This window comes from Parasteatoda tepidariorum, chromosome 10, assembly GCF_982258835.1.
Source record: "Parasteatoda tepidariorum strain Cologne lab strain chromosome 10, Ptep-v5.0, whole genome shotgun sequence".
NCBI classification, from domain to species: Eukaryota; Metazoa; Arthropoda; class Arachnida; order Araneae; family Theridiidae; genus Parasteatoda; species Parasteatoda tepidariorum.
Window position 1 is genome coordinate 15,406,425 of NC_141764.1, and position 72,089 is coordinate 15,478,513.

Genomic DNA, 72,089 nt, shown 5'->3' on the forward strand with positions numbered 1-72,089 from the left:
GGTACAAAAAAGGTTGGGAAACACTGGGCTAGATCCTCCATTCTGTTTTCAAAAAGTCTTTTACAAATCTCTTCAATTCCTTTGTTTAGTTTCTTTTGGTTCCTGTTTCTTTTAATGGTATCAAAGTTGAAATTTCTCGGGAAAAATTTAATTCTTAAATCATCATAAACAGGACAGACAGTAAGTATGTGTTCGATATCTTCATAAGTTTTACAAACTTTGCAGTTCGGGTCTTTCCCGAACAATTTTGTCTGATAACTACCTTGGGGTCCATGGTTAGTTAGAAATTGATAGACATAGAAGTTGGAGTAGATTTTTCGATAGCTGACTTTTGGGATATATTGGTAAGTGTGTCTGCCTTTTGTATCATAACTATCCCATCTTTGCTGCCATGTTAAAAGGTTATTCTTCATAAGTTCTGTTCTTGTTGTCTGTTTTGATGGCATGTCATATAGATCTATTGTTGATTTTTGACAAGTTAATTTGGTCTGTCAATCAGCTTCCTCATTGCCCTCATATCCTTTGTGGGCTTTAATCTAGTGGAATTTAGTAATATTTTTGTAAGTATTTTTTATCATTTGAACTAGGTAATCATTCGTGTTTGTGTTGCTAAGAGTTTGAAGACAAGAGTGTGAGTCAGAATAAATGTTTGTTGCGATCGGAATAATAAAGCTCTGACTTATTTCAATCACCACTATTTAATTCAAAATAAAATTTTTAGAAGATCAGATACGTTAGCGGCGGCATCAGACGCCCAAATAAATTATGATGATGATGTTGATAATTCAAAAAAAAAAAAAGAAATGTAGAATCAGTCCCAACAATGTTTAGGGAACCACTTAATATATTTGTGGCTCATTTTCTCCATCAAGCATAAATTTTAAAAAAAAATACTTAAAAAAAATTTATCAAGATACTTCAATAAGGAGATCGCGAAGCCTATTATATGTAACTCTGTAAATTAAAAGTAAAATTTTGAAGCCAATCATTTGTAACTCTATATGCTTAAAATAAAATTGTGAAGGCTTTTATATATAACTCTATAAATTAAGAATAAAATTGTGAAGCCTAAAATATGTACCTCTATAAGTTATAGCGATAAAATTTCAGGAAAATTGGTTACTGTTTACAGGAATCAAATTTGTAACTCCACTGTATTCTCAAAGGTTTTCATAGATCAATTAAATATGCTCTTCGCAGTTCGTTCGATTCAATAAAATATGTTCTTTTCATTAAAGATATATTTCTGTGCTACCTGATTTATGGACAACTTGCTCTTAAACAACTTCTTAATTTAATATAGTAATTTTTAAATTAATTACTATAATAAAAGGAATACAAAATAATACACCATAAAATTTATTTTATTTATACACATTTAAGAGTTCAAATTAAACACATAAATATGTTTTGGGTGTCTAAAGGTGGGTTAAAAACATTTTTGTTCCATTACAGGAAAAAAAATTATTTGTTCTTAACAATTTGAGCTTAATAAGTTCTATGTAGATAAATATTCCTGTGCAATTTCAAAATTTATTTAACATTAAGAAACTTTTTTACACCAAAAGGAGATTGTTGGAAATATTCCATTATGTTATATTAGGTATTGCAGAATAGAATTTGATCCTTAAAATCCTGGATCACCCGGACAAACAGACGCAGCATATTGGGTGTGGTCCTTTTCCTTTTTCTCTTCTACATTCAGAGTCAGGTGGAAGTTAAAAAGTCAGCAGCTGAAATTGTTTTCAATAAAATATAATAGCAATTATTGAAGATTGTATATTGAATGCCTTCTAGCCATTGAATGCGATCATTTTTATAAAAATTACGATACAAAAACACTCATGCTTAATGAATATATTTAAAATTAATTTCTTTACTGAAGAATATCATGACAAATCTGAAATTTTAAACTTATAAAAGAAATTTTGTTCTCTTCAGAAACTAATTTCATCCACGATGCACAACAGGGTAAAAAATACGAACTCGATCAATGGAATTTCTAAATCTATCTAAATAATATTCGGTAAACAGAAACCTTACAATATAAGTTTTAGAATCCATGAAGAATATGTAGTAAAAAACTTATATAAAGATAAAAGTTTAATACTTAATTGAGTAAATAATAAAAACGTTTCCAAAATCTGACGATACATTATTGATATCATTTTACAGAGTGTGTTGAATTAATACAATCTAAAACAATTCTACTTTAAGGAAAAAAACTGAAAGAACTTTTCCTTTTGTAAGACGCTGGCTTACAATTCCATACTAAAAATGTCCCGCAGTGGACTGAGCGTAAAGACACGGTTCCCAGTCAAACAACATCGAAGTCAAAAATCACTGGCTGCCATCAGTAAATGCGTGGGTGAACACTTTAAACAGCCTATGCAGGTACAGAGGATGCGCGGTATCGGTCCTCGTTTGACTGTTCTACCGTGAAGTGCTCGACTTCACACGCAGGTCTTAGGGGTACCAAAGCGGAGGAGCCATCCTCTCTACAGAGGATCAAAATTGTGATGGCATGTCTTCGGATTATCCTCAGGGATGTTTCCAGACCATCACCAATAGCCAATTGTGGAACTTTAGTGCTATGTAAATAAAATACAAACCTACCTACTTACCATACGAGAAATAAGAAAGATTTTGATAACTGTGATTGATTAGAAATTAATATTATTTTTGTTTTTTCATTACATGAATTTAAATTCACGATATATATATATATATATATATATATATATATATATATATATATATATATATATATATATATATATATATATATATATATATATATATATATATATATATATATATATATATATATATATATATATATATATATATATATATATATATATATATATATATATATATATATATATATATATATATATATATATATATATATATATATATATATAATAGGAGTGATGAATTCGGTACACCCTACAAACTAGAATCAAATGGCATAAAATAAGCATCTTTATTAAATAGAAGGGTAAGAGTACTGTATCTTGGATCACATGCACTTCAGACCACTCTAAATATTTCACCCCATATCAGAGGTGTTTTGCAGTAAGTTTATGTTGTTTATATCTGTTACAACATGCACTAATGGTTTTGTTCGTTTCCAATTTGATTCATGTGGCGCTCGAAAAAAATATATATAGACAAGACTATTCCAGACATATCATTTAAATATATGATCACTTAAAATTTTTCAAACAATTATATCCAGTTATATAAAATATTACGTTCTGAATAGGAAAAATAAGAAGGGAAAATTGGTTCAAAGTGTAACACTATTTCATTGAAGAATATATTAAAACAAAGAAGTTTTTAAAACTTTTGTAGCAAAAAAATTAATTTAATTGAGTAATCAAAGACTTTATTTTTAAGGAACAAACTCAAGCACGCATGAAAAGATCCATAAATAGGATATTTCAATGGATTTACTTACCCTATTTCAATCACCTGGCCCCTATCGCACTTTTTTCGCATACAGGGATCTACTGATATGGCAACAATCGCTCCATCACTATATTTACCACAGTCATCTGAAATATATAGAGGAAAGTTGGACAAAACGGGATACCATTATTGTTTTTATTTACTACGGGAAATCTGTTACATAGAACCACGCATTATTTTTTTTATAGCTGCATTACTTATTGAAGCACAGAATAAACATATTTTAAACTAATTTTAATGACTGTAAAATAGAAAAGAAAATCCTTTTCCGAACTCTTACATATCCCGTTTCAGCATACCTGGGTTGGACAAAACGGGATAGAGTTTACAATGTTTAATTTTTTGTGTAAAGCTAACTAAAAAAATAATTAACTGACAGAAAACCGCAAAGTTAAATTTCTAAAAATTGTATTTAGAGGATTTTATTGCTTCTAGACTGTTGTTTTATAATTAAGTACACAAACATTGTGTTGCTACATACGTTTTTAAAGATTTTATGAGTTTTCAAACATGAATGCTAATTCCATAATTTTCACTGTCGCGATGTGTCTGGTGTCCTTAAGAGGGATTTCTTAGCAGTCCTTTCTTCAATTCTCTTGGTTCATCTTGTAGTTTAATCATCCTTTCTTTTTCTTCCATTTATAATTCACTTTTATATGGAGATGATGTTATTACTACAGTTTTCTTCTTTCTCTTATCAGCCATTTTTTCTGGGAGCGGTCCTTTTACTTGAGATACAGGTAGAACACACTTTGGAAGGATGGAAAAGGGTAGCTTAGGTCGATAATAAGAGAGTAATAATCCTAAAACTGCACACATCAGTCTAGTGTCCAACGCCTGGAGGTTCTTGCTGTTAGATCAGTGGTGACAGACAATGCAAACAGGTGATCTGGGAAGACGTCAGGATTGTAAGGTCTTATACCCTTTAATGGTAGTTTCTGCAACGGCTGCCCGTGAGTAGGCTGCGTTGAACATTTTTGTAACCTCGTAAATTAAAACGCACCTACCTAGATAGTTGAACAGCCACTTTCGAGCTTCTTGTTCATAATACCTGCTCAGTGGAGGAATGAAACTGACATCCAGAGGCTGAAGGCGATGAGTTGTATGTGGGGGGGGGGGAAGGTTAGGATAATTACATTATTTTCTCTTGCCAAATTTACAAGTTCCAAACTTTTGGTGTGACTGTTGAGTCCATCAAGCTGCAACAGCACTGGTTTCTTATGCTTAGGGTTGGAAAATTCTAAGAACTTTTAAAACCAAGCAATGAAGGTCTTTTTAGTGATCCAGCCGGTCTTGTGATACACTTCAAATGATCCTGGGAAAGCATCATCCATGAGTCTTGGGTTTTCCTTCACTCGAGGAAATACAAACATAGGAGGGACAAATACCCCAGCTGCACTGATGCATGTTTCAACAGTAACCAAAACTCCTCATTCGGCTGAAGACAAGCTACTCACTTGCTTTTTGCCTCATGGACTCAGCACTTTTGAAGGCTTGTTTGGCACTGTTAGAATTCCTGTCTTAAAATTATACTTAATATTGTTTCTATCAGCTAACTCAAATGATAGCATTCGTATGTCCGTTAGATTTATACCAAATAATCTCTCTTCTAGTGCCAAAACATGCTCATGCGTTTTTTCTTGTTCAGCATTGAATACTGTCTCATATCTGCCCAACTTTTTCACTGCTGCCAATTCAGGGGTCAATGTATTTATACGAGCCTTCCTTACCTTTCTCTCAATATAGTAACAATAATATAGTAGAAGTATTAGGCCAGCAAATAAATAGGTGGATAAAACGGGACATATAAAACTCTATCCCGTTTTATTCAACTCATAAGTGTCCCGTTTCGTCAAACTCCGATACTTTTCAAAAAAACATGGCTGCCGCCTAAACATGAAATAAAAATTAAATTGACTAGACATGAGAACACTCGTTAATAAATGCTTCATCAAATGTAATACTCACCGGAATTGTAATCCCATATATATAGGCAGTACAATGTGAAAAACAACGCACGTAAATGTAGAAAATGGCAAAGAAAACGGAGTAAAAAAGTTCTGAGGCCTGCAACTTTCTATTAACTAATGATCTCGAGACTGGACGCACTAAAAATGATATAATGACAGTCAAATAACAAGTTTCTGTCGTCGTCCGCTAGATAGCTGCAATAGTCTGGTCCCTAGGCGACGTATCCCGTTTTGTCCGACTATCTCGTTTTATCCGACTATCTCGGTTTATCCAACTCTCCCCTATATATGTTACGGAGAATGAGCGGAATCGGTGGTTATTGACTTTCACCGGTGAATGTTGACAATCACATAGTCGCTTTGGTGAATGTCCGAAATATTTATTACGTTCGATTTGATATGAATTTATTCGTGGATATAATTACATTTATTCGACATTTTAATTCTTACTGACGATAGATCAGAAGAAACATCATTGTCTGGAGTATCGGGACATACATTTACATTTGCTCGGTATACCCTACACTGATGTTTTTTTAAGGTGAAGTGCCACTGCCCGGTATACCTGACACTGATAATTTTTAAGGTTAAGTGCCACTGCCCGGTATACATTTGTCCGGTATATCCTACACTGAGGTTTTTTAAGGTTAAGGGCCACTGCCTGGTATACATTTGCCCGGTATACCCTGCACTGATGTTTTAAGGTCAAGTGCCATTGCCCGGTATATATTTGCCTGATACTCCAAGCACGGATGTTTCTTCTAATTTATCGTCAGTAAGTATTAAAATATAGAATAAATATAAATATATCAAATAAATATAATAATATCAACGAATAAATTAATATAAAATTGGATATAACAAATATTTCGGACATTCACCAAAGCGACTATGTGATTGTTGACATTCACCGGTGAGAGTCGACATTTTCCAGATTTCGATCATTCACCGTAGCATATATATATATATATATATATATATATATATATATATATATATATATATATATATATATATATATATGCTATATAAAACAAATCAGACATTTCAAATTCAGAACATACTTCGATAATTGGAACACAAGTGAATACTTCAAGCCCCCAAAAAAATTTAAGTAAAGGAAAAAAACATTAAGTTAGTTTTAAGGCAATTAAAGTCGAAATTGGAGTCGATTGTTTTTCGCTAGACGTTATTTAATACTTTTATTTTTTTTTAAACCCGTGATAATAAAAGAAAGAGTCTAAGGTCCTAAAATTTAGAACTTGCAACAAGTGCGAGGCACTTTAGCTCTTTCTAAAAATTACCCAAAAATTTCTATTAGGGCGTCCATGAAGGGCATTTGAAAAGAAATTTTTTTTTATATGCTTAGCATCACGCATTGCTACCAATTAATGTGCAGACAATTTTTCTTTTCAGTTTTATTTAAAGGATTCTGCTTGTTTAAAGCTCTGAATGGATATTAGCTGGAAATTAAAATTAGGATTTATTTCACGATCTGCAATAACTATTAATTTTTTATTTATTATGTGAGGTAAGTTCAAAGAATATTAAAATGGGATGGCTTCAGTGAATGAATAGCTTGTAAACAATTTGAAAAAAATATGCTAATTTCTTTATACTTACGGTTTTGAGATGTGTTTCTGTTGGGTCTGAATGAAAGTAATTTCAGTTTTTAGTGTGAAGCATAACTCATACTTTTTCCTATTCAAAAAATTTGCTTTTCACAGTCAAATATCTTTGATTCTATTCGCAACCTTTTTATCATATTTTTGGTAATTTCATGATCTTATTCTCACAGAACTTCTGGTCCTTATCAACAAAAAACTCAACCATTTATATGGGAGAAAAAAAAATCGTTTTCCACCATGGAATGACCACGAGCGAAATTATTGGAGCTTGGTTGAAAAGTGCAGGCGCATCCTTTATATTGTTCTTACCTTGCATCATCGCATAAATTATTTAAAAGTTTTTTTTAAATTTTTAATTTTTATAACCACCGTTGAACAGCTGACCCAATTTTGGGTTTACGATTACTAATGTACTCTCCGTAGCCTTGAAATTTTGAAACCAATCTTGTAGACAAAGGAACTTCTGGATCAAATATTGGGAGAAATTTGCCATTGTGGGCGACTTTTTGATGAAACTAACCCTCATTTGCGTTACATGGAGAGGAAAACCACCCTAAATTAGCTTGACAGCAAGGGGACTCTAACCCATGATCCATCTACCACTAAGGATATCTTACATCAGCACTGTGCCCGCTGGAAGCCGGATGAGGTCGTATCGACCAGCCATTGCTAAATTCAAACCCAGTTCCCCTCATTGGAAGGCGAATGCTCTATTCCCCAGAGCTGTTGCGGCTCTATTTCGAAATTTTACTTTATTTTATAACCGTCGTTGAACAGCCGACCCATTTTTATGGGTTTACGATTACTAAAGTTCATCTCCGTAGCCTTGTAATTTTGAACCCGATTCAGAAGACAAGGGAACTCCTGGATCGAGTATTTATAGAAATTTGACTTCGTGGAGGACTTTTTGATGAAGCTAACCCTCATTTGCGTTATATAGAGAGGAAGACCGCGAGAATCTCCCACGGTTAGCCTGACGGCAAGGGGACTCTAACCCATGATCCGCCAACCACTGAGGATATTTCACGTCAGCACTGTGGTCGGTGCAAACCGGATGTGGAATTCGAATCGACAGGGATTTGAACCCGGTTCGTCTCATTGGAAGGCGAACGCTCTATCCCCTGAGCCATTGCGGCTCCCTAATTCAAAATATATAAAAATTCTTAAATGATAAAAACCCACCTCAAATCGCTCTTGATTGATTTTTTTGATTGTGATTTTGCAAACTATATGACCGCTGAATTATGAAATTACAAGAAATGTGGCAAAAGTTGATAAATTTGAATAGATTATGCTTGACTGATTAAATTCCATCTCTTGCAAAGAAGGAAATTAAAGGTTAGCATAGCCTGGTTGGTAGGTTGCTGGGCCCATGTCTAAGAGTTCGTGGGTTCGATCCCTGCTGACTGAAGACACCTCGTGCAGAAAATGGTGCTGATGCATGTTAAATCTGTCGAGTCGCAAAGTCCTCCATGTTCCCATAACAAATCAATACCTTTGGGGGTACTGATCCAGGAGTTTCCTTGTCTTCTGGACTGATTCAAAATTTCAAGGCTACGGAGTTAAGCATTAGTAGTCGTAAACCCGTAAATTGGGTCGACTGTTCAACGACGGATTTAAAAAAAAATTAATTAAAAAAAAAAAGAAATTAAATTTGTTTCGCACTAAAAGATCGAAATTACTTACCTGCTAACCAAGCATTTGTCAAAATAATACGAAATCAATGATAATAATATAAACGAGAAAATAAAATATTAACTAAATTGCAATTAATCGGGTGAACTGCTCGACAATGTAAATTTTGACAAGTATCAGTTGGTTGCAATCAATTGCATCGTATCAAATGATAGTAAGTTTTGTTTATCCTTATTTTGATAAGTTGATAGACTAAACTCGTGCTTTGTTTATTTTCAAAGCAGTTTTATGTAATTTAATCCGGCTCTGAGGAGGAAATTATAGTTTCTGAACAATAACTTTGTAAAACTTTATTAATTTGGCAGTTATCCTGCTGAAAGAGATCTAGTCTTTCCCTGAAAGATTTTCTATGTGTTGGGAAAGCAGAATTACTCAGAGTGTTCACAAACCTGTCAGAGCTCATGCTTCTAACCACTGGAACTAAGAAATCCAGGTTAAATCATGAAAATAACTTGTTAAATCTACTTTCTTAGGTGGGTGTCCGTAAGTCCAGGCAGGTGTCTCGACTACTGTAAAAAGAAGAAGAGAAATGGGTTTCTCTCAGAATAATACCGTAGTTTCCAGAAAACAGCATTGATCAGAACATCAACATGTATCTTTGAGATCATGTTTCCAATCACGGGAACTAAGTAACCTAGTCGAAACAATGAAAAATACAGTCCGGCCTGACCCATTTCTTTGGTTGGATGTCCGGATACTGTTGGTTAGATAATGTAGATTCTTACAACCCTTTTATTCTTGTAAAATATAGTGCATAATAAAAATTAATCAGTCAAATCGAGAATTATCACAAAATGTTTAAAGAATAAAGTTACCTAGTTAAAAAACAAAAACAGATACTTACTACTTGTATCCCTCCCCGGCGTTGTTCCTGGGGACATATTTGGGATTCTAATAGGCCTCGGGGAACCGCTATCAACAACCATTACAAATAAAGCAATGGTAAGCAACAAAAAAAGTCCGGTTCTAATCATAATTGTCTTCGTTTGTCCTTCTCTTTATTAACGCTACAAAATTTATCTGTTAAAATGAAAAATATTATAACTGATTGAATCCATGACAAGTTTACAAGAATAAAGAGCCAAGATTGGTATTGGAATCTGATTTTCTTTATGATTTGTTTTTACTTTTTCTTAAATTTTTCTATTTTAAATATTTAAACTTATTTAAATTTCTTTGAAATTGTCATTAAGGCTCTATCATCACATTTCAGCAAGTATTTTTTAAAGTCAGCTATTTTTTATAACACAAACGGTTAAAAAAAAATTTTTTTTTTGTTGATTGTTAACATTTTGCTGATTAAATATTTTATACAGAAACTATGTCAGGTCAATTGCTATTATTTATAATAAAATATGGAAGTAAAATAATCTATTCTAAATATAAATTTCCTGTCCAAACGATTTTGCCCAATGACGATTTAACTTGGGATTAAGATGGGAAAACTTAGCGATATAAAATTCCAGTCTTGCAACGAAGTGTAAAGCACTTAAACTGCGATTTTTTTTATTCCTTAGAAAAAGCCATCATAGTTACGAATAACTGTAGAATCTTTAGTTACCCCGATTGATGAGGTACCTTTAGTAACCACATTTTTAAATTTTGCTGGAGGAGGAAGAAATTAAAATTTACTAAAATTACATATATCAATTCTTCAAACCTATACTCAAAACTAGTAATTATTTTTTTTCTTTAACTAACTATAATTTCTTTTCTATATAAACATGAAAGATTTTCTGGAAATTTCAAAGTAGCCAAAGTAAACCAAGGTGACAATGCATTTCAATGCAAATTTATTCCATAATTATTAAATTATAATTAAATATTACATATTATAATTAAATAATAATTAAATATTATATATTATGATTAAATAATATGTAAGTATTATATATTATAATTAAATAATAATTAAATATTGCATTTATTTATTTTTGCTTTGAGTTTACTTAATACAAACTATTTCGAAAAAGGGATAGAAAATTCTTTTGATTTAAGTTATTAGTACTAGAAGTATAAACAAACACCCAAAATGTAAGAATAATTAGCTTATTTAAAGTATATTTCAAGCCATGAAGCGTTTGATAGATTAAAAATTATTTCAGGTACTATTTTTAATTTTTTTGAAGCCTATTAAGTAATAACCATTTCGTTAATTTTATGAGTTATTGCACAATAAATATGGATAGATTGTATGAATATCTATAAAAATACCTGAAATAAATTGACTTACTTAAAGGTAGTGCTTGATTTCCACTTTTCTAAGTGTTTTGCCAACCCATGATGTCTTTTTTTTATACTCCCAGCAACGACAATATAAAATATTTTTATTATATACAGATTAATGTTTTATAGTATATTGCTTATCGTAGATATCGTAATGATAGTTTTATCAAATATTGGCACTATTTTAATATACTTCTTTAACGCTATAACTCGTACTTCTGACTTTTTTAGAAACATTTTTCTTTATATAATTAGAGGAACTTCTCTGAAATAAAGTCTTATATTTTTTTAGTAAAGCAAAAACAAATAACTGTTTCAGTTATTGGCCAATAAATGTCATAGAAAGTTTTAATCAACTGCATTTTATATCGTATGTGTATTTGCGTAGATAACTTAACCTTCGTTATTTACTGAAGAATGTATACCGCATTATGAACTCTCCATTGAAGGAGATTGATTATTTCTCAAAATAACTTTAATTTGTTCAAATATATTTTATTATTAAATTTAGTAGGAATTTATTTCGGTAGGAAAATAATTTAGAGAATTTTGTATAATAAGCATTTTCCATTTGAATGTTGCCATTGCACATAAAGACAATAACAAAAATAATTTCCCTTCGAAAAATATTGCTTTGACGCTAAAAACTTGAGAAATTAGTATTAATTATGATAATATAAAACTTGAGAAATTATTAATTTTTGTTATATTAATATTTAAAGTGGCCCACGAGATAATAAAAATTTACTAATTAAACTTTTAATTCTAAAATGGTACTGATGAAAATTCTATTATAGTCTATGACGGATGAAGAAGACTATTATTGGACTGACAAAAATATAATTATAGACTATTATGGATAGATAGTTTCATTAGGGGTTTGACAAAAATTCTATTATAAATGGTTAAGACTATGATGGGATTGTCAAAATTCTAGTATGGACAATTATGGAAGGATGTGTGGGATTAATGTGAGACTAACAAAATTTTGTTAATGGGTAAATGGATGAGGCTGACAATAAAGTCAGAAAATTTTTTTTTTGACTTTTGCTATCACTAAAAACCGTTAAATTAAAAATAAACGAAAAATTAAAAAAACAAAGCACGAGTGTCCCAACGTAACATTTTTTTGTCACAAAGTTACCCCATTTTACGGTGCAAACCATACTAATACCTAGAATAGTGATCTGTTCTTACGGTATCTGTTCTTACGGTACGATCCAGCTTTGGATAATACAGCTTGTTTATCAGCATCAATGAGAGCTTAGAATTTAATCACTAAAGATAATTCTTAGAGTTTCTTAAGATAAATATTAGCTAAAGAATTTGGTCAAAAACTGTTGAGCACTAGTGTATACAATAAATGTATTTAATAAGAATTATGTGTAGGGTTGGCCAGCATTTCAAAAGTTTTGAAAACTTCATTACATTGTAAAAAGATTTGGTGTTTATCACCGTGTAAGTCACTTTTGTATATCATTTGGTGTAAGTCACTTTTAGCGTTCTTGACTATAATATGCCTGCATTTGCCGGGGCATAAGTGGCTTTACTAGTTAGGCTTAGTCGGTGCGATAAAATTTTGTTTGTTTAACCATATCAGGGGAAAACAGTTAATAAATGGTTTTTCCAACAGTTAGCAGTGTGCTTACCATCTTATTTATGGTTTTTTGACTGTTTTGTTTGATTATGGTAAAATAACAATGACATAAATTGTTATTTAACTATTTCCTCCGGGAAATTTCCAACATTGCATGGTAGCAATATTTTTTGATAATAAATAGCCTGTAAGAGAAATATAGATGTCTTATTTTAACATATTTTCTGACAGATATTAGCAACAATATTATACTTTTACTAAAGAAATTTAGGATTTCATTTCCTTTTAAGGGCCGTGGTAGTTCACTGGTTAGAGAATTGGATTTTGGTTCGGAGGGATCAGGGTTCGATCTTTGACTCTGCTAAGATTAATCGAGTACGTGCGATATACGTACAAGTAAAATCTGCGGAATCAAAAGTCCTGTGTTCGACCGCCGAGCAATACCATGGGCTTAGAGATCTGGAGAAAATTTCTTTCCCCGTCATATCTATGTCTAAATTGAGGAAATGGCCATCACAAAAACTATGATGGCATATTTTCGGATCATCCTCAGGGATGTTTCCCAGACCGTCACCAATAGCCCATTGTGCAGCTCTAGTGCGACATAAATAAAATACTTACCATTTCCTTTTTACCTTATACACTTTCTTAGGGCTTTTCTACTTGAAGTTACGCAATGGCATCGATTTGAAAAAAGCGAAATTCTACTAAAAGTTTTTAAGCTACAGAATTCCATTTTATATTGCTTATTCAATCCCAGCATGATAAATTCTCCATTTTATAATTTTTTATTGTCCCTTTTACATTTTCCTTCCTTTTACATTTTCCAACTTGTGTGTTTTATGAGAATTCTTACGATTGCTCAAGCTAATATTTCTCTACTATTTTTAAATTATTGTTACCAGATTAAAATAAAATCATGTTAAAAATAGCTAAGAAAAAGATTATTTGGGAAAAACAATGAACGCATTTGGAAAAGTCGCATAAAATAGTCTCATGAAAGTCAAATAAAAGACACATATATCACACATATTTCACAAATATCAAGATGCTCATTAACATGCGAAATATTTTTGACGTGAATTGAACGGCGTGATGTAACTGTTTAAAATTAGAAACTTGGAGCGGCAAGAGTTTCGTCAATGGAATAAACTAACCATACATGGGAACGTTACGTAAAAGTAACGCGTAAAAGAGCCGGCACTTAAAGCAAAAGTATCGCGTAAAAAGTAAAAAGTGCTTATTTAAAAAAGTACTGAGTAAAAAGTACCAGCCAAAATGAAGAAAAAAAACGATTTTAAAATACTTTTCTTGGAAATTTAAAATACCCTTCATCAAAAAATGTAAGCATAAATATGGTATTAATTTAAAATGAATTAAATTTTAATTTAATTGTATAAAATTTAAAATGCAAGAAAATGTTACATATTTAAAAAAAAAGGTGATCTTTGAAAATATCCAGAGACCAAAAAAGAAATCAAAATTCATTGTCTGCACATAAAAAGATTAAATTTTTGTGCTACCAATTCCTTAGATTACAATTCTTTTCTCTTTCAATTTGTTTTTTACCTTTGGAATCAGCCTTTAGAGGAATTAGTTGTAATCTCGGTGAGCTCATTTAGAGTCCAAAGTTGTAATTCTCTGCGGCTTCTCCTAACAATTTTTAAGAAAAAGACCCCCCAAAAAAAGAAATTTGCTTCTGAAATACTAAAAAAGAACTCTGCAGCCCCTTCCCTTTATCCTCTGCTAAAGCTCTCTTAAAATAAATGCTTCTTATTGAAGTTATACTTCTTATGCGACTACCAACAAGGTTGCGTTAAACGTTTAACGCTACATTTTTATTGGCAGGGAAATCACGTGGTAGGATCCAGTTTTCCCTCATTCATTTCCATATTGTTTTGGTTCTCACTAGCATAAAAATAATAAAAGTCATAAAAATATTCGCGATCGCAACGAACTATAGGGGGCGTTGTTGTATGAGACTAATACCTGCGATTTCTATATGAACAGTCATTCAGTTACTCTAGGGACGTCGTTAATGTAGCACGTAGCATTGCAACGTTCCTTCTTTATTGTGGCTAATTAAATTTAAAAAAGAAAAATGCTTGATATTCTTTCTTATGCAAACGAAAACAAAATAGTATCTCTTTTTATTAGAGAAGGAATGTCCAAAACACATCGGAAAAATATTTGTACATTAACAGAAAAAAATAAATATTCTTATAAGAGTTAAAACCTAATGCCCGAGAAATAGTATTACTAAATTTAATGATATAAGATGAAAGGCCCATTTAAACTTTACATTCCATAGTTTTAGGAATCATATTACTTCAAAAATTAAAATGAACAAAAAGTATGCATAAGCCTCAGAATTTTATAAAATTTAATTTTGTAAACAAAGTTTTGTGACAACAATTTTGATCAAAAAATTTCAAGTTTCAATAAAAATCATTATTTAGAAACTAAGAAACGTAAAATAAAGAATGCTGACGAGACAAAAACAAAAAAAAAATTCTTTTTTGTCGCCATTTTTAGTGCTACGAAAATTCGTCTTTGGGATTTGCCAAAAACAAAACAAGATGTAATTTTATTTTTTCAGGAGGGAAATATTTTACCGAAAAAACGAAAATGTACCAATTCCCACAACATGAAACTTTATCTTGGTAAACGTACGTTTTGGAAATGTTATTTCATTTGGAATCTTATTTATCAGAGTTCATATGGCGATATGATTGTTTTGAATCTATGCTGAACTCTATATCGGCTCATTTTCCATCGAAATCCGATTGACTATTTTGATTTTAAATAAAGTGCTTTATTTTATGAACTGTCGCAAAAATTTTAAGTGTAGATTGGCGGCACTTAAAAACCGCGAAATCTGTAGTGGCGTTAATACGTAAGTACCGAATTTTTATTCCATACTTTTCTGAATCATATTACTTCAAACATTGGAATATACAAGAAGTATACATAAACACATAATGTTATACCATTTAATTGTTCAAAAAAAGTATTTTGAGAACAATTTTTATCAAAAAATTATAAACTAAAAAACGGAAAATAAAGAATTCTTAGGATAAAAAAACGATTTTAAGAATTCTTTACATTGAAATAAAAACTTTCATGTTGTTTCTTTTTTTATTATTCTTATAGTTCTTAATCAGACGTTAAAAACCATTCTGTAGAGAACCATCATCAAAAGAAAAAAAAAATATTTACAAGCAATTTTTTTATTGTAAAAATCATTGCACTTACCTGATTTATAATTCTCGGAGAGTTCCAAAATGATAAGTTCCTTGTTTGAAAACTTTATTCTCAAATAATAGATACATAGTTTATCCCTTCATTACTTTTAGATAACATACTACACAGCAAAATTTTATAATTGATATGAATTTGAATATGTAGCTAAAAACAGAATAGCTGAATTCTAGTTGAACTTATTCTTTCAAAACTAAAAAATACTTACCAAGAAAACGATTAAAATTAATTAAGAATCAGCACAAATGGCACTATTTCAAGTAACTTGGATAATTTTTTATTGTTGTTTTCCGAATTATATGGATACAGAAATATATACTATTCTATAACGAAGAAGAATATGCTATAACTATTACAATTCTGTATGTTCTGAATTCCTATTTATTCACTGGAATGACGAAAGCAATGTTGACTTCACTTTAATTCGTAATGAATTGAAGACAGAAGAAATGCATTTTACCTTAATACACACATCTGTAACAGTATCCGAAATCGGAAGTCATCAGTTGCAAGTTTGTTGATAAAAGAAATAAAAAATTATTGAGGAATTTTTCTTCAAATGTTTGGCGTGTTCTGTTCCTGAAAGATTTACTAATATTCTGGACATTTTTTTCAAGTTCTTCGGCCTTTTCCTTAGGGAAATTTTGTTTCTTATTTGCTGCTAAAAAATGGCGTCTGATTCTGTCCATGATTTTGATGGAACTAAATGAAAACGTGATAAATTAATGTCTGATATTTACAGGCTCCCGCTAGACGGCGTACTCGAGCGTTGCGATCGCGAATTGTTTTTCTATAAATATTTTTTTAGTTTGTTTTGATACACATATAATTTAATAGGGTAGTATTTTCTATTTTCAAATTTAGTGGATAACAATTGTAAAAAATGAGTGAAAACAATCCCACGGACAATGCGACGGATTTAAGGTTATGTCAAGGCTCTTGTGAATATCAATTGATTCTTAGGCTTTCTCTTTTGAAATTACATTATGACGCATTCACGTACATTATTAATACAAATACATTTTCCATGCCGAGACGATGAAGCAACCACAAGCATTTCCACTGGTTCAAGAGGTCCACGAGGAAAAAATGCACAATATTACCGTGATTACAGAGCACGGAAGCGAGCGGAGCAGGAAAAAGAGTCGTTGAATAGAACTAGTGTACCTTCTACGACTGCTGATTCTTCGACAATTAACGTTACAGGTTACGAAGTTTAACTTCTTCCGCGCGGAGGGACTCCACGCACTATTTTTTATTTGGGCCGGTTTTTTTTATTTATTTTTTTTAAACCAAAAACAGAAGGTTTTACTGTTCTAGCAAAACATTTTGTTTCTCATAGAAACAAGAATGATTAAGAAGGTGGGGTGTTGGTTAATAGTTTCCAGAAACTTGCCATTTTTTCAGCTGCGACCTTAAACCTCTTTGAACCCCCATTGTAGTCAGGTGTAAGAGTATTTGGATAAAGAAATTAGCTGATAAAAATATATATATAACCCTAAAAATATATGAAAATATCTATAAAAATATATATATTTGGTTTGGTTAATTCCGAGAGAATAGGATAAATTATAAGAGTTTTATTCAAAAATTTGGGGATTTTTCGGCCGACATGATTCGAACTTGTGTTCTCTCGACGTGCTCTCACGAACACGAGTCCAATCTCCAATTCATTCTGTTGTTTATTTCTTTTTCTTTTACGTTGAATCGAATGAGACAAAACGCAAGACGCAAATCAACATGATTTACCTTTAAGAACGCCCTTAAAAGCTGAAAATTACAAGTAGTTTAATACTTCAAAGTGTTTTTTTTTTTTAGTAAGAGGTATTTTATTTAATTGATTTTTTTTTAAATTTTTAACGTTGTTATTTCGGTAAATGAGGTAAAAGGTTTGGGTCCACAATATTTTTTTACACTAAACGAAAGGAAATTAATTCGGAGGAAATAAGAAATATTTTAGGGTTTTTATTAAGAAAATATTTATTTCCATAGATGTCTATATTCATAATCATGTATACCTTATGTCTTGAAAGCTACCCATGAGGGCTTAAATAGCAGCTGCACATTTGCATCGCATTTGTACGAATTATTTGCGTAATACGCTATGACGGGGGTTTCATCTAGAATAAACCGTTTTCATTGAAAAAAGATACACTACTATCAAGAACATTTGTATTGTTAGTCATGGGAAAAATAGGCTTATTAATGCTCAAATATTTTAAGGTAAAAGTTTCATTAATTTTTTTTCCCGCTTGGTCTTGATGCATGAGACGATATTCTTGAAATTTGAAATTTTTGACGAAATGACAAGTTGTCTCAATTTAAATTATGGGGATTTTGCTACTGTAACTTTCGATAATTCGTAATTAGAACTTTTTTTCCAGCAGTTTTATCATTTCTCCTGAGATCAGTTTTGAACTACTTCAATGATGAGCCAAAATTTTAAGGATTTTTTTTTCTTCAAAAACGCAGTTTGACTTGTACTGTTAAATTGCATAAATATTTAACATCAATGAAAGAAAACATATGTGATGCTCTAAAAATAAATTTTTCCTGTCAAACATTTTTATTTATTTGAATGTCTATTTGAATGTGGGGAAAATTGAATCCAGTTGTTGATTCAAGTTATGAGTTAAAGCTGTGATATTTTTCCCTTTTGAAGTAGATGTTTTGTTTTAAGTTTTAATCATCACTACCTCAATTATTTTCCACGTCAATAATATTGTGCAAGTTGAATTTCTATAAATTTCTTTTTTTTTAGGTATTCATCTTTTAACTTTTATGCCAATTTGCATTGCATTGGCACACTTCAAAGACATATAGACATGTGCAATTGAATATTTTATTTAGTATGTTCTTTTCAATACAATATATTATTTTAACACAAGAATATTTATTGTTAACCGTCATAAATTACCGTACTTATTTTTAAGTTAGTTATTAAAATACAAAAACAATACAAAATATTGCATTGAAAAATTCATTATTCAATAGAAACAAATTTCATTCACATAATCTGTCACATAAATAGACTTTGGATTTCTTAAAAGCAGTTAGAAATTATTTTTTTTGCATATCACAGAATGAATAATTTTTGATCTACGGTGAAGTAAAAAATATTAAAATATTTATTTTTAATCATTTTGAACTTAAGTTCAATATGGATAAATATTTCTCCGTATTTTTGAAATTTAGGGAGAATTAAGAAAATTTCTCGTGGAAAATATGCGAGAAATTTTGAGTTAAGCATTCCAAAACAATTCATGATTCTTAAAATCCTGGATCACCGGGACAGACGGAATGTTCGCAGCAGTTAGGGTATGGTCCTTTTCCGGTTTCTTTTCTGCATTTGGAATCTTTCGGGGGTGGCAATTGAGGACATCTGAAATTATTTTCAAAAAAAGATAAAATAGTAATTAATAAAAATGATATAGGGGAGAGTTGGGTAAAACGGGATCCCATTATTGTTTTTATTTACTATTTATTTATTCTGTTAAAGATAACTACACATTATTTTTTTTACAGCTACATCACTTATTGAAGCACAGAGAAAACAAATTTTAAACTAATTTTAATGACTGTGAAATATAAATTTTTCTTTCCAAACTCTTACATATCCCGTTTTAGTATACCTGGGTTGGACAAAACGGGATAGAGTTTACAATGTTAAATTTTTTTGTGCAAAACTAACTGTAAAACATAATGACTAACAGAAAACTGTAAAGCAAAATTTCTAAAAATTGTATTTATAGGATTTTATCGCTTCTAACATTTTTGCATAGACTGTTGTCTATAATTAAGTACACAAAAATTATGATACTACATATGTATTTAAAGATTTTATGAGTTTTCAAGCGTGAACGCTTATTCCGTAATTTTCATCGTCGAAATGTGTCTGGTGCCCTAATGAAGGATTTCTTAGCAGTTCAATTCTCTTGGTTCTTTCTTGTAATTTTAACATCCTTTCTTTTCTTCTTTCTTTCTTTCTTTTTCTTCTAATTATAATTCACTTTTCATGGAGATGATGTTATTACTACAGTTTTCTTCCTTCTCTTAGCAGCCATTTTTTCTGGGACGATACATTATCATCTCTTGCCAAATTTACTAGTTCCAAACTTTAGGTGTGACAGTTATGCCCATCAAGCAGCAACAGCACTGGATTTTTATGCCTAGAGTTGAAAAATTCTACAAACTCTTAAATCCAAACAATGAATGTCTCCTTAGTGTTCCATCCGGCATCATCTATGAGTCTTGGGTTTTCCTTCACTCGAGGAAATACAAACATAGGAGGGACGAATACCCCAGCTGCACTGATGCATGTTTCAACAGTAACCAAAACTCCTCGTTCGTCGGAAGACAAGCTACCCACTTGCTTTTTGCCTCGTAGACTCAACACTTTTGAAGGCTTGTTTGCCACTGTTAGAATTTCTGTTTCATTAACATTATAAATATCATTCGGAGTAATCCTATGTTTACTTAATAGAGAATTCAAAAAACTGCTTAACTGCAGTGCGATTAAATTCTTTTGCTCGGGTCATACTCGTGAATTCTGGACTCATGGATTCTTTATGTCTGCCAAGAAATGAATGCAACCAAGACATAGTAATTTTTTTCCTGTGTTAAAATTCTGCTTAATATTGTTTCTCTCAGCTTACTCAAATACTAGCATTCGTATGTCCGTTAGAGTTATACCAAATAATCTCTCTTCTAGAGCCAATACATGCTCATGCGTTTTTTTTTTTTTTTTTTGCTCGGCGGGTCAATGTATTTGTAGAACCCTTTTTTACCTTTCTTTCAATATAATAATATAGTAGAATATGATATATAGTAGAAGTATTAATACTAATATAGTAACTATAATTTCAATAGAGTAGAAGTAATAGGCCAACAAATAAATAGGTGGATAAAACGGGACATAGAAAAACTGTATCCCGTTTTATCCAACTCTTAAGCGTCCCGTTTTGTCAAACTCAGACACTTTTCAAAACAGACATGGCTGTTGCCTGAAGGTAAAAGAAAAATTAGATAGACTAGACATGAGAATATTCGTTAATAAATGCTTCATCAAATGTAATATTCCCCGGAATCGTAATCTCAGATATGTATGCAGTACAATGTAAAAAACCACGCACGTAAATGTAGAAAATGGCAAGGAAAATAGAGTAAAAAAGCTCTGAGACCTAGAACTTTCTATCCTCTCGAAGTGGTGTGATATAATCACGATATAATCATGATATAATCACGGTCGAATAACAAGTTTCTGTATTCGTTCGCTAAATAGCTGCAAGAGTCTGGTCCCTAGGTGAGGTATCCCGTTTTGTCCGACTATCCCGTTTTATCCAACTCTCCCCTACTAAATGATGTTTAATGTAAACAAGCTGAAGAGATGATTCCTTTAAAAATTAAGACTAATCAACTGTTACGTTTCTTTGCTTTATAAAATGACAAATATGAAATTTTAATTTTTTAATTTTTCAGACGAAGTTTCGTTAATTCAAAAAATTAATTTCTTATCTGTCACAGAAACAGGTTTTTTGAAAATTGTAAATAGATTATATAGCAATATGCATATTGAAACAAATTTAACTCATAAATTTGATAGTAAATTTTTTTTCCAAAAAAAAAATTAATGAATATGATTCAAATAAACTTCTTTTAAAATTTATTCTTAATTATTTTAAAAATTTTAAGCTTTAGCCTTCTTTTGAAGATGATAGAATATTTTTAAAAGGACATTTTTCTTTAAATTTTGGTCATAAAAAAATTCTCTAATCTCAATTAATAAGGTACTTATATAACATAAACTGTATGCAAGGTTCCTTCCTCTCTCATGATTTTTTTATTGTGAGTAAAATTAAAAGCAGCGAAGTTAAATCGAATTGCATATTTACATAGTCGCTTTGTAACGGCATACGTACAAAAAAAAAAACATCGTAAAATGGATATATTTTGGAGCTAAACTTGTAAAAAAATGTTGCCCTATATATTGGACGTTGTATATTAAGGCGTTATTGACAAAAATTAATTATTGGAATTATTTTATTCTGCATAAAATATAAAGGGGGCAATTTGGTCGAAGGTACAACACTGTCTGTCTCCTAGATCAATAATATAAGAACGCATGATTTACGTTATCGTAAAACGTTCTTTTTCATGACAGTAATCAATATCCTTAATTTTAAGGCAAATTTAAAAAGATTTATAAAAAAAATTATTATTTAAATGAATTTACTGTGTAGGAAACAATATTCCCATTTTGCACGTTAGTTCCTGGCAGTAAGGATGTTCTTTTTGAATTTTTTCTCCATTTTTAACTTTACCGCAGTCAGCTGAAATGTAAAACAAAAATTAGAGAATACACAGAATATAAAAGTTAAGAGAATATTTATTATCTATATTATATGGATGTTTCAAGGAAACTGACTTTTTTGAATTTGAGGAAAGAAAAAAGAAGATAGTATTGATGAATATTGAAACGCAACTTCTTTGTGTATGATTGTTGAACTATATCCAGAAGAGCCTCTGGATGTGCTCTAATGCCTCTGAGTTTTATATACAGACTCATCCCTGATTTAAGATAGATCAGTTTACTGGTTAGACATATCAATTATTAGATTGAAGTTTATAGAAGCTTTTTTATCCAAAGTGCTTCTTTGCTTCCCAATATGTATTATTTTAATGCAAAGATCTATGCAATCAATCTAGTACTAGAAAGCTTCAAAACAATGGCAAATATGTTTACAAAAGTGGTTGTCCTAGTTTTTTCAATATCAGCTATATAATCAGTGAAACCGCTAGTCTGAAACTGAAATCATAATTGAAATTAAGCAAACTTAAAGCTTTCTTAAATTGGAGAAAATTATCCATTTTCAGTTGGTTTTATCACACGTTGGTATCGAAATTGAAATTGGCGAACGAGTAGACTTTTTAACGAAAACCAAAACAACATGACCTAAATTAATTCAAGAAATATCAGAAAAATAATGCTTAATAAATATTGAATTTTATTTTGTGCTATAATGTATTTATTTTAACTTTTGGCTTTTGTTTAAACATTATGAATTTTCTTTAATAAAAATATTCAATTCAAATTTACATTATTTTTTGCCCTTTCATTCTGCAAGCTCTGCAGTCTTTTATATATATATATATATATATATATATATATATATATATATATATATATATATATATATATATATATATATATATATATATATATATATATATTCCCTCGATTATATCCACATAAAGGATTGCTTTCTAATATTGTATCAAAATAGCCGAAACAAAATATATCAATACAATAGTGTTAGAAGCACTCAAAAAATTTTACAAAAAATTTGCAACAAATAAAATAGAACACATTAAGTAAAAATATCACGTAAAAACAGAAAATTAAACATAAAGAAAAAGCAGAATAAAACATGAAACGAAGTTCATAAAGCGAGTAGCGAATTCAAATGAACTTGCATGAACGGGAAATTTTTCAAGAATGCTTTAAAATAGTTTCGTAACACGATTGCCAGGTTACAAAATATGAAAACATAAGCGCGGAACGAGGTAAAAGCGTAAATGGGGTTTTGTTTTATAGTGCGTTCTTACTGCAGTACTGAAGTGCGTTTGATTTGTTAGTTACCTTGGATGGGCCGAAAATGGAAGTGCTCAGGATAATATAATACTGTATAATTTAAAGAAGTTGACAGTTAATAATTTTAGTAAATTATCGTTTGTTTAAGAAAAAAAAATTAAATAAAATAGAAAAGAGAAAGAAACATTAATTGCCTGTTTTGCACATAATTGTAGCCATGGAATTGCCAAAATAAATTTATTAGTACATTTATTTACAGTAACAAACAATTAACTCTAAGATTTAATATAGAATTTAATTACCTTAGTTGAGTATCCATTGTTTTTTATCAAGTTTTTTAGAGATTGTTCATTTGTTTTTTGGATAAATAAACAGAAGTACATATTCTTTCAATTCTATTCATTTGATTAAAAATGGTATTTAAATAGATGTTATTAGATGCATCGGAATTCCAAGTAATTAGTTTATTTACATTAAAATTAGAATAATTTCCTTTATCATATAAATTATCAAAGCAGATATTTTTTTCCTTTATATTACCCAAATCCAAAAAATTGTAATTAATATTATCATCAAGATTATCAAGCAGGATTAATTCCTCGGGGTAAATATTATTTAATAAAATAGCGTATTCTTGAAAATTAAAGATAATTAAATCATCCAAATCCAAAATTATCCAAAAACAAATTTAATATCAAGAGTATAATTTTTTTCATAACAATGCAAAAATTTCCCTATGTTTTACTAATTGAAGATATTTTTTGACTGACAATAATTAAAGTAAGCCTTTTTGTGCACTTTATAACAATTTAACATAACATTAAAATTTTTCAATTCATTTATGATACTAATAATTTTTGATGAAAAATAAAGGGTAAATACGAAAAATTCAAAAATTTTAATTTTTTGTTTATACTTATAAGGGCATCAAAATTTTCGATGTTCACACTTATTTTCTGATATTTTATACATTTTCAAACAATTCTGGAGTTGTAAAAATAGTGTGCCTACTATTTATTATTATTTTTTTTTATTATCAAAAGTTGCAGGTTCTAGAGATCTGCCCGTATATATATATATATATATATATATATATATATATATATATATATATATATATATATATATATATATATATATATATATATATATATATATATATATATATATATATATATAATAAATTAATAAATACAAGAAAACACTAGGAAAGTTATGAAAAACAATAAGTTTCATTTATTGCGCTTAAGCTGCAAGTAAACAGCACTCATTAGATAAGTTCAAAATGAAGAATAAAACAAAGAAAAATTATAGACATATGAAAAAAAGGGGGGTGGGAAATAATAAGTAAAAAAATAAAGAACATTTTATTAAAAAAAGAATGTTAATTAAAAAACCGAAGAAGAAATGTTAATTAAAAAACCGGAAAAAAAGCCGGAAAAAAAGATATAATCTTTTCTTCAGCCCACACGATTATATCCGCAAAACAGAGTGCTTTCTGATATTGTATCAATAAAGCCGAAGCAGAATATATTAATACAATAGTGTGAGGAGCACTCAAAATTTTCTTTTATAAAAATTACAACAAATAGAATAGAACACAAAAAGTAAAAATAACATGTAAAAACAGGAAATAAAATAAAAGAAAAAGAAAAAGCAGTAAAACTGTACTATAAAGCGAGTAGCAAAATCAGATAAACTTACATGGACGGAAATTTTTTAAGAATGATTCAAAAATGTTTTCGCAGAAAGATTGCCAGATTACAAAATATGAAAACAAAAGCGCAAATTGAGTGCAACAAGAGGGTTTTAAAGTGTCGTTCTTACTGCACTGCAGAAGTGATTTGTTATTCTGTGCATTGATTTATTAGTTACCAAGGATGTGCCCGAAATGGATGTGCGCAAGGTAATATTATACTGGAAAATTTTAAAAATTGAGCATAAATAGCTTTAGAAAATAGATGTTTAGTTAAGAAAAAATATAAAATAGAAAAGAGAAACATAAATTGCCTGTTTCTCAAATAATTTTAGCCACGGATTTGCACGAAATGGATTAGCGCTTGGAAAAAATATATAAACTATCCAAGAAAAAAGAAAAAAAAAATTAATAGATAATTTTAACACGGATTTGCCTGAAATGAATTTGCACATGGAAAAATTAAGTTAGCTTAACCTTCTTCATGTTTTCTTGTATTTATTTATTTATTATATATATATATATATATATATATATATATATATATATATATATATATATATATATTAAAATAATTAAAAATTATTTTTCAATTTTTTGCAAAAAGGGTGCGCAGTCATAATATAAAACGCCATAAGAGTCAGTCAATCAAATCAAACATCATTAGCAAAATGTTCCTAGCAAAATTTTACCTAGTTAAAAATCAAAAACAGATACTTACGACCTATTTGTCCGTCAGTTTCAGTACGAACCCCCGGAGTTGTTCCTGGGGACAAATCTATGATATGAATTGGATTCTCGGGTCCGCTATATCCAACAACCATTGCAAATAAAGTATTGGTAAGCAACAAAAAAAGTTCGACTCTAATCATAATTGTCTTCTTTTGGCCTTCTTTTTATTAGTTCTACAAATTTTATCTGTTAAAATGAAAAAGAGTATATATCTGATTAAATCCATGACAAGTGTACCAGAAGAAAAATATTGTTGCCCAAAGACGATTTAACTCGTCACCAGTCAACAATGAGCTCATCTCAGTTCATCTTTCAATGAGCTCAGTTCATCTTTAATTCCAAGCTTGTTATGAAAATAACACAAAATATAAATATGAAGACATGCCACGGTTTTGTGTAAACTTCTGAGATCTAATTTTTGTTAATATTTAAAAATTTATTCCAATGTATGGACCCATAAAAATTTGCAAAAAACGAGAATTATTAATTGATTTCGGTAATTTTTAACTACGTGAAAATTGGCGACACAAAATTATAGCCTTGCTTCGAAGTGTAAAGCACTTAAACAGGGATTTTTTTTTATGCTCCTCAGAAAAAGAGTTTATAATCAGCTTATTTAAAGTGTATTTCAAACCAGGGCTCGAAAAACAGCCCGTCCGCCTGTCCTCGACGGTCAAAAATTTTCCGCCGACAACGAATTTCTCGAATCCGACGTCCGCGCGGACGGCCATTTTCCTGTTAATGTTCGTGGTACATTTTCAATTTTTGTTATGTTACAAGAGTCTTGTAAGTTACAAGGCAGCAAAATGACCCACAATACAGCAACATACTGCGCATATATTGATGTTTTCTCTGTCTGGGAGTACTGCAACGGTTGAAAGGGGCTTTGCAGCAATAAACTTACAAAAAAACACAATACGTACTGGTCTTAAACAAGAAGCTTTAAAAACAATTATGAACATCTACCTAAATGGAAAACCCCTTTCAGATTTCTGTTCAGAAACCTCTGTAAATCATTGGCTTGATTGTGGAACTGGCAAACGTCATATTTGATTCATTTAAAAAACGCAGTACCCTCGGATAACTTGACATTCCAGATAACTTGACCCTTGTCATTTAAGTTATTTCATAAAAGAAATACTGGTTATTATTAGTAACCTAGTATTTCTTTTATTACTGTATAATGTAATCCTAGTAACGACTAATTCATTGTGCAATTTATATAAATGTTTGTAATAAATAGGAGAAAATTATTTTTTTATTTATTTAAAAGCGACGGGTTAGTTTCAACGGTGGACGGGTGCATTGTTGGACGAGCCATCCTCGGGGACGGGTAAAATTTATGAGTTTTTTCGAGCCCTGTTTCAAACCATGAAAATAAGTGATAGATTAAAAAAATTTTCTGATACTTTAAATTTTTTTTTGCGGACTATTAAGTAATAGCCATTTCATTAAATGTATGCGCTATAATGTATTAAACAAGGAAAAATAAAAATATCTCATATAAAAATGACTTACTTACTGCTTGGATTTCCTATTTTGTAAGTGTTTTGTCAATCCTTGCTGTCTTTTTTTATACCCTTAGCAATGACTATATAAAGCATTTTTTAGTACACCCCGATTAATGTTTTATAGTATATATCGTAATGATAGTTTCATCAAATATTGGCCCTATTTTAGTATGCTTTTTTTAAGCTATAACTCGTACATCTAACTTTTTTCCTTACGTAATTAAATCAACATCTCTGAAATAAAGTATTATGATTTTTTTAATAGAGCAAAGACAAATATCAGTTTGAGTTACAGGCAAATAAATGCAATAAAAAGTTTTAATCAACTGCATTTTATAACGTATGTGTAGTTGCGTAGATTATTTACTGAAGACCGTTGTTATTTACTGAAGAATGTATACCGCATTTTGAACTCTTTATTGATGGAGATTGATTATTTTCTTAAAATACTTTAATTTTTAAAATTTTTTTTTATAATTAAATATATTTCGGTAGAAAAATAATTTGGAGCATTTTGTGTAAAATGTATTTGCTATTTTAATTTTAACTATGTACATAAAAACAATAAAGAAAATCCGTTCCAAAGATATTACTTCTACTGTAAAAACTTGTGAAATTAATATTAATTATTATAATACAAAACTTAAGACATTATTAGTTTTTTGATATATTAATGATGGACAATGGCCCTCTGTGGGCTGTCGCGTCACTGATATATATATATATATATATATATATATATATATATATATATATATATATATATATATATATATATATATATATATATATATATATATATATATATATATATATATATATATATATATATATATATATATATATATATATATATATATATATATATATATATATATGTGTGTGTGTGTGTGTGTGTGTGTACATATTTCTCAAATGGTACCGAAGAAAATTCTATTCAAGTATAATGCTATACTTTTAACTGTGGTGTCTAAAGTTACCTCGATTGACGAGGTAACTTTAGCTACCACAGTTTTAAATTTTACTGAAAGAAGAAGAAATTAAAATTTACTTAAACAACGTATATCAATTGTTAAAGCCTATTCTGAAATCAAGAAATTTTTTTTCTCTTCTTTAATGAAGAAAACATGAAAGATGTTCTGGAAAATATAAAAGTAGCTAAAGTAACCCAAGGTGACGATACATTTCAATACAAATTTATTCACTTATTATTAAATTATAATTATCAAATTATAATTATTACATTATAATTATTAAATTATAATTATTAAATTATAATTATTAAATTATAATTATTAAATTATAATTAAATATAATAACGATGCATTTAAATACTATTAACGATACATTTCAATAAAAAAACTTCAATAATAATTGAATTATTAAATTACATTTAAATATTATATACTATAATTAAATAATGAAATAATAATTAAATATTGCATATTTTTTAATTTTTGCTTGGAATTTTCTTCATATAAACTATTGTAAAAAGTTTATGGAAGAATTTTTTGATTTAAGTTATTGTACTAGTGGTATGACGAAACATGTGCAAAATTTAAGAATAATCAGCTTATTTAAAGTGTATTTGAAACCATGAAATGAAGTCTTTGATAGATTAAATATTTTCCCGGTACTATGTTTCATTTTTTGAGGACTATTAAATAATAGCCATTTCGTGAAATTTATGCGTTGTTACACATTAGACATGGAAAAATAAAAATATCATAAATAAAATTAACTTACACTGTTTGGATTTCCAATTCTGTAAGTGTTTTGCCAATCCTTGTTGTCTTTTTTTATACCCTTAGCAAAGACAATATAAAATATTTTTTTTGATGCACAGATTAATGTTTTATGGTATATTTCTTATGGTAAATATCAAAATGATAGTTTTATCAAATATTGGCGCTATTTCAACATACCTTTTTTAAGCTACAACGCGCACTTCTGTCCTTTTCAGATACATTTTTAAATACGTAATTAGATGAACTTCTTTGAAATAAGCTATATTTTTATAATTAAGCAAAGGCAAATAACAGTGTTTGCTCAATAAATGACATAGAAAGTTTTAATCAATTGAATTTTACAGCGTATGTGTGTCTAATGATTAACTTAAACGTCGTTTTTTACTGAAGATTGTATACCGCATTTTGAGCTCTTTATTTATGGACATTGATTCCTTTATAAAATACTTTGATTTTTATAAATACATTTTATTATTAAATATATTTTGGTAGGAAAAATAATTTAAAACCGTTTGTATAAGAAGCATTTGCAATTTGTATGCTATAATTGCAAATAAAGAAAATAAAAAAATCCGTTCAAAAGATATTGCTTCTACTTGCGAAAGTAATATTTATTATTATAATAGAAAACTTGAGATATTAATAGTTTTCGATATATTAATACTTTAAGTGTCCCTCTAGACTTTAAAAGTTCATTAATTAAAATTGTAAAAATATTTCTCAAATGGTACGAGCGAAAATTCTATTATAATCTATAATAGATGAAGGAGACTATTAGAGGAATAGTAAAAATATAATTATAGACTATTATGAAGAGATGGTTTTATTAGGGGTCTGACAAAAATTCTATCATGATTAGTTAAGACTATTATGCATTTGTCAAAAATTCAACTATGGACAATTATGGAAGGAAGTGTGTGATTAATGTGGGACTAACAAAATTCTGTTATTAACTATTATGGGTAGATGGATGAGGCTGGCAAAAAAGTAAAAAAAAATTATCTTTATTTTCGCTATCACTAAAAACCATTAAATTAAAAATAAAAGAAAAAGTAAAAAAACAAAGCACGAGTGTTCCAACGTTACTTTTTCAGTCACAAAGTTACCCCATTTTACAGTACCAACCATACTAATACCTATAGAGTAATTTGTTTCTACGGTACACTATAACAGTTTTGGATAATACAACTTATTTATTTGCATCAATGAAATTTCAGAATCCAATCACTGAAGATATTTCTTAGAGATTTTTAATATAGATATTAGCTGAGGAGTTTGGCCAAAAACTGTTGCGCACTAGTGTATACAATTAATGTATTTAACAATAATTACTATCGGTGGGGTTGGCCTGCATTTCATACTTTTTAAAACCTTCATAACACTGCGAAAAAATCTGCTGAATCTTTGTGACCATTTTTGTAGGAGAGGAAAATGAATTTTTTTTGCACTGCGCGTAGTTCATTTTTTATTTATTTTGTTACTATTATAATTTTATTTATTTATTTAATAATTTTTTTCGTTTATTTGCTAACAACACATAATTGTATGCGCATTAGTCTATAGCTTCATTTCAAAAATATTTCGTTTCCAGTACAAGCACATTTTTAATAATATATTCGCCCCTAACCATACCCTAATTCATAGGACATGGGTACTCCTCGATCAGTACTCCCAGAGGTATTGATTTTTATGGCTGTCACAGATTTAATATACACCCAGTCACTATTCTTCCACCCGGGGATTTCGACTAGCTGGATTCGAACTCCCATTCTCAAGAACTAGTTCAATCTTCAATTCACTCTGGTCTAGTCAACCTAACCTGAAAAACTTGCCCCTTAAAAAGTGTTTTCTGCTTATAAGGTATTTGATTTGGTAAATTTTATTAATACTTTTAACATTGTTGTTTAGGTAAATGGGGTATAGATTAGGTTAATTCCAAGACAATAAGACAAATTATAGGGACTTTATTCTGAAAATATTTATTTCCATACATTTCTATAAATATAATCATGTGCATCTTTGATCTTCAAAGCTACCTACAAGGGCTTAAATAGCAACTGCATATTTGCATCGCATTTGTACAAATAATTTGCCTTATACTTAAGTTTCCTTCAAATCAAGCCATTTTCTTGAAAAAAGAGGATACACTGCCATCTATAATATTTGTAGCTTTAGTCAAGAACAAAAAAAGATTATTAATGCAAAAATATTTTAAGGTAAGAATTTCTTTTACTTCGTTTTCTGTAATAACTACAAAAAAAAATTGTACAAGCTTCCTGAAATTTGAAAAACAGATACAAGGGAGGATTTACTACTATTACAAAGATTGTTCAAAAATTTTAACTATTGCATTCAAGAGAAACATCTTAAAAAAATAAGTTTCGTCATATCTAAATCATTAAGTATTTTTTAAAATTAAACCTCAGAAGCTCTTTCGTTTTAATTGTTTGAAAGATTTTGCCTGTTTACACTCTATTCAATCGAAAACAGAGTTTATTGCAAGTTCTACTTTATTATGGCGGGTAATTTATGTATGTTGTCTACCCCTACTTTTTCTACACTAGACACGTTACAAATAGTAACGTTTGGAATCGTATCTAGAATCTAATAACATCGCATTTAGAATCTAATAATGTAGAAGGAAAATGTTTTCAAAATCAATGGTACTAAATTCGACTTCCTTTCACATCCTTTGTTGCTAAGGACTGTTAGAGGGAGGAGTCTTTTTGGTGTTATTTCATTGGTTTTTGAAAATATGTTTCTGTCATGACAAATCTGACTCGCGTTTCTCCATTTTAAACAATTTTTACGCTATCTTAATTTCGTATTTACATTATCAGATATAAAGAAGTATGCAGTATGCTTTCTAATTTCCCCAAAAGTGTTCTATGGGACTAAAATCTCTGAGAATGCCAGGTCAGTTTTTGAACACTATTTCCTTATGTCATGGCTGTGCTCGATGTGGGAAAGGAACATTTAAGCTGCCGCTTAAGAAATGAACTTTGCTCCAAAATATGATACAGAGTTGGAAAAACAGCATTGTCCAGGATTCTTTGCGCGTATCTCAGACTTCATATTTCCAACAGCATATACGTGAAAATAATAAGCCACATCAACCTCGTTAGGCTGAGGGTCCAGATACTCTTGTTTATGTAGGGCAGATTCGTACTGTAATTTTGCTGCAGAATGCAGTGCATAATAAAAATCAGTGATTATGCAATGCCATTGAAAGTTATTAGTGGATTGTTTAAAAGTAAAAACTATAGATTAATCTTAATACATAGATTAATCTTAAAACAAAGAAAAATTATAGACATATGAGAAAAAAAAGGGGGGGGGAATAATAAGTAAAAAAATAGCAAACAACAGTTTATATATATATATATATATATATATATATATATATATATATATATATATATATATATATATATATATATATATATATATATATATATATATATATATATATATAAAAGAAAAGAATGAAATTTTATTTAAAAAAAAACCGAAAAAAAAAGATATAATCTTTTCTTCAGCCCACACGATTATATCCGCAAAACAGAGTGCTTTCTGATATTGTATCAATAAAGCCAAAGCAAAATATATTAATTCAATAGTGTGAGGAGCACTCAAAAATTTTTTTTATAAAAATAACAATAAATAAAATAGATCACAAAAAGTAAAAATAAGTAAAAATAACATGTAAAAACAGAAAATAAAATGAAATAAAAAGAAAAAACATTAAAAAGGGGCTATAAAGCGAGCAGCAAAATCAGATCAACTTACATGGACGAAAAATTTTTCAAGAATGATTTAAAAATGTTTTCGCAGTAAGATTGCCAGATTACAAAATATGAAAACAAAAGCGCAAATTGAGTGTAACAAGAGGGTTTTAAAGTGTCGTTCTTACTGCACTGCTGAAGTGATTTGTTATTCTGAGATTTGATTTGTTAATTTATTGTTTTTCTTAACTTTCTTCGTGTTTTCTTGTATTTATTTATGTACTAGCCACCTAAGGCGGCCAGCTGTCCGCCACGCTAAAGGTTTCCACAAATAAAGTTTTTTAAAACATAGCAGGAAATCTGAAGATTAGTGGACAATTAAAGTGTTTCTGTCCTGTAATTTTGTCTTCATATCCAGTTCTGCTGCAGATGTGTTATAGCTCTTGAGGATGTTTGAAGATGTAACTTTGCTATGGTAACCTAACCTATAATATAACTATCAGGTGGAGACTTGTTTTTTTTTCTTAAAAAAAGGCCTCAGAAATTGTAAAAGCATACAAAAGTTGCTTTAAATACATGAAAAGAACACGAAAACGAATTAATTTTTTATGGTATCTATTTCTCTATAATTTTTTTATGGTATCAATTTCTATTTCTATATCGCTACAAAAATTAACGTCGGGTAGACTATATTTGAGGGTGCCCCTTGATTCTCGCCAAGTTGTGATCGCGGTTGATCGCCAAGCTGGGCGATGTTGAAACCCAATCGTGATTCTCAACGGTTTAGATTTTAGCGTTATTAATGTTCAACGGTATGCGTAATTTCAGAGGTCCATTAGTTCTTCGTTAGATACCGGCTGGTAAGGTTACTTTTACTTCTGGTCAATAAGATCGAAGGTATGTGGGCAGTCGTAAAAAGGGACTTTATAAAAAAATGTCATCACCAGATCGGTACCACAAACGCCATTTTCGATTCATATTTCGCCGAATTTATGTGACGATGGAGGTACACAGATTCTATTCACGATAAATTTAGACAGTATCTAACTGTTATTAGATAATTCTGTGCACCTAAATCTGAGTATATTCAAGCTTAATGAAGAAGTGAGTTGTTTTTTTTTTCCTTTTCTTTCTGCACCTACTCCATTAATCTTTGCTTCGATTCAAAATCCTTTTTATTGGATTTATTAATTTTGCTTATATTGGGTTCATTGCAAGCTTTATCCGATGTTTTGTTGAAATTTTCCAATGTTTTTTGAAATATCATTACGTTTTGGCCGTTATTTCTGTTACCACGGTGTTCCGCGCAAGCAGGAATAGCGCCAAACATAAGTCACCAATTTCGCCAAGGGGCATCCTCAAGTATAATTTTACCTTATCGTCTTCGCTCAAGAAAAAAAAAAGGGCGTGGAAAGAAGAAGAAAAACTTATTATAACAATTATGAACAGCGATAAATATATCAAAGCGTAGCGTTCTATTTACGTATCTAATATGTTGCCACATTTTTAGTACAAAAGTTAAAGTTTTATCCACTTTGATAAATGTAAACTAATGCGAATCTTACAATTAAATTACTAATTCCTTCGTATATCATTGGTTTAAGTTGTCGAAAATTAATATTTCAATTGTAAGGTTCGCATTAGCATACATTTATAAGAGTGGAGAAAAGTATATGCATTTTTTAATAGTTTCTTGAATATGGCTCTTTGAAGACGAAAAAGCATAGATTTTCTTACAAAATGACTGATAACTAAGAAACTAATCCAAATTTTTGAAAAAAAAAAAAATACTTCTTCATTATGTCAAAACACAATTATGTGCCGAGTTTCGTGCCTGGGCGAGGCTTCTGGGGCGATATATTGTGATTACAGACACACACACACACAGCCGCGTTTATTATTATGTATATATATATATATATATATATATATATATATATATATATATATATATATATATATATATATATATATATATATATATATATATATATATATATGTATATATATATATATATGTATATATATATATGTATATATATATATGTATATATATATATATATGTATATATATATATATATATATATATATATATATATATACATATATATATATATACATATATATATATATATATATATATATATATATATATATATATATATATGTATATATGTATATATATATATATGTATATATATATATATATATATATATATATATATATATATATATATATATATATATATATATATATATATATATATATATATATATTTTTTTTTTTTTTTTTTTTTTTTTTTTTTTTGTTTAAAAAAAAATTCCAGGAATCTGTTGTGCCAGCTGTAATTATATTCTGAGTTACAAACATCTTATATTTAACCATGTGAAATTGTTTCCTTTTATTAACTTTGCACCCCTACTGAAGATGCGACATCCATATCTCTTCTGATTGATACTGTTTATTTTCGTTGTAATGTTTGTTTGTATTTAGTTCATTTCTAAGTAACGCTGTTTTCTGAATTTCATATTTAATATTCTACCTATTTGTAAAAACTCTAATTTGAAAATTGTGAATATGTTTGCTTATGTGATTGAACTGTTGCCCGCACTTCGAACTTTCGGAGTGTTCAGGGATGCCCCTTTCGGGGGCGGGGCTGGGTTAACCTAATTATTAGTAGTCGCAAGCTCATAAAATATGGTCGACTGTTCAACGACGGTTATAAAAAAATTTTAATTATTATTTTGCTATACTCAAATAAAAGAGACAAATAACCGTAAATGCAATAGTATTCGAACTGTTAACAGTGAGAAAAACCGTTTATTAACTGTTTCCCCCTAATATGATTAAACTGCAAGAGTTTAATTGCACCTACTAGATCTAATGAAGCTACTTAGTTCTTCTCAGATGGGTAAACATTATGGCTGAAAAGAGTAGTCTGTTTATCACATAGCCGACAAAACGGGTGATCGATACCCAGCGTTTTTTCCACAATATTTCGTCCACTCCCTTCACATGAAGAGTTTCCAGAGTCCTGCACTTCCAAATATGAGACCCTGGGCTCATACTCTCTTACTATACTCTCATTCTCGAATGCATGGCAGCACCACAAAGCAGCTAAACTATATTCAGTGTGCATTGAAATGTCTTTTTTACGATTAGGAAACCATGCAAGTTGCATATGATTAAAAAAGTGCATAGTTTTGCATTAATGTTTTTTTCCCCTTACTAGTGGTAAACGGTTTCAAAACCGTAAAGTTAAAAAATTTTTTTACCGTAAATATTACGGTTAATTGGATGGATAGACTGTTGCAATAATTTTACCATAATTTCAGAATGAAAATTATAACAGTGTAGTATCACTGAACAGTAAGCGCAAAAATGACTGAATAAGTATATAAGTATTCTCAAAAATATGAAGCAATGATAAAATATTATAATTAACACGCCATTCGTCTCGAAAAATAGTGAAGCACGTGTCTAGACTATTCGAAATCGTCCGAGGAATAGGATTTTTAAGGTCGAAAATGTCTAGAGTCTATGGAAAATTCACGAATAGGGGGAGAGATAAGCAATCGGGCAACCTGCAAAAGATAAGTGATCTTCTATGAGCGTGTTGTATGCACTATATTGCTTGCATACATCACGCCGTGCAGTACGTAGCCTCTATAGTCAGACTTTAGCTCGTTGCCAAACGCTACCCAAAATGAGGGTGCCAAGCGCGTATCAGTAAACGGACCATACAACGCGCATTTTACTTCTGGAATTTTGGTAGCCGTAGAGCAATCTTGTTATTAACTTGTTATAATAATTCAATATTTATTTTATTCGTTATTGCATATCAAATGAGAAGAAAAGTTTTTATAACATAAAATGAAATAAAATGAAAAAAAATATGACTTACTCTCTGATTTTCACTGTTCAAAGTGTTTCTCTAAAATCGTTGTGTTTTTAGAATCTTTTTTATACTCTTAAGAATGATAATATAAAATCTATTTTATGATATATAGAATAATGTTTTATGGTGCATTATTTTTTTCAATGTCCATGCTATAGTTTTTATGAAATATTGAGACTATTTTAACGTACATTTTTGACGTGACAGCTCTCATAGTTCATTTTTTTTCGGATCTAATTTTTATTGTATAATTAAAGATTCTTTTTTTACAAACTAAAAAATAAATGAATAAAGCTTCAAACTATTGGCCAATTAATGGGATAAAATGATTCAAATAATTACAGTTTAGAACAATTACTTGCGCAGAAACCATGACTGTTGTTATTTATTGCAGGTGGTACATTAAATTTAGAACTCAAGACAGATTTTTTTATATTCATGACAAGTACAATTTCTTATCAAATACATTGAAGAAGAAATATATTTTCTAGAATCCTATACATTAAAAAGATTTTATGAGTGTGCTTCGTACAATTCCATAACCTATAACCATTTCTTTCTGTAGAGATCAATATTTGCCAAAGTATGTGTCGAGTGCTTGAACCAATTTTAGTCACCAATTAAACAATCATTCGAAAAATATAGTCCGTGTGAGAGGGGCGCGTGATAAAAGACTTTTTGCATTTTTTATTTTTATTTTTATATCAACGGATTATAATTGTGTCGTATTGCAATTTATATTCCTTATTATTTTTTCTTCATTTATTTAAAAGGACACAACAGTGATTTTTGAAGTTTGCAGCTCTAATGAATCTAAAATGAGTTTCAATTGGTATTTTATTTTCCATTCTTAAATAATTATTCATTATGTAATGTAAATGCATGATGTAAAGTACTTTGAAAGCTATCTGAGACCATGTGCTTCTTATATTTAGTTAATTGTTTCAATCGGGATTCATTAAATCCAAATAATATAAAATCTAACTTGGTTTGAAATAAAGTGAAAATATATATATTGTTTTATATACTAAACAGCCTTCGACAGTTCTCTCGGTTAAGAGCATGCGATCTTACCTCGAACTAGCTCGTCTATACCACTTGCTTTTGCTCTTATTCCACTTGTCTCCTCCAAATTAGCTGCTTTTGTGCTCTCAGGTTAACGAGTACCGATACCGAGTTTTACTTCGGTGATCTACTGGGATTCGTGACTTACAATCAGAGGAATATCATAAACAAGCGTTTAAAATTTCAAGCTTATGATTGCTCACTCAATGAATACTTCAGTTTTCAGTATTTTTCTTTTTTGTCAGCATGAAAAAGAAATTTTATATTTTTAACTAAATTCAGACACACCTATTAATATTTTGTACAGTAAGAATTTTTATACATTGTAGATAGGTAACTAATCATTCTAATCGACTGAATAAAAAAGATATAAACAATATTTTGCCACCCTCGAAATTATTCCAGGGTAAATATTTTTCTTAAAATTATTTTAAATATGAGCAAAAAATTTCAGATATATGCTGAAAGCCAAACGCGTGATAGCGGGTTAAATTTAAATGCAATTTCAATAATGCGGGATTTAAATTATGTGAAAATGTTACGACTATAACTTAGTCTTCATTTTGTATGCCCTATTTCAGAAATTTGTGCATCTTAAAATGTGCAAAACAGAAAAATTTAAAATTAATTTATTTCTTTTTATTTACTTTATATTAAAAATATTTAAAGCAATTACTATTTAAATATTCATACATAAGTTGTGAAAACAAGTATAAAGCTTCGTAAATGATTTTATGTTAAGATATGCAGCAGTATATAGGAAATCATACTGGCAGAACTTAGAAATATCAAAAATTTTCTTTTTATCTCAAATCAAATAGTGAGAAATATATATATCTAAATATATATATCAAGTATAATTATCAAATTATTTTTTTTAATAAATTTTAATTTATCAAGAAAATTAAATTAGCAAGTAAATTTAATGAGCAAATAAATTTAATTGTCAAATAAATTTAATTTTTTTGTGCAGTTGTCTTTAGGATAAATATATATCACGCAGTGAAAGATTTTTATAGCACAGAAATAACAGTTCCATTTTGAAAGCACTTTATGAATTATTCTCTAATAAAAAAACTTCTAAAAAATAGAATTCCTAAAAAAAACATTTTAGGTAAAGACAAAATCTCAAGAGTATAAAAAATAATATCATTTTATCAAATCAACCAAGCCGTGACATCATGTTAATAGTTGCGCCAATGCATCATTCGTAAGTCATTTTATTAAAGGCATATCTGCTGTTTAAATATAAAACTCAATTAATTCAATTGGAAATTTCAGTTTATTTCTTTTTTATCATTATATAAAGTTAATACGATCGAATCTGAAATCACATTTAGATTAAAGGTAAGTTCCGCCCTTTTTTTTCTTTTGTCTTTAATGATTTGTTACCTGGTTTCAGTGTAAAACGTTTAAACTATCGTTCTTGACATTCTAATTCCAAAGATCATTGAAAAGAATTAATGCTTTATTTTATTAACTGCTTTCCTTACGAATTTTCTTGAAAAAAATGCAAGAAAATCGAGATATTTCTTTATTTCATTAATAAATACAAGGAATAAGTAATTCCACATTGGCTTCCAAAAATTTCTACATTGCTGTCATTGTTTTTGTAGACCAATTAAAGTTTAGTAACATTCAATGATTATCACTATGAGTAATATTCACAATATTGTTATATTAAATGCATCAATGTGTCTTATCTGTAACAGTAACTTTTTTAAATTAGAACTTTATGTTATTTTACTTGTTGGCGATCTTGGCCTCAAGGCACCAATAACTGATAAGTACTGATTTTCTTTTTTAGATTTTTTAGATTTATAAATTATGATACATTTATTCAAAGTATATTGATATAAAGTTTAAGAACTTAAAATTAGTTATCAAAAGAAGATGTGAACGATAGCTATAAAATGTTTTAGTATCCCAATTTAATAAATTTAAAGGCTTTGAAATTTAAACGCCTTTTAGATGAATAAGAATAATTATATTTATGTCAAACATTACCAATTACGAGGAAAAATAATATTTTTTACAATTTTTGATAACTTATGTCAGTTTGCATATTTGTTTATACCAGTTTCACTTCTGCACTTCAACTATGTGCTAAGGAGGCTTGCAGTATATTTAACTTTCAGATTTTTAGTATTTTTGTCTGTTTCTATTTTTTCATATTTTGTAAACATGTTATTTCCATGGTAGCTAATGTTTTCTTCATAGAAATTTCATATTTTCGATAGTGTGCTCGAATCACATTATGCCAGAAAAAGGTGATTGAGAATTTACTTGAGAATTTGCTTGCTGCAGAATAAAAAACGATTCAAATCGGTGCTCCCGTTCTCGAGCTATTAGCAAACTTACTTCCGGACAGACTTTTTCTTTTACATGTTTAGACAAAAAAGAAATAAAATCCCCACAAAAAGTTTTCTCACTATACATAGTGCCCCAAACTTTGATAGCAATACTTTCATATGTGGTTCACCAAATGTTACGGAAGAAATTATTTCTATAACAAAAATATCTTTCGTTTGAACTAAAACAGACTTTATTTTTAATTTATGAATCATAATATTTATTTTATCATTCCTATTGTGATTTTTTTACCCATCATACTATAATTTTTATGTTCCTTTACTTTTCATTTTAGCAAAATTATTAATTATTTTAATTACATTATAATTGCAAATCATATTTATTACTATTTATTCTAACAATCTTAATATTATAATTCTAAAAACATATTTATTTGAGCCTGAAAACAACTGTGCCAATTTGTATAGAACTTTATTTGTATTGTATTAGACAATTACAATTTATGTTTGTATTGTATTATACTTATATAATAAATAACATATTCGGCAATACAGCCATTACTTATTTTCATAAATCTAATTACTATTAATTTTACCAATCATACTATCATTGAATATTTTTTATCCAACATCATTTATCCAACATCCGCTGTTACGTCGACGTCTACTGTCAACAATTAGCCCTACAAAATGACGAGATATGACAAAAGCATGGCTTAAGAATAAGTTTGCATAGAGAAAGTGACCAGTAAAAAAGTTCGAAACAATATGGCAGTTTTTGAGGTGGTCACCAACCATATGAATTCGATGGCACATGCGGTAATCAGCTGAATCATTTACTTCCGTAAGATGTAAACGATTATCATTAAGTCTGGCAATCTTGTTATTAGTTATTCAAACGATTTTAGAGTTACATATTTAATCAATCATATTACTATTTTTTTAACAATAGTATTATTATTCAGTTCATCCATCTGATTAAATTTTATCAATTCTATTATTTTTTATTTTATCAATAGTATTATTATTCATTTCATCAATTGTATTATTATTTATTTCATCAATTCAATTAGTATTTGTTCAATCATTTCTAATACTGTTTTTGCATCAATCGTAGTCAGTCCCTCAATGAACTGATCGTAAGACACGAACACCGAAGTCAAGCATTATTGATTGCGGTCAGTGTACGGGTTGTTTACCACTTTGATCTGGCTGCGAAGGGAAAAATGGTATGCGGTATCGATCCTATGTTCTGTCATTGAGTGTTCGACTTCGCGTGCAGGTCTTCGGGCTACCGAGAGCCCTCCCCTTCGCAGAGAATCAAAATTGTTACGACATGCCTTCGGATTTTCCTCAGGGAAGTTTTCCACACCATCGCCAATAGCCCATTGTGCTGCTCTAGAGCTAAGTAAAAAAAAAACAAAAAAAAAACAGTATTTAGCAATTCTATTATAATTAATTTCAGCAATCATAACATTATTTATTTTAACAGCAATATTTTTATTTATTATTTCTTTTATCATTCTACTTAATCAACTTACTTACTATTTATTCTTTAGTTGTTTTATTGCTTATTCACTTTTAAATGTTTGTTGTTGCTAACAGCTTCATTAGTGCACATTTTTGCAGGCAATTACTGTGGTATTTAGAACGAAAAAATGAAGACAATGCTTCAATACATATTGTTCTTGATTCTACCACTTTTCCCTTTTGTGATAGCCTATGGCACTGGAAAGATCCCTCCAATGTTTCCAAGTTCAACTCGGCCACCACCACCACCATCTGATTTCGTAAGTACCATTTACCACGAATCATTTACAATTGCCATTTACCAGTGCCATATACTATTAATTTTTCTCGTAGCTTGTAGTTTTTTATAGCTCTAACTTTTGTCGTCGCACGCTTATTAATAACATTTTGAAGGTGTAATTTTTTTTATTTTAATTCATTAACATTTTAAATAACACTTTGAGAATCATCAGCCAAAAAGCTGTAACTAAGAGTCTTTTAATTGAAATTTTGTTTCGTGGCACTTATAACGCTTTAAGGAAATGCAATCAGCAAATGATATGTAATTATGCTCCCAACTTCCTTTTAAAATGCAACTTATCTCATTGTTACACACTGATTTCATTTGCTTAGAACTTGTTAAATTATTAAGAGTAATTTATATTCATGGCTTTCTAATATCACAGCTTTTGGAATAAATTTTAGCGATCGTATGGAAAAATTTCTAAAACGAGCATACACTAGATTGGCTCTTATTTTTTTAAATTTTTAAAAGGTTTGCTTTTATCCGTTAAAAAAACGAATAAAATTAAGAAAACCAATAAGTTTTACTTACTGCACATAAGCAGCAAGGAAATAGAACTCATAAAATAAGTTCAAAAGAAGGGAAAACATTTAAAAATTTCAGAATAATAAAAAAAATAAAGAAAAAAAAAAATAAAAATCCGAAAAAATGGGGGGGGGGGAGATATGATCTTTTTATCAGCTCACACGATTATATCCGCAAAAAGGAGTGCTTTATAATATTGCATAAACATAGCCAAAACAAAATATAGGTTTGCTTTTACTCCTTAGTCTTGTGGTGCTGCGGTCTGATTTGCTAAGTCCGAACTACGAATCTCTGACGTTGGACTACGTCGCTTGCAGCCGATAATTGACGTAAACCTCATACCTGAATGGAGATATGCGTGAAGGGCGAAATCAGCAAAACACGCACAGTATGTTTTGGATATAACTTGGCCGCCTCCCCACAGCTTGCTCTCTCTCCCCGTCGCTTCTAGCTAGCAGTTCGGCATGTTCTCGCCGGTTACCTTTTCGCAGTTTTTTTCTATGCTGCTTCAATGTTAAAGTGGTTAAGTTTCATATATGTTAGAATGTTTTAGTTAAATTTACAAGTTTCCTAAATGTTAATAAAGATAGTTATTTATTTAAACTTAGTGTTATTTACGAAGAAACCCATAATCTATTCTAGGGAACATTTTCATGTGGAAGTCTTTTCTAGAGTTAGATTTCTTTTTAGAGTTTAAGTGGGGACTCTAACAAAGGTACCAAACAACCCACAGTCTTTCTCCAAAAAGAAAAAGAAAAAATTTCTTTAAAATATTATGTCGATCTGGCAAATGCGAGATGCACTTTCAAATGGTGCAATATCTGCCTTTGCAATTAGATTTCTAATCTAATTCATAATATCTTTTAATAAAAAATTATTCAAATTCAAACAATTCAAATTATCTAAGATGGAAGCAAAATCGAAAACAAAAGTTACTGTAAAAATTTAGAAACATCGTTTTCTTCTAATAGGCAGTGCGAGAAAAATTTATGTTCAGAATTGCTATATGTTAAATATTTTTCTTAAAACCATGAAAGTTTAAAATACTATTTTTTTTAAAATTAGATTTCTCAAGAGCTATACACGCGCTCAAATTTAGAGTTTTGCCATGCTATACTACACTCTTTAAAATAATGTAAAAAATTGTATAACTTAGAATTCAAAATTTCTTTGACCACTATTAAAAAAATAGTCGTAAATATTTGCTAATAGTTACTTTTTGCATGAAATTATCTTTGGGGAAACGAATTTCCTAATTGTAGAAAACAAAAAAATTTCAATTCACTTAAAAAGTTCTTGGGATATGGCGAAATACGTGGAAAATGAAATTAACATTAAGGGTTGCAAGCTTTGGAAGGCACTCCTGACCAAACTATTGAGACAATATTTCCAAGATTGAGACTACCCTCTATATACTGTAGGTCATCAAGCAGAATCAGTCAAAATAAATGTAGTTTATGCTGAGATAATACATTTTTGCGTCAGATTTCGGCGTCAGATTTTTGCGTCAGACTTTAAAATTAAACTCTGATTAAATAGCATAATTGAGGTCACTCTCTCAAACCATTAAAATTCAGTCTTAATACGCGAAGATCCGGTCAAAGGATCAAAAGTTATTCAGGGTGGTCAGTTTTCTTTTGACCACTCTTCATATTTTTTGAAAGTTAAATAAATTTTCACTGCCCTAGATAAAAATATTTTTTTAAAAATAATTTCAGATTGATATTATACGCATTCCTGGCTATTCAACTCACCAATGAATATGAAAAGAAGGGGATGCTGACGCAAATGCGCATCAATACTGCAGCAACAAGTTTCCACTTTCTATTTCTTAAGTGATGTTATCGTAATATAATGTATTTTTGAACATAATGAAATTCTAAAGTTTTTTGTGAGCGATTGGTATTAGTGTGCTGAGTTGCCTGACAACGAAAAACTATCAAATGTAATTTCATAGTATATCTCCACCCGCATATGTGAACCTGTTATACCATTTTCAAATTTTTGTTCAGAATTATCATTAGCGATATATTAAATTTTCACCGGTTTAACATCAGATAATCGTTGCAGTCAAATGCCGATAATTTTAATATTTGTTTGAAAGTGATAAAAAAAACACTGAAAATGGTAATACTATCAATGTTTTAAATTATTTATTGCAAGCAACAATGATCGTGCTGATTAGGTTATCCGTTGAAACATCAAGAGTATGTTTATTCTGCGATAAAAGTAAATGATAAAAGCATGATAATATAGCACACTTACACTATTAAGGAACTGAAAAACATCATAAGCAAGTAAATGAGTATTTGCGTTTAAAAGTAGAATTAGTTTTTACATTTTCTTGACACGGTTAATTGTTAATTAATGCATCGTTAGTCAAGGGAAAAATATTCCCATTAATGCTCATATATTTTAAGGTTAAAGTTTCTTTAATTTTTTTCTGCTTGGTCTTGATGCATAAGCCAATATTCATAAAATTTGCAATTTTTGATGAAATGACAAGTTGGCTCAGTTAAAATTGTAGTGTTTTTGCCAGTTACACATTTTGGACAACCTTAGATTTTTGATAATTCATAATTTGAAAATTTTTTTCTAGCAGTTTTATCATTTCTCATAGATTACAGTTTTGAACTCAAATATACTTAAATGTTGAGCCAATATTTTGATGATTTTTGCTTCAAAATCCCATTTTGGATTGTATTGTAAAATTGCATAATTATTTAACATGAATTACAGAAAATCTATGTGATGATCTAAAAATAAATTTTCCAGTCAAATTTTTTTATTCATTTGAATGTCTACTTAGTACATGTGTGAAAAATTGAATACAGTTGTTGATTCGAGTTGTGAGTTAAAGCTGTGATATTTTTCCCTTTTGAAGTAGATGTTTTGTTTTAAATTTAGATCATCACACAACCTCAATTATTTTCTACGTCAATAATATTGTGTAAGTTGAATTTCTATAATTTTTTTTTAGGTAAACAACTGTTCACTTTTATGACAATTCGCATTGGTACACTTCAAAGAAATATAAACATGTGTTATTGAATGTTTTATTCAGCATGTTATTTTCAATAAAATATGTACTTTTAACACAAGAATATTTTTTGTTAACAGTCGTAAAATAATGTTCTCATTTTTAAGTTAGATATTAAAATACAAAAATATATACACATATAATCAGTGAAACCGTTGTTTTGAAACTGAAATCATGTTTGAAATTAAGCAAACTTGAAACTTCCTTAAATTAGAGAAAAAAATCTATTTCCAGTGGGTTTCATCACACGTTGGTATCGAAGGTGGTGAGCAGGTGAGCTAGTAGACTTTTTAACGAAAGCCTGCAAAACATGAAAACGCATCTGTTACATCAGATACACTAAGAAGATACGTTTTTGACAAATTTAATGAAATGAATATCAACGCTATACCTATTATGTCAAAAGGTTAAACCTTGGAGGGCATACAAAATTGTCGGAAATTATGTAACCATAGACCCCCAAGACAGCAAATTTTAGAGAACAAAGTTGTCTGAAGCTGCCCGTCAGAAAATTTGTTCAAAATACGAGTATTCTCTACTAGGATATGATAGCCGGCCAGTGGCTGAGCGGTTAGCGAACCTGACTGCGAAGTCAATGATTGCGGGTTCGTTCGAATTACGCTCAAGGCATGGATGTTTCTTTCTGTATTGTCCTGCGAAGTGTGCTCTCTTAAAATGAAAGAGTTATTTTCCCCACTCAAAAAAGTATATTTTTAACTCAACTTGAGTGAAGCACATTCTTATTTAAGCGAAATTCTTACCTTGCGTTTACTCAAACTTGAGTAGTATTTATTAAGCAATATTTGAGTGCTTTTAGCTCAAACTTGAGTGATTTATTTATTATTTAATTGCGTGCGAAATATAAGCTGAAATTTCTATCGCTTTATTTTAAAAAGCAAACAATAATAAATCTAACTAAAATTGTTATGTTCTGTGATCTAAATAGATTATGTCTTCGTTTTTATTTTACGTTTAATTTTTTTTTAATATGTCATTTAATATTTTGAACTAAGAAGAATTAAAACAACTTTTAGTTCACAGCGGTATTTCTGAAGAAGATGCTATTTTACTTTTTAGTATGTAGATATACCTTGTTGCTTTTAGTTTGAAAATACTTTTATTTTGAATGTGTTATATACACATTCCATTTAAATTAGCTATTTTTCAGCGTTTTTTAATAAAATACTATTCATTTAAATTATTTGTCAAAAAAATTTATTAAAATTGAAAGTGTTAAATGTGGATGATCATGGAATATTAAAAAAAATCTGATTCCATGCTAGAATCTTTGTCAAAGCATGTGGGAATATATTATATCTGATAAGAGTTCTAGAATTTGTTCAGATTTCATAATAAAGTTTTAACATTTTATTTTAATATAATAAATTTATATCCATATTTTAGTTTTTTTGATGTATAATTTTGGTACAAAACATTTCTGGATAATTAATTTCATATCATTCTATACTTCTTTTATAAAAGATATTTACGAAATTATTGTTCATGCAGACTATAATTGCTGTTATTTAAATTGTTGCAGTAATTTGCAGAAAAACTGCAGTTACTTTGCATTGTTGTAAAATTAAAAGAGTTTGATGTCTTCAATCTTCCTTTCCTGGCTGGTATATTAAATTTTTATAATATTTTTTCTTTTTTTTCTTTTTGATTAATTTCTTACAATTTGGTAAAAATTCAAAACATATATATTGATAACGGAAATAACATACACTATCTATATTCATAATAGTTAAAATTCATAAAATACATACTTAATTTAATTGAAAATGTCGTTTTTATTAATTTTTATTATTTATTTCTTGTTGACTTGAGAAAACTATGCTTGAGCAAAGTTTATGGTAAAAACAATATTGAAGTAAAGTCAAGTAGTTAATGTTAATTAGTTAATTTTTTTATTCGAATTCATACTAAGCTAGGATTATTCCAGAGCAAAAATTATACTTATTTTTTTCTAATCAAAGCAAATATATAGTTTAGATTTTAAACAAATTTATATCAAAAGAGTTTGCAAAATTGAGTTTGAAAAAGGGTATTTAATCCAGATTTTTTAGCTTCAAACGTCTTTTTCAAAAATTTATTAATTTCACTTAGTTTTGGAAATTTCTCTTAAAAAAATTTAGGCAATTTAAAACAATATATCTTTTTTATTGCTTGAAAATAAAGCTTTATAAATTAAACGAATAAACTTGTTCGAAAAAAAATAACTCATATTATTTTCAATTGAACCTAAATGATCATAATATTTATAAAACTGCTTACTTTAAAAATTCGTTCAGAGCTCCTTACTTTTAAAAATTAAACTTAAAAGAAAAAGGACAAAACATAAGAGAAGGAAAAAAAAAAACTCAAATCTACAGTGGTTAGTAATTTTTCCTAAAAAAAAAAAACTGTTAAGTAATAATTCATTTAATTGTTGTTTTACCGTATACAATCAAAACTATTGGATAACCATAAAATGCTGCATTCAAACTGTTAACTCTGAAAAAATTGTTTAACTGTGTTTTCACCATATTTGATTTAACAAATAAAGGCTTTATCCTCGCCAACAAGACCCAGCTCATGAAAGTAATTAGTTCTTTGTAGCCGTCTTAAAACAGGACTAGAGCTGAGAGGGTTAATCGGTGAATCTCACAACAGACGGGAAGCGAGTTCGAATCACAGTGTCGATATGCTCACAGCGAAATCTTTCACAAGTACTTTACTATCTAATTCGATATTTAAATTCCCCAAAAGTTATAATAAAAAAATTCCTGTCTGAGGCCTTCCACTAAAAAGGAAATTTTTTAAACAAAAACTATAGTATTTTCTATTGCTTACGATAGATGGCACCACTAAATACAATCATTTTGTATATTAATAATAAAAATTTTGACTGCAATTTACAAACTGAAATACTGAAAATCACTCAAACGCGATTTAAAATCACTCTAGTTTGAGTGAAAACGATCCACTCAGGTAATACTGAAAATCACTTAAGCTCGAGTGAAAATAACTCAAGTATGAGTGAAATTTTTTTCACTCAAATTGAGCTATTTCCATATAACTCTTTCACTTGAGTGATTTTAACGCAAGATGAGAAGGCCGGTTTTTTCTAGATGAAAGAGTTAAATAGCACTCAAGTTGAGTTATTTTCACTCGTTCATTTTAAGAGAGTGAAGTGACTCCACCTACGAATGGGTATCTGTAGCAGTGTATGGGTTATTTTACACGTCTCCGTGACTGAGGTTCACATGTGCCTATCGGGTAACGTTAAACCTCAACACTTCTGGCATCTTTCAGAGAAAATCAAGAATTGTGTGTCAGCCGTTAAAAAAATTAATAAATGCTCAATTTGCGTAGAAGACACTACGCTTTCAGGTTATTTTTTGCAGACTAGAAGGAAGCTCTCGGAATAACGGGGAGAATATCTTATTATTCTTCCTTCCTCAATGGCACGATAGCCCCGGGTGGGCCCTGGCCTTCTCAATCAACTTCCTCCAGGCCTGCCTCCGCCTGGCAGTTGTCTTCCAGTTTGAGACTCTTAAGACTGAAAAGTCTCTTTCCACGCAGTCGGCCCATCATCATTATAATGGGAATAAATAACAACATTCAACTCTCGACAAAATATAATTAAAATCAACCCCTCTTTTGACTATTTATTGTTACTTTTCATATTTTATTTGTTGTTCGCTTTTAATTGTTTGTTTTTCATCCTGCTTCTTTTAGGCTAGCGATCGTTATAATTATGAATTAATATCCGAATAGAGAAATATGTTTCACACAATTACGGATATTAATGGGTATCACAAGTGATTGCTTAATGACGAAATTTTGAAATAAGGAAAATTCTAAGGCGAATTTTCTGGAAAAACTTTTGTCTTTTAAAATGTTTCTTTTGTAAAAAAAGTGTTTTCTTTTTTAAGTTCAAAAAACCTCAAATAATTCAAGAAATATAGAAATAATATCAGAAAAATAATGCTAAATAAATATTGAATTTTACTTTGTGCTGTAATGGATTTGTTTCAACGTTTGGTTTTCGTTTAAACATTTTAAATTTTCGTTAATAAAAATATTTAATTCAAATTTATATTATTTTTTGCACCTTCATTCTGCAAGCTTTACAGTTTTTTTTCTTTCGTTGAAATTTATATATATATAGGGGAGTGTCGGGTACCCCCGCCCACTGTCTATTTCATATGTACAGAATGTTTTTTCAACTCAATGGGCCATCGGACATCAATTCTTATATATAAAAAAGGATTATTTTCAAAGTTTCAAGCATTTATGCAGCTGGAAACATGGTAAACAATAGTTCTGAAAATATGTTGAATACAGTAGTCATGAAATTAAGAAAAATTGGTTGAATGTTTCGATTAAACTTCATTTTAAAACTAAACAAATAATTTTTTCTATACATACAGCATTAAAGTATGTAGTCTTAAGTTTAATTTGCACAAAGAAAGAAGTTTATATGTGAAAAATTGTTCGAGAAATTACAAATTTACAAAAAATTGGATTTCGGGTAGCCCCGCTCACATGAATGTCGGGTATCACCGCCCAATTTTATTTCGTCGATAAATGTACGGTTGCAAAGATTATTATTTTATTGCCTCAAATTTGAATGTTATATGCATTTTTAACAGCAAATATATGTTTTAATATTATATGAAACATAAATTTATATATTTAAAAATGCAAATTAAATAGTTTTAAAATGTAATTGATATATCCAAATTAAATTTAATATCAAGAAATCATAAGTATTATGATGAGCTATTCGCATACTTATTTATTTTCACTTATTTGCGATCGAATCAGACTAAAAAAGCATTTGAATGCAATCAAAATACAAAGTGAATTTGTAATTTTTCTAAAATTGTTTTGGTGGTATTTGTATTTCTCTTCTCGCCAATTTCACAATACCGGTATGATATTTATTTTAACTGTTTATTTAATATAATATTCTTAACATTATTATTTGAAGAATAATTTTTATTTTAGTTTTTTTTTCGAAAATGCCCAAATTCAAGAAAAAATTTACTAATCGGGAAAATGGAGTAGTGAGCAAATGTTAACAGCTACTAAATTGGTTTTAAATAATTTTGTGATAAAAATGATAAATGAGGTTTATCTATTGTCAATATATTGGTCATTTTCATTTACGCCTGAAAAAACAGTCAAAAAACATAATTTTTGCAACTGGGCGGGGCTACCCGACACGTTTTGAAAAGAGCTGAAAAACATGTTTTTTTAAATTTCTATTTTTTTAAGTTAAACTATTCTTTTTTTGGTTTATTCTTTTCGCATTATTTAATTAGATGATAAAACAATAGAAAGATAAAAAAATATTGATTATTACTCAATATTATACAGAAATATAAGCAATACTCCTTAAAAAGGGCGGGGCTACCCGACTGTCCCCTATATATTAAACATTATCGTATTAAAGAAAATATCTAAAAAAACAATTTATAATGCGCGTCGTTCTTCGTTAATCTACCTGCTGTGCAAGCCCTTCTCTCAAAAATGTTGTGCGCCCTTAATATAAAACACAATAAAAGTCAATCGATCAAATCAAACGTCATTAGCAAAATGTTCAAAACTTTAAGTTACCTAGTTAAAAATCAAAAGCAGATACTTACGGCCTATTACTCCATCCTCATCCCCGGAGTTGTATCTTGGAACGCATTTATAATAACTGGCTTCGGGGGGCCGCTATATCCAACAACCATTGCAAATAAAGCAATGGTAAGCAACACAAAAAGTATGGCTCTAATCATAATTATCTTCTTTTGGCCTTCTTTTTATTACTGCTGGAAAATTTATCTGTTAAAATGAAAAAGAGTATATATCTGATTAAATCCATGACAAGTGTATCAGAAGAAAAAGCCAAGAGTTTATATCGGACGCTGGTTTTCTTTATAATTAGTTTTTTTCCTTAAATTTTGCTGTTTTGACTTATTTGCCCTTTTGCAATTGTCATTAAAGCTCTATCATCACTTTTCAGTAAGTATAATACTATTTTTTTAAAGTGATTTTTGCGATTTTATAAAAAAATATTTTTGACTATTAACATTTTGTTGACCTTACTATTAACATTTTGTTGTTTTGTTTACTTAAAAACTGTGTCTTGTCAATTGCTATTATTTATAATTGAATATGGAAGTAAAATATAACATTCTAAATGTCGGTTTCATGTCCAAGCGATGTTGGCCAAAGACGATTTAACTCGTCAACAATGTATTAAAATCAGTTCATCTTTAATCCCATGTTTAATTCCATGAAAATAGCATAAAATATAAATATAAAGACATGCCACGGTTTTGTGTAAACTTCTGAGATCTAATTTTTGTTAATATTTAAAAATTTATTCCAATGTCTGAACCCATAAAAATTTGCAAAAATTGAGAATCATTAATTGATTTCGACAATTTTTAACTACGTGAAAAAATCTAGCCGAATCGGTGATATTAAATTCTAGCCTTTCTTCGAAGTGTAATGCACTTAAACTGTGATTTCTTTTTATTCCTTAGAAAAAACCACCACACTTACCCCAGCAATCGGGATAACTGTGGAGTCGATTGATCAGGTAACTTTATTTATCAGAGTCTTAGACTTTACTTAAAGAGGAAGAAATTAAAATTTACGTAAACCTATTCTCTTACCCAATTTTCTTCAAACCTATACTACCATCTAGTAATTATTAACTAATGAAGAAAACATGAAAGATTTTCTGGAAATTTAAAAGTAGTGAAAGTAACCCAAGGTGACGATACATTTCAATACAAATTTATTCAATAATTAGTAAATTAAATAATAAAATAATATTTAAATAATAAAATAATAATTAAATATTACATTTATTTCTTTTTAGTTCGAATTTTCTTCATACAAACTATTTTAAGAAGTTGTTATATGAATTTTTTAATTTAAGTTATTAGTACTGGCGGTGTGAAAAAACACACATAATTTAAAAATAATCAGTTTATTTAAAGTGTAATTCAAGCCATGGAAAGAACCGTTTGATAAATTAAAATTTTTTTTCAATATTATTTTTAATTTTTGGGGGACGATTTAGTAGCAGCCATTTCGTTAAATTTATGCGTTGTTGCACATTAGACATGAAAAAATGAAAATATCTAATATAAAATTGACTTACTCAAATAAAATTGATTTACTTACTCTGCTTGGATTTCCTATTCTGTAAGAGTTTTGTCAATCCTTGTTGCCCTGTTTTTATACTCTTAGCAACGACAAAATAAAATATTTTTTTATGATATAGATATTAATGTTTTATAGTATATTGCTTATAGTAGATATTGCAATGAAAGTTTTATTAAATATTGGCGCTATTTTAATATACTTTTTTTATGCTATAACTCATACTTCAGACTTTTTTTAGAAACATTTTTCATTACCTAATTAGATGAACTTCGCTGAAATAAAATATTTTATTTTTTACTAAAGAAAAGACAAATAATAGTTTCAGTTATTGGCCAATAAATGTCATAGAAAGTTTTAATCAACTGCATTTTATAGCGTAAGTGTATTTGCGTAGATAACTTAACCACAGTTATTTGCTGAAGAATGTATACCGCATTTTGAAATCTCTATTGGTGGAGATTGATTATTTCTCAAAATAACCTTAATTATTACAAATATATTTTATTATTAAATTTGGTTGGAATTCATTTTGGTAGAGAATTAAATTGCGCCATCGCTTAAGAGCCGATCCAAATTTGAGTTCACGACTATGAATGCTCAACTCTGTAGCAATCAATATTCAACCCAATCCAGAAGACAAGGGTATTCTTCGACTTGCTGGATTCGAACTCCCGTTCTCAAGAACGACACCAATCTCCAATTGTCACAGGTGCCCACAGGGTAATGTTAAACAGCAACATTTTCAGCTACTTCCAGAGTATATGAACAAGAGTTTAGTGCCTGCCGTTAAAAAAAAATTAAATAAGCTGGCATACGCTCCATTTGCCTAGAAGCTTTCAAGCCATTTTTTATTTCAGAATAGAAAGAAACTCTCACAAGGGAAACTAGGGAAGTGTGACTCGCCAATTTTGAAATAAACTAGTGGGATGCATGCCTTACGAGGAATAATTTAAGGGGGCAACATTCGTTTCGGCCCATAGAAGGTCCTGTGAGAGATAAAAAATAATTCAATATATAGAAAAATCGGTATTTTATCACTTCAATGCGGATTACACCGAAATCACGGTAAAAAAAAAACTTTTTAAATTTTTTTTGTTCATGAGGAATTTTATTTTAGTTGATTTAATTTTTTTTTTTTTTTGAAAATAGATAGAAGATCAATTTTTTAATGAATTTAATAAATTAAAATCAATCTTTTGTGATGGCAATCTTTTGTAATTGTTTGGCTGTAATCTTTTAAAATGAACTTAATCAATTAAGAACAATAAAAGAAAACAATTTACGCATAAATCTAAGTCAAGCCTTTTTCTGTATTATGAAGATAAAACTATTTGTGAGATACTTTTACTATTTTCACGGGCTTTAAAATTTTTTTATACGCATTCACATTAAAGTGGGAATTCTTCATATAATTCTCTGGGTTTCACGCACAAATATATCTTTATTCGATTTTAATTCATTAAGTTTTAATATCATCCGATATGGATCAGTTGACACTTATAGTGTATTGCCTTAAAATACTATTAATTTAAAAAGAAGGACCATTCTGTCGTAAGAGGTTGATTAATTTGATTCATTTTAGCTTATTACAAGATACTTGAAAAATGAATTTTAATTGCATGACTATCAAAAATTTTATTAAAAACAACTAGAAGTAAGTTCTATCCAAAAAACATTCAATGCTATTTAATTTTCATCTTATTCAATGCTATTTTATATGATTTTTTAAGATACCATGCTATATTGTACCCTGCATCAATTCTGTTATTTTAATATTTTTATCTAAAACATTATTTGCTCTCGTTTTATCTAAAACATAATTTAAGTCTAAAACATAATTTGCTCTCATAAAAATTATATTTGCGCGTAAAAATATAAATGTTAAATTGCATTATTTTTATAACCATTATTTAACAGCAGACCCAAATTTGTGTTTACGATTATAAATTTGCAACTCTGTAGCAATCAATTTTCAACCCAATTCTGACGACATGGGTACTCCTAGAGGAATTAATTTGCTATGGGTTTTGTGGTCTTCACAGATTTAACATACACCAGTCTCTGTTCTTTCAAACCCTGGTATTCTTCGACTAGCTGGATTCGAACTCCCGTTCTCAAGAACGAGTCCACTCTCCAATTCATTCTGGTGTTTTTATTTATTTATTTATTCCCCACCCTTTACTTTGAACCGAATGAGACCAAGCGCAATACGCGAGTCAACATGATTCACCTTTAATGACACCATGAAAAATTTGCCCCTCAAAAAGTATTTTTTGCTTAAAAAGTATTTGATTTGGTTAATTTTATTAACAATTTTAACATTGTTGCTTAGGTAAATGGGGGTTTGACTTTGGTTAATTCCGAGACACTAAGACAAATTATAGGGGTTTTAATCAGAATTTTTTTTCTTCGTAATTCAATAGTCCGTATATTCTGTATAGTTCGTTTTTCTCGGTCTATTGTCCAGTTTTATATAGTCCTATGACGTCTTTAGTCTTCAAAGCTACCTGCAAGCGCTTAAATAGCAGCTGCATATTTGCATTGCATTTTTACAAATAATTTGCTTAATACGTTATGACGTAAGTTTCCTCTAAATTAAACTGTTTTCATTGAAAGAAGATACATTACTATCAACTAGGAGGCTTCGCTCCCCGCTCGCTGGCGCTCGCCAACCCCCGGAACCGCTTTCGCAGTTCATTTCGGATTGCTTCGCAATCCGATCCTCGCTTTGCTCGCGCATTGGATACGTTCTTAACGTCTAGCTTTTGTATACTTTTTTGAACACTGAAGTTCCGAAAACTTTAAATGTAGAAAATTCTAAACCTGTGCATTTCAATATTAATTTGAAATTGCAAACAGTTCACATAATTTTCTTAATCACACTATTCTAAATTTCAGTTGTTGAGAAAAGTAACTTCTGTAACTTTTGTTTTAAAGTCTTTCCCACCAGAGGGCTGAAACCATGTGTTGTAAAACAATATGAAATAGTACTGAACGCCGGATGTAAAGCATCGGCTTCGATGAAGATAATTTTGTGAAAATTTTTTTGATAATTCGGTGAGAATTCACCCGATTAGACATATGATATGCTCACTACGTGCTCTTGCGCGCCGAAGCCTATCAATAGGGTATACTATAGCCTACGTCACAGGTTGTGTTATTCCTACTAAATTTAACCCATGAACGGCATTTTCTGCGAGCCTAACTTTAAGCCACAAATAAACAAACGAAGTGTTTGATCGTTTAAATAGCTGCTCGCCAGATTTTATTGCATTATAAAGAAAAGTAATTGATATTCGATTTTTGATTAATAATTGATTTATGTGGATAGTGGCATTTATGTGGATAGTGGCATAGAATTTAGCATTGCGTCATGGTAAATGTTATTCCTACTAAGTGGAAGTAGTTGTGTTTTTTTTATATTATACCCAATTAAAACGTATTAGCGTTTTATATAATATAGATTAGCCATATGATGCTCACTACGTGCTCTTGCGCGCCGAAGCCTATCAATTAAAAATGAAAACTGCTGCCAACGCGAGAAAAGAAATATCATCGGTTTTATTGATACATACATATTAGCGTTTTATATAACATAGATAACATTTGTATCTTTAGTGCAGAAAAAAAGCTTATTAATGCTAAAATATTTAAGTTTTAAGTTTCTTTCATTTAATTTTTCTTTGCGTGGTTATAATGCATAAGCCGTTATTGTTGAAATTTGTAACTTTTGATGACAAGTTGAATCAATTAAAATTACAGTATTTTTTCCAGTTACACTTTTTGGACAAGCATTGAGTTTTGATAATTCGTAATCGGAACTTTTTTTCAACAAATTTGTCATTTAAGGATTCAATTTGGAACTCAAATATATACTTAAATGATGAGTCAATCTTTTGAGGATTTTTGTTTCAACAACCCTTGTTGAGTCGTAGTGTTAAAATGCATAAATATTTAACATGTATTAAAGAAAATCTATATGATGCTCTAAAATAAATTTTCTAGTCAAACATTTTTATTTATTTGAATGTCTACTTGAATGAGGGAAAAATTGAAGGCAGTTGTTGATTCAAGTTATGAGTTAAAGCTATGATATTTTTCCCATTTAAAGTAGATGTTTCGTTTTAAATTTTAATCATCACAACCTCAATTATTTTCTACATCAGTAATATTGATATGTGTCAAATTGATAAAGATATAATTTTTTCTTTGAATTTTTAAAAATTTGTTTATTTTTCAGTTATAAAAATTTTCACTTTCATGCCAATTTGCATTGGTACGCATCAAAGACATATAAACATGTCTTATTCAATGTTTCATTTAGTATGTTCTTTTCAATACAATATGTTCTCTTAACACAAGAAATATTTTTGTTGACAGTCTAAAACAGATTATTAAATAATTGTACTCATTTTTAAGTCAGATATTAGAATACAAAATATTGCAAAACAAAGCTCAATAAATTTTTGATACAAATTTCATACACAAAGTTTGTCACTTTGGATTTCTTAAAACCGGTAAGAAATTTCTTTTTACATGTCACAGAATGTATAATTTTTATTCAACGTTGAAGTAAGGAGTATTAAAATGTCTATTTTTAACCATTCTGAACTAAATTTCAATATGGATAAATATTTTTCTGTAATTCTGAAAATTATTGAACATTAAGAAAATTTCTCGTGGAAAATATTCGACTAAATTCCTGATTTTTAAAATTCTGGATCACCGGGACAAACTGGATGTTCGCAACAGTGAGGGTATGTTCCTTCTCCGGTTCCTCTTCTGCATTTAGAATCTTTCGGAAGTGCAAAGTCAGGACATCTGAAATTATTTTCAAAAAAATAAAATAGTAATTAATAAAAATGATTTATTAAATACTTTTTCATGTAAAGAAACTGAAGTGTTGATTCCTATAACATTTTATTTTATTTTATTTTATGACCGCCGTTGAACAGTCGACCCAATTTTTGGGTTTACGACTACAAATGTTCAACGCCGTAGCCTTGTAATTTTGAACCAATCCAGAAGACAAGGAAACTTCTGTATCGGTACCCCCAGAGGTATTGATTCCTATAACATTTAAAGCGAATCAACTGTTACCTTTAATTGCTTTATAAAAATGACAAATAAAAAATTTTAATTTTTTAGTTTTGTAGTAGAAATTTCGCTAATTCCAAAAAGTAATTTCTGATTTGTTTCAGAAACAGATTACATGAAAGATGTAGCTAACATAGAAATATGTCTCTTAGAACAATTTTTAACTCATAAATTCGAGAGTAAAAAAATTTTGCCAAAAAAAAAAAAAAATGAATAAATATGATTTATTTAGCTTTTTTTTTTATATTTATTTTCAATTATTCCACAAATTTTAAACTTTAGTCTTCTTTTGAAGATAATAGCATATTTTTTAAACGATATTTTTCTTCTAATTTTGGTCATGAAAAAAAAAAAAAAAAAAAAAAAAAAAAAAAAAAAAAAAAAAAAAAAAAACATCCTCTGAGCTCAAATAATAAGGTATTTACCACAACATAAACTATGTGTAAGGTTGCTTTAATCGAATTTCTTTCCTTTCTCACGATTTTTTTTTTTTTTATTGTGAGTAAAGTTTCAAGCAACGAAGGTTAATCGAATTTTATATTTGCATAGTCACTTTGTAATGGTATACATACAGAAAAAAAAACATCGTAAAATGCTATATTTTGGAAATAAAATTTTAAAAAAATTTTGCCCTCTTAAGGCGTTATTAACAAAAATTTATTATTTGAAATAAAAAGTGAAAATTGGAAAAAATAAAAAGTGAAAATTGGTTGAAAGTGCAATGACAAAAATAAATTATTTAAATTATTATATTCTACATAAAAAATGAAAAAAGTGAAAATTGGTAGATTGCGCAACACTGTCTCCTAGATCAATATCATAACTTATAATATAGTGAAACGTTTTTTTTTTCTTCATGAGACTGATCAATACTCATAATTTTAAGGGACAAAGGACAATTTTAAGGGAGAATTACAATTTCAAAAGACTTAAAAACTTTGATATTTAAATGCACTTACCCAGAAAGAAACAACATTCCCGCATTGCACGTTTGTTCCATGCAGGGATCTTTTGTTTGAAATGTTTCTCCATGTTTATGTTCACCGCAGTCAGCTGAAATGTAATACAAATTTAGAGAATATAGATTAAGAGAATTTTTAAAATTAAGATAATCTTTATTATCTATATTATGTCGATGTTGCTAGGAACTAGGATTCAAGAGAAACATATTTAAAAAATAATTTTCTTCCCATCTTTAGCACTAGGTATTTTTATTTTTGAAAATTGAACTGCAGACAATTTTTCTTTTTGGTTATTTAAAAGATTTTGCTTATTTACTGCCTTGATTGGGGAATTAAAGTAGGGGTTTGTCTCACGTTCTGCAATAATTATTTATTTATGATTTATTATGTGAGGTAAGTTCAAGGAATATTGAAATGGGATGACGTCAGTGAATTTATAGTTTGAAGACTATCCGAAACCATATGCTTACTTCTTTATACTTACGCTTTTGAAATATGTTTCTGTAGGGTTTGAATGAAAGCAATTTCAGTTTTTAGTGGGAAACAAAATTCAAAATTTTTTCTTATGCAAAAAATTTGCTTTTTACTGTCAAATATCTTTGATTCTGTTCGATGTCCTTTCATCATATTTTTTGGGAATTTCATGATCCCAGACTCATAGAACTTCTGGCCTTACCAGCAAAAAACTCAACCAAAACTCAATATGGGAGGAAAAAAAACGTTTTCCACCACGGAATGTGAGGCACACACACCCTAGAAACACATACGAAATTATTGAAGCTTGGTTGAAATGTGTAGTCGCATCCTTTATATTGTCCTTACAATGCATCATCGGATTAATTATTTCGAAGTTCACAGAATTTTTTAAATTCTAAGACCGACCTCAAACAGCACTTGGTTGAGCTCTTTGATGATAATGTTCGCAAATCCTGATTACGAATTATGAAGTTGCAAGAGTAGCAAAAGTTTATTTTTTGTGCAAAGGGAAATTAAGTTCTTTTCACATTAAAAGACTTGAAATTACTTTCTTGCTAACAGAGCATTAGTCTAAATAATATTAAATCAGTGGTAATAATATAAATGAAAAAAATATATATTTAATAAATTGCAATTACTCGGGTAAATTGCTTGATATTGTAAATTTTGACAATCCTAAGATGGGTGCAAGCTATAGTATCATATCAAAATATAGTAAGCATGGTTTATCCTTATTTTGATAAGTTAATGTGCTAAACTCGTGTTTTGTTTAATTTCATAGCTGTTTTATGCAATTTAAATCGGGCTTTGAGGAGGCCATTTCAGTTTCTGAACACCAACTTCGTAAAACTGTGGCTGTGCAACTCTAGATATGTGTTATCCAACAGTTATTCAGCTGAAAGAGATCTAGGATTCTCTTGAAAGATTGTTGAGATGTCAAGGCTCATGCTTCGAAACACTGGAAGCGTATAAGCAGACCCTACCAGGGATTGGAAGCTTGGCGATTGCAGTTGGAATTGGCGATGATAACACGTAAATGTGGTGAGAAAACAAAATTACATTAACCTAAACCACAATTCGATATTTTTTCCTCCTCGAGACTATATATATAGCTATGATGCATAAAATAAAGTAAATAAATTAATAAACGCTTCTGCGTTTTTCGTTAAAATTTCGTTTTTTCAAAATAAGTTATTCGTCCTATTTCTTTTAGAAATTAATCGGAATTATCGTTTTTTTTTCCAAGAATATATATATATATATATATATATATATATATATATATAAACTGCTGTTTGTAGAAAATGCAACACCATGAAGGAATCATCAGAATCAAATGAAATTCGCAGCAAATGTCAATTATAGGATATTATGCAAATTAATAAAGTTTCAGAGCCATCGCGCGTGCGTGGCGCGCGCAGCGCCCTCTGAATTGATGCTGAAAGCGTATAAATAAAGTGCTGTAGCGGGACGTTGAAAATAGTCTATGATTATTTGTTAGTGGCAAACGTTTAGTGAGACCTGAGTATGCCTCCACGACGGAAGAATAAGAAATTCAAGCAACTTACGGAGTTTGAACGAGGGAGGATAATCGGCCTTCGAGAAGGAGGATTTTCCTATCGCGCAATAGCAGCTCGTATGCAGCGGAACAGTTCCACAGTGATGCGAGTTTGGAAGCAGTGGACCGACGAGCACCGAACAACTCGAAAAACAGGCACTGGACGACAGAAGGTGACGTCAGAGCGCGATGATCGACACCTGCTCCGCATGGCGGTGAATGATCGCACAGCTTCCTCCAGGCAGCTGGCAGCACATTGGTCTACTGCTACAGGTGTACAATTGTCGGCTTCGTCAATTCGTCGTCGTCTGCTGCGCCGTGGATTGCGTGCAAGGGTGCCATTATACAGGATTCCCCTCACGGCGGATCATCGACGGCTGCGTCGGCAGTGGGCTCTTGAGCACAGAGACTGGCGAGCTGATTGGCACCAAGTTGTCTTTTCAGATGAATCACGCTTCAATTTGTGGACCCATGATGGCCGTGTTCGTGTTAGACGTTATGCCGGTCAACGCTGCCTTCCTGAGTGTATTATTGAACGACATAGTGGTCGAACACCCGGAGTTATGGTCTGGGGTGCGATTTCGTATCATGGACGATCCAATTTGATACGAATTGAGGGTAATCTCAATAGCAACAGATACGTCCGTGAAGTGCTACAGCCTGAAGTCGTTCCTTTCCTTCAAGGCATCCCTGGAGCTATCTTTCAGCAGGATAATGCACGCCCACATGTTGCGCGGACTGTTAGAGACTTCTGTTCAGCACAACGCATGCAACTTCTTCCTTGGCCTGCTTATTCGCCGGATATGTCGCCTATTGAGCACGTGTGGGATATGGTTGGTCGGCGTCTCACTCGTGATCCGCGTCCTGCAGTTTCCAAAGACGAACTTTGGTTGCGCATACAAGCGATATGGAATTCTCTTCCTCAAGCAGATATTCAACATCTGTTTGACTCCATGCCACGTCGTATAGCAGCACTTATTGCAGCGCGTGGTGGCTGCACCAAATACTGATTTCGGACGCTTAATTTGTTTCTTTTGTTTTGAAAATTTCATCATTTATTTGTATCAGTACAAGTCGTTTCTGCATTAAATTTCATTTGATTCTGATGATTCTTTCATGGTGTTGCATTTTCTACAAACAGCAGTTTATATATATAATTTTCACCTGAATGAAAGAAAACTTTTTTCATGCAAATCACGTTATTCTGGAAGCTCGTGTTGTTCATATCACGGATTAATTTGTAAGTGTGTGATGAATAAATTGTTGTAAAAATAACTCATTAATTTCTTCTTGTAGAGAATTAAAAAAGGAAAAAGCCTTTTTATTGTTAGGATCACTTCACAAATACACTGCGTTTATATGTTATAAAATGCAATAATTTATAATTTATAAAACGATCTTGTTTTTTGATTTAACAGATTTTATTTTTTAAAATTTTTTTACTGCAATTGTATTTGCGAAGAAAAAAATTATTTTATTAACGAACCAATATTTAAATATAACGTAAAATTTTAATACCATGTATTATAGGAAAGCTATTTCGAAGAATTAATTCTGTTTAAATTTTATTGAAAGAAAACATAACCTGTTTCATTTTAGTGATATTCTCTATTAAATCAATCTTGAAAAAAGAATAGTGTAAACTTTTTCTCGAAAATTTTTTTAGAAATTTTCAAAGACATATTATTTACTAGAAAACAATAAGAGTATTCAAAAATACGCAAATTCACTAGTGCCAAACGAAATATATGTGCAATTGATTTCAAGAGGAAAAAAATGCACAAATGGAAGGATTTTTTCTTTAATGATCTATGTCACTAGTTTTAAACTCTAAATGATATTTATTCATCTTAAACTTAATCTGAATCTATCATAATATCTGATTTCACATAAATGATATCTAATTGTATCTGATTTAATGAGAATTGATTAAAAGTAAATTAAGAAAACAATTGTAAGTTATTATAAAAGTTTTGACTGTGTTTTTTATTTTATCGGTTCTGTCTGAAAACCTTGAGCTTACCTGAGTCTTAAAGCAAGTTTGAGTGCAACTATATAAAAAATTAAGTTTGAAAGTGTTCGTTTCATTATTAGAAGCATTTATTGTAAAAAAAATATTTATTGAATTACTTTTTTGGCCAGGAGATCTTAAACTTCATGAAAAATTGATTCAATTCCATAATATATATAAAAGTTCGTAAATACTTCATTTATTATGGAGGTCATAGATATCTTGATACTCTTTCAATAATAGAATAATAAATAAAACTAATAGGATGCACAATTTTAAAGACATATTTTATTTACAGATATTGCGTGCAGGTAACGATCACACGTAACATATATTTATAGATTATGGATTTGTTTTAACTTTTGGTTTTTGTTTATACAGAGAGAGAATGTATTTTATATATATATATATATATATATATATATATATATATATATATATATATATATATATATATATATATATATATATATACAGAGAGAGATTGTATTTTTTTAAACTTAATTATTGTGTAAAATGAAAGTTTTTTAAAAGTATCAGTTTTTTCATTTTTAAATAGATTCAAATAATCAAAAGTACTTTTTAATTTTCTGCAAATATGTTATTAAGTGTAAAAAATTGCTAATTAAAACTGTGGTATTAAGTGCAAAAAACTACTTAGATGCAACTGCTTTTTATATAAATATTATCTTATTTGCAGATAACATGATTAAACATGTGTGCGGCCCTTCGTTAATGCTGTGCATGTGGTGCTTCACTCAAAAAGGTTGTGCACCCTTAATATAAAACACAATAAAAGTCAATCAATCAAATCAAACGTCATTAGCAAAATGTTCAAAACTTTAAGTTACCTAGTTAAAAATCAAAAACAGATACTTACGACCTATTCCTTCGTCGGGTGCAGGGGTTCGAATTGGCTTCCCGATGCCGCTATGTCCAACTACCATTGCAAATAAAGTAATGGCAAACAACAAAAAAAGTTCTGCTCTAATCATTATTGTCTTCTTTTGGCCTTCTTTTCATTTATGTTACAAAATTTATCTGTTAAAATGAAAAATAGTATAACTGATTAAATACATGACAAGTGCTCAGGAATAAAGAGCTAAGATCGGTATCTTAAACTCATTTTTCTTATGATTTGTTTTTAATTTTATTTTAAATTTTACTATTTTGAATATTTAAACTTAATTACCTTTTTTAAAATTGTCATTATGGCTCCATCATCGCATTTCAGCAAGCATTATGCTATTTTTCATAACTTTAACGACTTTATAAAAGATATTTTTGACTATCAAAAATTTGATCAGATATTGTTGATCAGATATTTTATGCAGAAACTATGGTCATCTCAATTTTTATTATTTATAATTGAATATGGAAGTAAAATAAAACATTCTAAATATCGATTTCCTGTCCAAACGATATTGCTACAATGACGATTTAACTCGTCACCAGTCAACAATGTGTCAAGCTCAGTTCATCTTTAAATCTATGCTGATTATGAAAATAACACAAAATGTCAATATTAAGTCGCGCCATGGTTTTGTGTAAGCTTCTGAGATCAAATTTTTTTAATATTCAAAACATTTTCCCAATACTACATTATATAGACTTATAAAAATTTACAAAAAGTGAAAATCATTAATTTGTTTCGATAATTTTTAACTAAGTAAAAAAACCTAGCCGAATTAACGATATCAAATTCTAGACTTGCTTCGAAGTGTAAAGCACTTAAACTGTGATTGTTTCTATACTTCTTAGAAAAAGCCACCACAGTTTCCCGAGGATAACTGTGAAGTCTTAAGTTACTCCGATTGATGAGGTAACTTTAGCAAACACACTTTTAAACTTAGCTGAAAGGGGAAGAAAGGAAAATTTACTTAAAAAACATATATCAATTCTTGAACCCTATTCTCAAATATGGTAATTTTTTCTTCTCTATAACTAAAGAAAACATGAAAGCTTTTCTAGAAATTTAAAAGTAGCAAAAGTAACCCGATGTAACTATACATTTCAATACAAATGTATTCTATAATTATTAAATTATAATTATTGAATAATAATTATTAAGTTCTTATTGTTAAAATTATAAAAATTGAATTATAATTAAATATTTTAGCGATACACTTAAATATTGGTAAGGATACATTTCAATAAAAATTTATTCAATAATTATGAATAATAATTTTTAAATTATAATTATTAAATTATACTTAAATATTATATTTAAGTAATAAAATAACAATTAAATATAAATTTTTTTAATTTCTGCTTAGAATTTTATTCATGCAAACTATTTTAAAAAGTTGATAGGAGAATTTTTTGATAAAGTTATTAGTACTGGTACTATGAACAAACACGCAAAATTTAAAAATAATCAGCTTATTAGAAGTGTACTTCAAACCATGAAAAGATGTGTTTGATAAATTAAAAAATTTTACCGGTACTATTTTTGAGGACTATTAAGTAACGTTAAATTTATGTGTTATTACACATTAAACATGGAAAAATATTTATGAGTATTTATTAAAATATCGAATATAAAATTGACTTACTTAAAGGTGCTGCTAGATTTCCACTTCCTAAGTGTTTTACCAATCCTTGTTGTCTTTTTTTTATATCCTTGGCAACGAGAATATAAAATTTTTTTTATTATACACAGATTAATGTTATCGTAATGATTTTATCAAATATTCGCACTATTTTAATATACTTCTTTCACGCTCTAACTCTTACTTCTGACTTTCTTAGATACATTTTTCACTACGCAATTAGATAAGCTTCTTTGAAATAAACTATTATTTTTCAATAAAGCAAAGACAAATAAGTGTTTATGTTATTGGCTAATAAATGTAATAAAAAGTTTTAATCAACTGCATTTTATAGCGTACGTGTAGTTGCGTAAGTAACTTAACGTCGTTATTTACTGAAGAATGTATGTCGTCTTTTGAACTCTCTATTGTTGGAGATTGATTATTTCTCAAAATAATTTTGATTTTTACAAATATATTTTATTATTAAATTTGGTAGGAATTTCTTTTGGTAGTAAAAATAATTTGGAGAATTTTGTATCAAAAGAATTTATATTGCCAGAAGGTAAAAAAAAAAAGATATCACCCTGAATAACTTTCGTTCTAATGATCGGATTTTCACGAACTAAGTGTCAATCTTAATGGTTTCTAGGGGTGACCTCAAACATGCTAATTAATTAGTGCTAATTATTAAGCTGCGAAATCAGACACAAAATTGAACCTTTCTCTGAATAATCATATATATATATATATATATGTAATACAAAAAGTAAATACTTTTGTATTAATAAAAGAATTAAATCTCTTTCGTTTTCATAAAATGTCTTTGTTAAAGAATAAGCGTAGAGAAATTCTATTTTGGGAATTCAAGGCTGAAAACATACCATTGAAATATAAATAGATTTATATTTCAAGGGAAGAGTTATTTTTAGAATCGTTCCCTTTTTCAATTCCATATAAGGAAGCAGAAATGATTTTCCTTAATGCGTAAGGATACAAGGAATGTACGAATGTGCCTTTTTACTTCAAATCTATGTTGGTATAAAACGTAAGAGCGCATAGTTTTGCGTGTCCTTTTCATCTTGATGTGATCCCGATAAGCTGTTCCGGGATTGTCCGGAGTCTAGTCCATTCCCCTCCCGCAGGGAGCGTGGACGTCAACTGTTAGCAATACCAGCCTACATTTAATAAACCTGTTTAGAACGTATGATGGCTTATGACTGCAATTATTTCAAGCTAAATACAACACTGATAACAGGGTTGGAGCCCTGTTATTACAAGACGCCAGGATTAATACTTGCGGAGGAAGTTTACCCATTTTTATCTCGCAAAAACTAAGCGTAAAGTAGTCTGGCTGACTGCTAAGTTGAAATTTTCCATCAACCCCGGAGGAGAAAAAAATCGGCAGTGAAAAAAACGTTGAAGGAAGGATGGCGTTTTTCCACCCGTGCTACTTGTACCTCGTCGCGCCTGAAAAGCTGATGTAGGAAGGACGATAGCTGGAGATTGTCCCCTGAAACCAGTGAAAGTATCCCATCTGATGACCCTACAATTCCATAGTGCCTCTAAGTTGGAAGAAACATCAAACATGGTAGTGATTCGACACCGAGTGATCCTACAATTATTACTACTCAAGTTGTGAAATAAAAAGTGAATGTGCGCGAATCTTAATCATGAATATTCATGAATTGCTACGATTTAAGTGCGCGAAAAAAAGAAGAAAAAAAAAGTGATATTTTTTTTTCTCTCGTCAACGAAAAATGGATAAAGGTCAAAAGAAAAATGACAAATGAAAAGGATTGACTGTAGATATATTTTATTTCTCTCTAATTTTTTTTCTTTCTCAATGTTATGATTGAATATTTTAGTAATATTAGATATGAGTAGTAATCTAAATATTTTATTTTGAATAATGGAATAGTATATTATTAATGATTAGATTGCATTTCTAGTGTTTATATTGTTTTTTTTTTAAATTATGATATAGTACTGTATTTATCGTGCATTTTGAAATATTTTTGAAGAAAAAAAAAAATATATATATAAATGTGATTCAAACGTCAATTAAATTAGTGACGGCAAACTAAATTAGGTTTTTAAACTTTTGTTTCCTAATGATTTTTCTAGATCTAACCACATAAAAAAGTAAATTTTTCAAAACTTTCTTTTGAACCAAACAATGAAGAGTTTTCAAATAAACTTAAAGAAAGTGTAATACTTCTTTTACTTTTTCGGACTTGGTCAAAACTAAAAATTCCTATTTTAAAAAATGTGAAACCCAAACAAACGGACAGTTAACACTTAAACAAATTTGTGAGACTCCCTTATTACGATAGGCGAAATTGTTTAATCAGTTAAGTTTTTTATGCTTGATACTGATTTACCATATGCTTTAGTAGGGTTGTAGACTTGCAGGGAGTTTTGTTTGTTTATTGATTGTGTCGGGCCAGTTGTCATTCTATTTGGTAAGAGACTGATCATCTCTGCTAATTCTAAAAGTGACAACTTATCTTTGCACATTAAACAGCAGAATTCTCAATATGTTAAGGTTAAAAATGGTGAAAAAGATGTTTCAAAAAAAGTAAACATCGAAAAAAGAAAAGAATGATGTTTCAAAAAAGTAAGCATCGAAAAAATGAATGTTAAGGATGTTTCAGTAAAAGTAAACATCAAAAAATAGAAAGAAAGAATGTCCAAAAAGTTCAAATGTTTCGAAGATAGATCTAGTTAATGGATGCGTTCATTATCAGGTTAATATCGACGAAAAAATATGTAAAGGGTAACAAAAACAAAAAATAAAAAGAAAAATAGGAAAAGGAAAGAATGACCAAGAAACTGATTACAAAAACAAAATAATGAAAAGAAATTTAAGTAAACAAAATTTTGAAAAAGTACATGTATCAAAGCTTAGGAAATATCACAACCCACAAATGTTGAAATTAAATTCTGAATAAATGACACTTGTTGTCCAGTTCGTTTGCATGCAAATTTTGATATTTTTGTGTGAAAATTTTGGAAAATTTTAGTAGAATAGTTGTATTTCATCAAGTAAAAAATATTTTTAACCACACAGAATCTTAAATTCTGATTAAATGACACTTGTTGTCCAGTTCGTTTTGCATAAAAATTTTGTATGTTTTTGTGTGAAAAATGTTTTTGAAAATTTTAGTAGAATAGTTTATAAACATGTTTCATAATTCTTTCTGTTTAGTTGTCTAAACAGATGAAGTGCATTATCATGTTGTTATTTTTGTCATTGTAAATAATTTTTTTCTTCTTTACATAATTGAAAAAATGTTGTTTGTTAGTAGGGAAAAAGGAACAATCGTACCAACCTAAAAATTTTAAATTTAAAGTATTCTAAATTTTTTTTATTTTGGCTCACCAAAAATTTTTTTTGGGGGGGATGTAATACAAAAAGTAAATACTTTTGTATTAATAAAAGAATTAAATCTCTTTCGTTTTCATAAAATGTCTTTGTTAAAGAATAAGCGTAGAGAGATTCTATTTTGGGAATTCAAGGCTGAAAACATACCATTGAAATATAAATAGATTTATATTTCAAGGGAAGAGTTATTTTTAGAATTGTTCCCTTTTTCAATTCCATATAAGGAAGCAGAAATGATTTCCTTAATGCGTAAGGATACAAGGAATGTACGAATGTGCCTTTTTACTTCAAATCTATGTTGGTATAAAACGTAAGAGCGCATAGTTTTGCGTGTCCTTTTCATCTTGATGTGAGCCCGATAAGCTGTTCCGGGATTGTCCGGATTCTTGTCCATTCCCCTCCCGCAGGGAGCGTGGACGTCAACTGTTAGCAATACCAGCCTACATTTAATAAACCTGTTTAGAACGTATGATGGATTATGACTGCAATTATTTCAAGCTAAATACAACACTGATAACAGGGTTGGAGCCCTGTTATTACATATATATATATGTTAAGAATTGCCACGAGACGGCGCTCATATATGACACATTATTATTCAGTTGCCATTCAACTCTAGAACAGAGAACATCCTCCTGTTACTCAAAATGATCTTGTTAATTTTATGTTATTAAGTTTCAAAATAAATGTTTATGTTTATAACAGTCCGCTATTAATTGATCAATATATCACGAACACTAAACAAAAAGTGGTCATCGCCGAGCACGAAGACAAACGGAACGCTTGTGGAAATTGAGTACGAAATCGAAACGAATCGAATGGCTTTGGAGAAAATAACAGTATTTAACCGAAAACGGGGTTATATACGAGGACAATTGACAAGGATTGTAAATGCACTTCAGCAAAATACTGATTTACCTGTAGACAATACGGACATCACTCAAAAATTATCAACTTTGGATAAACTTAGAACAAAGTTAGAGGATCTACGCAGCGAATGCTATTCTACTTTGTCGGATGAGGATTTGCCAGATTTTGAAGAAAGTTTAGATGGGCTGCAAATTGACCTCGAAACATGCGAGGTAAGCTTTCAAAAACTTTTAAATCCAAATTCTAATTCAAATGAAAATAGTTCGTCCTCTGGTAACTGTAAACTAAAATTACCGTCAATTAATCTTCCCGAATTTTCAGGTTTATATGTTGAATGGTTGTCATTCAAAACGCAATTTATGTCTTTAATTTACGATAACAAAAAGTTGTCAGAACAACAAAAATTGTTTTACCTTCAGTCGGCACTTAAGGGTAACGCTAAACAATTAATTACGGTAAATGATACGTACAACAGTTTATTCGAAGCATTGAAAAAACGATTTGAAAATACACGATTGCTAATTATGAGTCATATTGGTGAAATATTTAATTTTTCTAAAGTTAAATGTGAATCTGCGTCTAGTTTAAGACAGATGCTCGGTAAAACTGAAAGTAATTTGCGATCATTAAAACAACTAGAATTAGAAACGAACCCTCTTTGCGAAGCAATATTAATTTATATAATTATTCAAAGAATTGATATTGACTCACGTAAATTATACGAAATGGAATAGGGTTCAGAATTACCGAGTTGGGAAAAATTTACGGAATTCTTAACTAAAAGATGTCAAGCACTAGAAAATGTAAACAGAAATTCAGGCGAATTTAAACGGGAACCAACCCCGAAATTCAAAACTCTAATGGTGAAAAACGAAAACAAAAATAATTGTTTATTAGGATGCATGGAATCCCACCCTATTTTCAGATGTAAAAAGTTTATCGATTCTAACGCAGATGATAGATTAAAATGTGTTGTAAGGAATAAATTATGCTTTAATTGTCTCGGATTTCACACAATGTCTAAATGTAAGAAAATTCATTTAAAATGCAAATCTTGTAACAAGAATCATAGTACAATGTTACACGGAGCGAACTTTTTCTTCGATAGACAAAATCAAAACAAAAATACGGGTGTGGCGCCAATGAGCAGGGAAGAAAGAGATAATTCAGTTTCGGAACAAGAAGTTACGCAATCACAAATGCAAAATGAAATTAATAACAAACCGCAAGAGGCACCATGTTTATATTCTTTTAATGTAAATAAAAATGTTCTTCTTTCTACAGTGAAAGTTAAAATATTGCAATCGAACGGAAAATATTTGCATTTAACAGGGCTATGCGATTCTGGAAGTATGAAATCTCTAATTACTGAAGAGGCAGCTAATTTATTGGGTTTAAAAAGATCGCGTTGTAGGTCAAATTTAATTGGATTAAAAAATACAGTATTTCCGATAACTGAGAAGATTTATTCGCGTATAAGTAATGATGAGGAATCATATAATAAGGAACTCGAATTGTTAATTTTGCCAGAAATAGCCGGAAATGTTCCTTCGGAAGAAATAAATATTTCTAATTTGAATTTACCCGAAAACGTAAAGTACGCTAATCCTAATTTTTATTTACCGTAAAAAATATCGATTCTTTTAGGAGGAGACGTATTTTATGAATTGTTAAAAGGAAATCAAATTCGATTAAGGGGTAATTCTATTATTTTAATTGAAACAGTTTTCGGGTGGATGGTTACAGGTTCGATCCCCTCTACACACCCACATGATTCCAAATGTTATTTCATACAGGACAATGTTGATGAAGGGTTAAATAAATTTTAGGAATTAGAGTCAATTGGGATAGTTCCAAATGATAATACAGATGAGGAAAGTACTGCTTTAGCTCTCTTTAAAAATTCTGTAGATTACAAAGAAGGGAGGTATCAAGTTGGACTACCATGGAAACATGATTTTAGGGAATTAAACGATAACTTAACTGTAGCCAGAGGACGGCTAGATCATTTGATTAGAAAATTTGAGAGACGCTCAGAACTGTATGAAGATTATCGTGAAATTCTGAAAGACTATGAAAATCAAGGCATCATAGAGAAGGTCCCAAAAGACAAAGTACAAACAGATAAACCGCTATTTTATCTACCATTTTCCATGGTTTACAGAGAATCAGTCAGTTCTAGTAAACGAATAGTTTTTGATGCCAGCTCACATGAAGAAGGTGAACTTTCCTTAAATGACTGTTTATACGCAGGACTTAGCCTAAATCCCCTGATATTTAACATGCTTATATTTTTTCATTTGAATGCTGTGGTGATCTTAGCAGATATCGAAAAAGCGTTCCTTCAAATATCATTGAATGAGACAGATCGAAATGCAGTGAGATTTCTTTTTCCAAGTTCGAACCCGGCCATAGGTGAGCAGTATGACATAAATATTTTTAGATTTTGCAGAGTTCTTTTTGGTGTCAACGCCAGTCCCTTCTTGCTTTCTGCCACAATTAAGGAACATATCAAAAAATAT

General features: G+C 29.6%; 3 protein-coding genes and 3 long non-coding RNA genes across 9 annotated transcripts in view; 2 read left to right on the forward strand and 4 right to left on the reverse strand.

The window, feature by feature from the left end:
• Positions 1-1,343: 1,343 nt before the first annotated feature.
• LOC107442584 (uncharacterized) lies at positions 1,344-11,216 on the reverse strand. Its single transcript, XR_001583888.4, has 4 exons — positions 11,004-11,216; positions 9,615-9,790; positions 3,467-3,563; positions 1,344-1,733 (listed from the first exon to the last, which is right to left on the reverse strand). It is a non-coding gene; the product is annotated as an uncharacterized LOC107442584 (long non-coding RNA).
• Positions 11,217-18,676: 7,460 nt separating this feature from the next.
• On the reverse strand, positions 18,677-36,794 carry LOC139426227 (uncharacterized). 3 transcript variants are annotated; one of them, XM_087154242.1, is made up of 5 exons: positions 36,764-36,794; positions 29,131-29,190; positions 25,863-26,059; positions 22,087-22,183; positions 18,677-19,236 (listed from the first exon to the last, which is right to left on the reverse strand). In XM_087154242.1, the coding sequence occupies exons 3-5, from the start codon at positions 26,011-26,013 to the stop codon at positions 19,125-19,127; spliced, it is 360 nt and encodes a 119-aa protein (XP_087010368.1). In that variant the 5' UTR covers positions 26,014-26,059; positions 29,131-29,190; positions 36,764-36,794; the 3' UTR covers positions 18,677-19,124. The 3 variants fall into 3 exon arrangements, with proteins under 3 accessions (XP_087010368.1, XP_087010366.1, XP_087010367.1); XM_087154240.1 differs by lacking the exons at positions 29,131-29,190; positions 36,764-36,794 and adding an exon at positions 27,392-27,445; XM_087154241.1 differs by lacking the exons at positions 29,131-29,190; positions 36,764-36,794 and adding an exon at positions 27,396-27,437.
• A 2,236-nt stretch (positions 36,795-39,030) lies between these two features.
• Positions 39,031-47,117, forward strand: LOC139426228 (uncharacterized). Its single transcript, XR_011637454.1, has 3 exons — positions 39,031-39,169; positions 41,764-41,924; positions 44,191-47,117. It is a non-coding gene; the product is annotated as an uncharacterized LOC139426228 (long non-coding RNA).
• LOC147802174 (uncharacterized) lies at positions 45,509-52,826 on the reverse strand. 2 transcript variants are annotated; one of them, XR_015430024.1, is made up of 3 exons: positions 52,692-52,826; positions 51,152-51,335; positions 45,509-45,813 (listed from the first exon to the last, which is right to left on the reverse strand). It is a non-coding gene; the product is annotated as an uncharacterized LOC147802174 (long non-coding RNA). The 2 variants fall into 2 exon arrangements; XR_015430023.1 differs by having other exon boundaries at positions 52,688-52,744.
• A 4,048-nt stretch (positions 52,827-56,874) lies between these two features.
• LOC107442581 (uncharacterized) lies at positions 56,875-65,574 on the reverse strand. The gene is made up of 4 exons (XM_016056181.5): positions 65,334-65,574; positions 63,659-63,819; positions 58,730-58,823; positions 56,875-57,494 (listed from the first exon to the last, which is right to left on the reverse strand). The coding sequence occupies exons 2-4, from the start codon at positions 63,771-63,773 to the stop codon at positions 57,383-57,385; spliced, it is 321 nt and encodes a 106-aa protein (XP_015911667.1). The 5' UTR covers positions 63,774-63,819; positions 65,334-65,574; the 3' UTR covers positions 56,875-57,382.
• A 3,941-nt stretch (positions 65,575-69,515) lies between these two features.
• The window catches only part of LOC147802175 (uncharacterized), a 3,198-nt gene continuing 624 nt past the window's right edge, over positions 69,516-72,089 (forward strand). Inside the window, exons 1-2 of the mRNA XM_087152679.1 lie at positions 69,516-69,779; positions 71,397-72,089. The exon at positions 71,397-72,089 is cut by the window's right edge and continues 624 nt beyond it. Of these exons, the coding sequence (XP_087008805.1) occupies positions 69,516-69,779; positions 71,397-72,089 (957 nt within the window). The remainder of the gene's footprint in view (positions 69,780-71,396) is intronic.

Coding starts and splice junctions, on each gene's coding strand:
- LOC139426227 (XM_087154242.1), bottom strand. CDS start 26,013: ATGATTAGAGTCGAACTTTTTTTGTTGCTTACCAATACTTTATTTGCA. Junction 22,184..25,862: donor AACTGACGGACAAATAGGTC/GTAAGTATCTGT, acceptor TTTACATTTCAG/CTGACTGCGGTAAAGTTAAA. Junction 19,237..22,086: donor GGAATATTGTTTCCTACACA/GTAAATTCATTT, acceptor AAATAATTTCAG/ATGTCCTCAATTGCCACCCC.
- LOC107442581 (XM_016056181.5), bottom strand. CDS start 63,773: ATGATTAGAGCAGAACTTTTTTTGTTGTTTGCCATTACTTTATTTGCA. Junction 58,824..63,658: donor ACCCGACGAAGGAATAGGTC/GTAAGTATCTGT, acceptor ATTACATTTCAG/CTGACTGCGGTGAACATAAA. Junction 57,495..58,729: donor GGAATGTTGTTTCTTTCTGG/GTAAGTGCATTT, acceptor AAATAATTTCAG/ATGTCCTGACTTTGCACTTC.